We start from the raw sequence: 72089 nt of genomic DNA, 5'->3' as shown, positions 1-72089 counted from the left end.
GGGGGAGACTGCAATATAACCTAATCTGAGAGAGAATAAAGGCTCCACTGTAGTGCTCATCGTCTCAAGCCACGGGTTTTGTGTCCATTCTATTTCCATAAACTGCACAACCAATGATATGCTCTCTCTCTCTCTCTCTCTCTCTCTCTCTCTCTCTCTCTCTCTCTCTTTTAAGGTTTCATAAAAAGATAGACGGTATATAATTTGTGATAAAGTGCTATGATACAAAGCGTTTTGATGCAGAAATATATTTGTACACTGCCTAGCAATTATCTTTAGATTGCTGTCTGAGCGCCTTTAAGGCACCATTTTAAGTTGTTTTACTACTTCACATTTCAAAACCTCACAAAATTAGATGCATTTCTTTACATAAAAAATTAAAGAATGATTTAGTTTAAAGGGAAAAGTGGAGAAAAATTATGACATTCTTTAATGGGAGCTAGTGATAAATGAAAAAAAAATAATTTTATCAGTCAAATAATCTTTACATCATTCGAGCTTGACGTTAAATGAGACTTTCACATGAATAGCATTCGGAGACATTTACACTTTCCAGATCACTAAATACACAACACTGTGGGATTGATACGAGGGTTGCTCCAAAAGTAGTGTCACAGTTGCAATAAAATCATGAAAACTCGCTGTAATGACAAAATCTCGAACTTTATTATATTTACATATATTTATTTAGATCTGAAAATTTTAGTGCAAAACAATGTTTGTTTCCGAAGACAACATATATAGAGCGTTAGGTAAGGACAGTCGCCGCACACCTGCGACGTTGGTTATGTATTTTTGACGTTTTGTTTTAAACTCATACTTCTGTGCTTTACAAAGAAATGGTTGGGAAGCTAAATCCACACTTTATTGTAATTTTTTCTATTACATGTAAATATCAATACATTGTATTTTATCTGTAACATCCGGTCGCGACGGTACCAAACAAGATTCTATAATCTATTATTGATATTTTCAATAGAATTTTCCAGATTGTTTTTGAAATATTACACAGTATTGAAATGGCAAATACTTGAAAAGTGCATTTCTTCTGTTGAGATATTTCAGATCTTATTGAGATGTTAATTTTCTGAGATTGTCCGCGCGATATCTCAATAAAGTCTAGTGACTGAACAACCAATCATTGCCATCAAATAGACCTTAACATGTTAATGTACAGAATAGATACAGCGTTTTAGTTATTAGTCCATCACTTCAGCAATCACCGAAGGTGACACCAAAAATCGGCTTTTAAAAGTTTTTGCTTTTCTAATGAAAAATTCTATCTATTTTAGATCCTTTCGAATGAAATATACGTTATCCTCATTTGAGATATTTCAGATATCTATTTGATATGTTTCTTTTCTGATTTTGTACGTGCGATATCTCAAAAACAGTATGTGATTGAACAACCAATCTTTGCTTTATGAATATGTGCAGAATACGTATCAATAACTTGTCTGTCGGTTCTGGTCGTAACCAGAAGCAAGCAAAATTGTACTTTTTACTTTTATAATTTTCGATAGAATTTTCCAGACATTTTTTTAAATTTCAGCGCATTATTGTAATGGTAAATACATGAGTATTGCTTTTTTCTACTGAGGTATCTCAGATATTTTCAGAATCTTTTCTGATTTTGTCTGTGCAAGACTCAATAACGGAAAGTGATTGAGTAACCAAGATTTGCTATATGATAAACCTAAACAAGTAGATGTGCAGCAAAAGTATCAATGATTTATCCGGCATGTCCAGTCGTCACCGGAACCAAACAAAATTATATTTTTTAAAACTTTCTAATCAATGATAATATATTCTAGATTTTTTCAAAAATTCAACCCAGGATTATAATCTCACGGTAAATCATCATGATGATTATTGCGTTTCTTATGTTTAGATATCTCGGCTATGTCATTTAGATGTCTCTTTTTTTTTGTTATTTTCATGTTTTATTTGAAATGTTAGAGTATCAACAGAGGAACACGTTTTCTTTTTTTACTATGATTTTCCGCTTTGCAATTGCAAATGCAACGAAGTGTTTAAAGACAACTTTTGTAGTTTTAAAATTCGTCTATGGAAGACCTATTCGTTGCTCGCAAGGAGATCGCATCTAGTTATATTTACTTTTCAGTTATAGAAGTGGGGCCCATTGCATGTACATGCATTGTATCCCCAAAAATACAGTAAAATTAGTGTTATTTTATTTTTTTTAAAAATAGTAAAACAATTTTGTAACTAAGTTTCATCCGACGGTTTTTTATATTGAGACAAACCCCTGGAATCAATTTTCAAACGATTGTCCGTCTCCTTGAAATACTCTTAAAATAAGGTAAATTTGTGTGACGGTTTTAATTTTCATCTAATGACCTTCTTATCTTTTTTATAATGGAGGGGCCGGCAAGAAATGCATGCTATGATATTTGTGGGAAAAAAAATTAATGATACACGTATATGTGAGTGTAGAAGATTAGACAATTAGATAATTAAGGGGTCCTCTAAGGGGCACAGGTATAGAGTATACCTATGTTCACCTGAAAAGTACAAGAGTTGATTATTCATTATCACTTTCGTCATATTTTGAATTCATTTTATTTCATTGTAAAAAGTTAAAAGGAATGAACACGATTTCTTAAACTAAGATGTTACTCTCCTTGTTAAGAGCATTATGTATGTTAAATTAACTTATTGACTTATTAATCAAATAGTATATGCTACATAAAAAAAAAATAGATACCTACTCCAAAATTTCCTAAATGTTTGTATTAGAAGCAAACAAATTTTCATAAGAAAGATTAGATAAAAATATGAAATTACTTAATTGAAAAACTTAAAATATTTTCAAAATTAAGGATATCGTTTTTATTTTGCTCATATTAATGAAAAGTAATCTATAAAACAAACGACATACAAAACAAATGTTTTGCCTTTTTATCAAATCCTAATGTAAGAGATAGAAATGCATTGAATTCCCTTGAGAAGATATTTCTTTAAACAACAATAATTTATAAGATCTATTTATGGGTTTTTTTTTTATCTACACTTGTATATCTTAACTTCTCTCTCAATTATTTTGACAATATTAAAATGAAAACTAATGTTTAGGGGATATCTGAGTGATTCGAGAAAGTTAATGCAATTTACATGTACAAATATTTTAAACCAAAATTTAACTAGTTAGTATTTTTTTTCTGTACATATGTCAAATTCCGTATGTTATTCTTTTTAAAGTTTAAAGGGGCATGGTCACGATTTTGGTCAATAATTTTTCCGATTCTAATGTATGCAATTCTTCATTAAGACAATTTTGATAGGCAGCAAAAATTCGAGTGCCATCCGTTAAGTTATCAGCGATTTACTGAGCTTACAATTCTTTGCTATGTAAACAAATATTTTGTTTACAATCTTAATGTCGAAGACCTTAAATGAATGTGTTAAATATTAGAAACTTTTTTTTGTTAAAATGAATATAAAGAAGATAGAATAAGCTATACTTATCCCGTAAAGTTGCTTTTTAGTGCTCAAATTAATCAAATATTACACATGAATATTTAGTTATGGAGAGAGACACATCATTATGATGGAAACACCAGGAGAGAGAGAGAGAGAGAGAGAGAGAGAGAGAGAGAGAGAGAGAGAGAGAGAAAGAGCAAGCATATCATGTAATGATTCGGGCTGGGTGGTTGGGTTGATTATGGGTGCTGATTCTAATATGTTAATATGATAATCAAAGTAAAAGAAATTATTAAAATACATGTATACATGGATAATTAAAAAGATAAATTGATTGGTATCCTTCACTTTGGGACTCAGAATTGAATTGAAATTAAAACCTTCGAAATTAAAAAGATAGGAATGAAATGTATACCCCGGACCTTTTATGTTAGGCAGACCTCTTCTTATACGGGCCGGACCCTTTTATAGCAAAGGCGGACCTTAAATGTTCAAATTAAAGGTCCGGCCGGACCCTTTAACGGGGCGGACCTTTAATTATACGACACCGCCTGCATAGCATAATGTAGTCGTATTTCATAACATCTAATCCCAAGAACAAATTACCTTTGACTTAAAACTTTTTATTATAATATATATAATTCTGTTCATAACTATACATAATAGAAGTTTAGCGTGTTCAACAGGTCAATTTATTATAGCCACGTTCTCAGATTATGTTACTCGCACCTTTAATGTGAAAATGAAAGTCTTATTGTTTGATAATTGACCACTTTGAAGAAAGCACCCTTCGAACTGTTGATTAATTACATAACTATTGATGATTTGCAGCCATAAATAACCTGGGGCTATATATGTTCTGAGCTCTGTGCGCTGAAGCGACACAAGATTTTCGGTAGCACGTGGCAATTGAATTAACGCAATAAAGTTGAAATTTACAAAGACTGACCGAATAAAAAAACGGATGGAAAAGAGAAACACGTTCAAGAGAAACTGTTAAACATAAGAAGTCACTATCAAATGATTTTCGACAGATCTGGAATTAAAGAAAAAAGAGCACTTGGTAGCGGGGCGGTGGGAGGGCAACACAGATATAAGTTTGTTTTCACAATGAAATGATCGCAGGCACGTAGCATCAGGGGGGGCCGGGGGGGGGGGGGGGCCTGGCCCCCCACTTTTTCTCGCAGCAACAAATTTTTTAAAATTTACATATAGAAAATAGAATTATCATGGAGTTGCCCCCCCCCCCCCACTTTTTTGGGAGTATGTAAAAAATGATATGAAAGAAGGAAATGAGGATTGAAACTGAAGTTATTAGTAAGCCAGCCCCCCCCCCCCCCCCCCCCCCGATGCTACGTGCCTGCGATCATTTCATTGTGAAAACAAACTTATATCTGTGTTGCCCTCCCACCGCCCCGCTACCCCCCCCCCCCCCCATGGATTAGGATTTTAAAGATTTTGGGAAACTTTAAATTTGGTGTTGTTTTTTTTTTTTTTTTTTTTTTTTTGCTTGTCAAGATTTTTTGGATGAGTCTGCCCCCCCCCCCCCCCCCCACCTTCAAAAAACGATGCTACGTGCCTGGATCGAACGACCATAGAGAAACATTACAGAAGTTCGTTATATGTGATAGTTATATGTGACCGATAGAATCTAAACAAAACTTGTTTCAAAACTCAAGTGAATATTCTTTAAAATAATCACCGAATGCCTCAATTTAGGGCATTCCTTTATCGTGCCAGCACCTACTGCTAACATGTAACATGGAACTTTGATCATAAATTGATTTGATTTTTAAATTACCTTATATGCTGTCGTATAAATCTGTACAAGTAACATAAATTAATCTGTTCACCTTAAATTAATATAATAGTTGAAAACATAATAAAAATAGTTGCGTTCATACAAAATACCAAACATGCACGCGTGATAAGGTACATGTAAATGTGGAAGATGTCACTTGCGCGGGATCCCCTCGGCCATGTGCGAGGGATGATCATTATTTAAAGGTTTTAATATTTGTGTTGTTTTTTTTTTTTTGGTTGATTGAAAACATTATTTGTACAGTTTTTAAAACATTTAAGACTTTCAAATCAAACATTCAAATATGTCTGACGAGTTGGAGTAATATCGCTTTTATTAATTTTCAGAACGACTTTTTAATTTACTCTCCGATGTTTGATTTAAACAGATACAAAATGAACAAACTTTTATAACATATAGTTAAAACATTGTACAGTGTATTTACGGCTATATAAACTCAAACAAGTTCATATTCATGCAAGTGTGCGGGTGCGAATCTTGTGTATTTAATTAGATAACCGTTTACCGCTAGGTAGTGCAGCCGCGGATGATTTCCTCGGCCGCAGGCGAACGATAGATTACGTAAAGATCGAATTAACGCATACACACGCACAGCTCAGAACCTAGGAAGATTTGAAAAGTTTGCAATTTAATTACTAAAATCTATCAAATAGAAACTTTTTTTTACTTAAAACCCCTAATTGATCTATATGTCTGATATTGCATTAGATTGAGAATGGCATTGCTTTCATTAATAAACTGAACGATTTTTTAATTGACACCCTATCGTTTAATCCAATTGCAGATAAACCTTTATGTGTACGTAATCAAAACTGAAACAATTCTTCAGTTCGAAGCTAAATTTACTCATATATGAGAGACGCAACGCTCGTGTATTGGATAACCGCTGACCTCTAGGTAGTCCAGCCGCGACCACGGTGACCGATTTTCTCGGCCGCGGGCGAGGGATAGCTTACGTAGTGATACGCACACAGCTCTGATTCAAGGTGGATTTTAAATGCATGCAGTATGATAACTAAAATGTAATGCATAGAATTTTTTTCAATACGTAGTTTGTGTTTTACTAGAGAAGAAAAAGAATGTTTTGATTTCCGATTCCCGTCTTTAAGGACTGTGCACTATAAGAACTAAGCAACAATGACTTAAACTTCGGAATTCTTTAAATAAAAAAAAACAGCATGTGTTCTAATTTTTTTTCCTCATGAATTAAAGCTTCCTGTATAAACCAGCATACTTTCTGTGGTCACTTTATGCAAGTTTTAAGCACAAAGACTTTCGTTAAGTTGCCAAATGAAAACAGGTACATGTTAACATGTAAAGCTTTTTACACTCATACTACACAAATCACTTACAAATAACATTGTAACGACCTTTATAAGATCCCAACATACAACTTTTCCAGCGACAGCCATATCGAAATCCTAACCGTTTTTGAGTTATTCAGCAAAATCTTTTAAGGGCTACTGGCCCTTAATTGAAGGGGCCAGCCCTTTTTTATTGGTGTCAAATGAAAGCCCTTAACATTCTGCACAACTTTTGTTCAATATGTATTTAGGAAATATTTCAAACTAAAAAGTTACGAAGCTAAACCATGAGAAAATTTTTGCTATTTTTAGAACATAGATTTCGATTGATTAATTCGAGTGGAATAATTGGAAAAAACTTAAATACAAAAATCAGAGGACAATATTCAAAGTGTCAATAATAAAGATTTTTAATTATAAATTATTTACTACGGACCATTTCGGAGCCTTTGTCTGGAAACTAATGCCCCTAAAATTTTAGAAAAAGGGAAATAACTCAAAACTTGAAGTTGCGATATCAATTTTTTTTGTGCTCTAGCAACCTTATTTAATTTACAATATACCGTGAAAATTTGAACGAAATCGAATGACAAACAAATAAGTTATTGAGGATTTAAAAACGTCTAGAAGAAGAAAAATTATAATGAAGAAGAACCATCAGAATCAGTACAAGGTCTTCCGTTGGAAACGGAAGACCTTAATAAGACTTCAAGGAATTTTTTTAAAAATTACTACTAAACGGGAAAATCAAACAACTATATCAAAGTAGATAATTTTAATCATAAGATTTATTCAATTTTGTGATCCAAGGGAAAATCCACAAGTCGGACGGTATCAGTAATAAAAGTTTTATGAAAACCCTGAAAACTCTAAAACTGCTGAATTAACAAAGTTAACATTTGTATATCGATAACAAACACAGGCACCTGACGTTAGAAATATTTTTTTACAATAAGATTCCAAGAACTTTGACAATAAAAAGATTTGTCACGGTCGCCATTTTGATTTTTTAAGACCGACTTATCTGACACAATTCTCTTCATTTGTGATTCATGCAAAATTAATAGGTAAAAATAATCCGTTCGCCACTTACTACTTTTTGTGTAAACTCGTGCATCACCTACACGCATTACGATAAACCGTTCCTTTCATTAAAAATCATACTCCGAAAATCAGAGACATAAATAACAGAGATTGTCAACTCCGCCATTAGCGTGTAAATGTTACGGGACCAACCTTACTTTCAAGTATGGTGGCATATCTCTGCCCCTTGTGTGCAAGTTATTTTTCTATCAAATATGTCGACATGCAAGATAAATATGTTGACATGCAACATAATTAAGTCAACATGCAACATAATAATGTTGACATGAAAGAAAATTGCAATCAAATAGAATTAAACAAAATCTCAAAAATTCTCAAATATCGCCCACTTGTGACATCCAAGATTCTAGATGCTACCTTTTTATGTCGACATGCAACTTATTTATGTTAACATGCAAGATAAATATGCTGACATGCAACTTATTTATGTCAACATGCAATTTATTTATTTCGACATGCAACTTATTTATGTCAACATGTAACTTACTAATGTTGACATGCGAGATGAATATGTTGACATGCAACTTAGTTATGTTTATATGCGAGATAAATATGTTGACATGCAACTTATAAGTTGTATGTCAACATAACTAAGTTGCATGTCGACATAAATATGTTGCATGTCAACATATTTATCTTGCATGTTAACATAACTAAGTTGCATGTCGACATAAATAAGTTGCATGTCGACATAAATAAGTTGTCTGTTAACATAAATAAGTTGCATGTTGACATTAATAGGTAGCGTATCTAGCATCTTGAATGTCACATGTTGGCGATATTTGAGATTTTTTAGAACTCTTATTTGATTGCAGTTTTCTTGCATGTCAACATAGTTATCTTGCATGTTGACATATAACTATCTTGTATGTCAACATATTTATCTTGCATGTCTACATAATTAATCGAAAAATAACTTGCACACAAGGGGCAGAGATATGCCACGATATTTGAGAACTACAAGTCCAACAGCAATCTTGTATAATTGATAATTGATAACTTAAGGCAGACTCTTCAAGTATACATGGATTAAATTTCTAAATGTCAAGGAACATTATTTTCAACAATAAAAACAAAACCTTTTCCTTAACATGATGATTTTTTTCAAAATAAAAAAAAATATCTGGTCAGGACGTCGAAAAGTCTGCGAAGTTTTAATTAACAGAAATATTAGCGGATCAAGATTTATTTATTTATGTACGTGCATTATCTTAAAAAAAAATTTTAGGATGATTTTGGGATGATCATAAGGCTGCGCAGACTATAGCATGCAAAAAAACAACTTTAAAGCGATTTTTTACTTCGGATTTACTTGCGTGGACCCAGAGTAAACCCCAAGTACATGTAAACCCAGAGAGTAAACCCCGATCAGCAATAATCCCCTGTGGCAGATGCTGCACGTGTATTTGGAATATACAAGGGATGGGAATTAATTACAGACAGTAAGTTATTATATAATAGACGGGTCTGCTTCACATTTAAATGTTTAAAGAGGATCATAAAAGCAAAGAGTAAACCCAAAGTCAGCCCTGGGTGGACCCATAGTAAAACAAAACTGGAAACAAATCGATCGTCAAGTAATGTTATTTTCATATAATGCAACAGAGGGGGTATGCGGCGTTTCCTCACAAATGACACGTGCAAAACCATGGTTTACGCGGTAAATAATAACAGCCAGATTGCACTATGGGAAATGCCTCCTATATAGAGTGGCAAAATATACACTCGAGAGAATACAACGTGTCCGAAACACTGCAGCATGTTTTGTTACGAGAACATCAAAACAGGAGCATGTCACCCCTATCCGTGCAGATCCACATTGGATACCTGTGTACATGTACTTTCGCCTGCAGTTCAAAATACTGACGTATGTGTACAAATCGCTTATATAAAGGACCTTATACTTGAATATAACCCCACCAGATCACTGTGATCTGAGGCTTCATCACGCTTAGTGTCTCCAAAATTCCTGAAAAACATACGGAGAACGCCATCTTAGCTGGGTAGCAGCGTACTTGTGGAATGCTCTTTTCGTTGGCATAAAACAGGTACGGTCTTTTAACATCTTTAAAAGACACTTAAAAACACATTTTTAGATAACAATTGTTTAATTGTATTTCATTCTTGTTTTACAAAAACATTTTCCCTTGGACTTCCTCACTCAATAGCACTTATTCGAATCATTTGATCTTTTAAAATATAAATGATTTTAACAATTATAACACTAGTATAGTTACTATGTTATTATTTATGCTTTTGTGTCCATTTTTATTGCTTATCTATCGTTCTTAAGTTGGTTTTGTATAATGCCAACTCCTAGTACTCTACAGCGTAGAGTAATCTTAGAATTAGATTTAGCGCTTTATAAATGTTTGATATTATAATATCAAATTATGAATTCTTATTTCCAAAAGTAAACCCCCAGTAAATCCCGAAAGTACGCCCTCCCCCTCCTTTTTTTTCTTTTATTTTTTTCTCTTATTTTTATGTATAAGTTGATAAAAAACATATAGATGTGTAAATGTAAAGTACAACTGAGTTGCAACCGGTAGAATAACTTTAACATTTAACAAAAACACAAACTTAGCAACACTAGCTTACACAGTGATGGAGTTGAAAACCGGATGTCGTAATTTAGTTACAGACAATTCGAGACATAAATATTTCGATTTGAACAGTCGTTCTGTAGTGTACTTATAAGTATCAGTGAGCATCCTCTGCTGATTGGTGTCGTTGAAAACGGAAGACCCCAAAACATTACAATCACTAGAAGACTGTAATGAAGAATAAATAAGTAAGCATATACAAGAATAAAAGCAAGATACAAAGACCTTTGGGCCGGGGTAATTCCCATTCATTGCAGCAGCCGTTGTACAATATATTCACCACTACATTGTAGTAGTTTTCAAATAAACACCTGTACATTAATATAACAATCTTTTTTTTTTTTGGAGACAATGATCGATAATCGCCGCTCTTCCGATGCTCTTATGACAATGTATTGATTTATTTTAGAATATTATAACAATGAAATAAATGCAAAGCAAACATAATCGCGTATAGACTCCCCAATTACATGTTCAGATTTTAGTCAACATCGGTCATAGTCTTGTGGTCAATGTTTGGACTGAATCATGCATTCGTAAATTGCATCTCGTGTTCCGATCCTCTCAAATTTTCGTTTTACTGTATTCCGCCAGTATCTCAAATGACCGTGTAATGCAGGTGAACGTTAATTGCTATGTTTGTGCTTATGATACATATATTCATAATACATCGATCCTGATATATAGGTGAAAATAAAGCTCGGATGGTTTTTAAAGACTTTCTTCTACCACAAAATCATTAAAGTTTGCTGTTTTACCAAAGAAATCGTGTGTCATTTGTTAGGACATGGAACCTGCGTACGTATGGAGCATAAAAATCATCCAACAATCGTTTTTTTTCCGAAAACATCCTTCCGATTTCTTTTTTTTTTTAGTCTCGTGAACCCTTTTTTTCTTTGAGATTGTTTCCAACACTGTCCATGAAAGGTCATCTGTAAAAGTATAAAATCATTATTTAACTCAAGAAAAAATGAGGGGAAATGCAAAAAAGAGTTTTGCACAAATTCTCTTACCCACTTCAAGGAAGGCGAAGAGCGTTCTTAATGTGTTTTTTTTTTTTATATTTTTGGAATAGTCTTCTGTTCTGAGCAATAAAAAGTTGTTCACATTAAAAACCTTCCACCACTCTTCCAAAAACACAGGATATACACCCACATGAAGACGGGCCTATAACAAAATGAAAGATATAGTACGAAATAATTCTTTCTGTTGCTTTTTTATTATGAGAATTGTAACAAAGGCAGACAGTTGAATTAATACAGGGTTACGTTTTTTTTTTTTCTAAAAACTATTGTCAATTGTTCTGGCATGACTATTTTAAAGACATTATCAAAAGGATACGTTAATTGAGGTTTCATGGTTAGCGTAAAGCAACTGATACTATAAGAGATTTTTTTCAAATTGAATTTTCCATTTTTAGCTCACCGAGACATAGTTGGTGAGAGCTTATGCTATACCGTCGGCGTCCAGACCAAGTTAAAGTTTTTGGGGCATATCGTGTATCTAAGTTATAACTTCTCCAGTCTACACCAAAATTGCATGGATGATGCATCTGGACCTACTTATGGACTTGAAAGACTTGGATGCTGAAAGCTGGCCATAAAGGACTATATGCAGTATGGCCAAATATCTGCCCCTTATTTTAACATATTTTTAGATAGCATCGTATAAAACTCAAATTTTCATAAATCAATAAACAGTGTACGCCTGTCACTTTAATCTTGATTTTAGTCACCATTGCTCATTCGTGTAATTCAAACAAATTTGAAAACAAATGAAAATATTTTCATTTTTGCTTTACATTTTGCATTCGGAAGTATAGAGCGCAGGTCTGCCTACGTACCATTTTAACATATGTTTTTTTTCCGATGATTATACAATTATTAAAAAAAAAATGGCACTTGAGCAAGCGAGCGCTCGATGTTTTCAAGGCAAAAAACCATCGGAAAACACCCATATTTTGCTACAAAACACTAATTTATCAAAACAAGGTAATCTCATGACGTATTTCTACATTATGACGTCACTGTGGTGAAACCCTTTTACATCCTTATTTTGAAAATTATTTCAACTATCTTCACCGTATTTTTAGAGCTCTTTATAAAACTTTAATTTTGGGGGCAAAAAAATGCACAATACCGCGTTTAGTCCTTTCAGATGCTTGAGAAGGTGATATTTTTGGAGCTGGTTGAAGGTTTTGAAGCAGGTGCCCTTTGATAGATAGCGATTTCTGTTTTATACTACTAGTCCTAACTTTACCAAACTTGCATGGCTAGTGCGTCGTATGATACTTCTGCACTTCACAGGCTTGAATATTGAATCTGAAACATGGGTTATAGATGCTAGATGATATTAATGTTTTTGAAGCTGGTTAAAGATTTTGGTGCGATGTCCTTTGATTACTATATCTTTTTTATTACTGATCCTACTTTCACCAAACTTGCATGTATGGGGCGTCATATGATAGCGATACACTAGAAAAACAGACTTGAATGCCAAATTTGATTCAAATGTTTCGGATGGAGAAGGTTAAGGTTTTTGGAGCTGTTTAGTTTTTGGAGCAGGTGCTTTGTAATGATATCTTAGTTATCACTGGTCCTAACTGAACTATACTTGCCTGGATGGTGCGTTTTATGATACTGATGGATTTGACAGGCTTGAATGCTGAAATTGAGCCATAAGTTTCGGATGCTAGACAATAATAAGGTTTTCGAGCTGGTCAAAGTTTTGGGGCAGGCGCCATTTGATAGACAAATCTTACTGGTACTGGTTTCACTTTATCAAATTTGAAAAGATGATGCAATTTGTGATATTGATGCACTCACAGGCGTGGATGCTGAATTAGAGCCATAGGCTTCATGTTCTGGAGGATGTTTTCCGAGCATGTCAAATGTTTATATATGTATAATCTTGTATGGTTATATTAAACTACATATTAAGGAATTGTAGAGGTTGCTTCAGAGTGAGAGAGAGAGAGAGAGTAATTTTGATTATCTACATGCTAAGGCGGGTTTAAGATTTTGGAACAACTCAAACTGTGTTAGGCTCTTAGAACTGGTTATAAAATGAGAAAATTCTGCTTATACCTAATCGGACCTAAACATTTAATAGTACTATGGATGTGTAAATAGAGGTGGCTTTAGCTAGAGCTTGATCTTAATTTCTTGATGCTGGAGCGTGTGTAAGTTTTTAAACTAATTTGACTGTTTTAAAAAACGCTGTCTTTTCTTATTTTCATGGATAATGTATAGTTAATATAGATAGATAGATAGATAGATAGATAGATAGATAGATAGATAGATAGATAGATAGATAGATATATATATATATATATATATATATATATATATATATATATATATATATATATATATATATATATATATATATATATATATATTAAGACAACACTTTCTATTTATCTAGAAAAATCTTAATATTACTGTTTGATAATAAAGAACAATGGTTGAGCAAAGTGTAAAAAAATCAAATTTATTGAAAAGCTCAAATCTTCATATGTTTCCATTTAAAAAAAATGACGGAAATAAAAGTATACAATTGGGCAAAAATGTTTGAAAAAGGTTATATCTGGAAGAAAAAACCGTTTAGCCGTGAGGTATACCGATCGAACCCAGTTTATTAAACTAGTTCAAGTTCTTTATTCCTAGAGACAAATGTCTCATAGGTTAAACATATGAACATATACATATTAAATAAACAGTAGGAAAAACAGAGTGTACATAATCAATTTGGATAATTCACATGGAGAGTTCGTTGCTTGTTTGCATAATATGAATATTTACCTAAATTGCACAGTTCTTTAGTATTAGATGTAGATAATAACTGACAGTGTATAACTTTATAGACACTTGGTTTTCGGGAGTAGTATTTTTTAATATACTTATCTCTTAAACTACGAAGTGATGGACAAATAAGTAAAAAATGGAACTCATCTTCAGTTACATTTAAGTTGCAAGATTCACATTTTCGACAATCACGTGTTAAATTAACATACCTCCCTGTTTCAATCTTTAAGTCATGTGAGGACAACCGTAAGCGTGTAATTAATTTACGATATTTTACATGAATTGGTTTCTTTGGGTAAACTTGTAAACAAAAATGATCAACAACATGTTTATATAATATACATTTTGATGCATTGCTTATATCGTTAACAACTTTTTGTTTAAAGACATCACACATTCTATTAAATATAATATCTAAAATAACAGATTCTTTCATAGTACTTTGATATAAATCGGCTAAGCCTAAGGTGGACAATTCTTTCTTAATATTTGAAATCCATGTGTCATTATTTTTCACCATGTCTTCGTAGCATGCTTTTAAAATACAGTTTTTACTGTTTCTTCATTTAAACCAGTATTTAACATTTTTTTCTTTCCTGAAAATCTCTAATGGAAATCTACCTACTTCGTAATAAACTGCACTGTTGCAAGTATTTTTTCTGACACCCAAAACCTTCTTACAAAAATTTATATGGACTTTTTCTACATCTTGACCTTTATGGTTTCCCCAAATTTCAGCACCATATATAAGTACACTTTTTACATAAGTATCAAAAACATTCAATTGAGTTTCAACATTAAAATTCAAATCTTTCATTTTACTAGATATGCTGAACATTGCTCTATTTCCCTGTGATGCACAGTGCTTTTGTGTAGATAAAAATTTACCATTGTAGTTAAACAACATACCAAGATAGTTAAATTGATTCACTATTTCTACGTATTTGCTTTTGTATTCCCATTTTTCATTATCTTTAACACATTTTCCGTTTCTAAAAATTACAATTTTGGTTTTTTGTACATTAACAGATACGTTCCATTCATCAGTATATCTGTGCAATGTGTTCAGCATATCCTGTAAACCCTCGGGCGACTCTCCCAAAAGGACAGTATCATCAGCATACATAATTAAAAACATATTAATCATTTGTAATTCAATTGATGTACAATTACTATTTATAATATATCTTTCAAAATCATTAAGGTACATTGAAATAATAATGGAGACAAAATTTCACCTTGTAGAACTCCAGCTGAGATTCTAAATGTTTCTGTAAATATACCTTTATGTTTAACACATGCTCTTACATTCTTATAAAGAGACTTAATAATACGTAACAATTTTCCTCCAAAACCCTCCATTTGTAATTTATACCATAGTTTTGATCTATCAATTAAGTCAAAGGCCTTTGTATAATCCATAAAACAACAGTACAATCTTTTTTTGTTTTTTAAAGTTCTACTTATGAGATTCTGTAGTACAAATATGGCATCAATTGTACCTACCCCTGGTTTAAAAATAAACTGAGCATCAGTAATGATATTATATCTCTGGTCCCATTCTAACAATCTAATATTTATAATACCTATAAATAGTTTTGCCAAGCAACTAACTAATGTGATACCTCTATAATTGTTTAAATCTTGCATTTCACCTTTTTTAAAAATTGGTACAATACAACCTTTTGACCAATTGTCTTGGTAATTTAAACCAGAGTCGAATATATTATTAAAAAGTCTACACAAAATAGGTATCATAACCTCTTTACATTTCGTAAAAAATTCATTAATTACACCATCTTCAGCATGACTCTTGTTACTTTTCAGTTTCAAAATAGCTTTCTCAACCTCTAATTCTGAAATACACACATCTAACTCTTCATAACATGATAATATTTCATAATCATCACTAGTGTTGTCATAAGTAGTAGTATTTACATTTTCAAAAAGGTTCTTCAAATGCTCAAAAAACTCTTTGGCACTTACATCACAACTGATTTTTTTATTATTCTTAAATAAACGAAAAAACGGCTTTGGGTTACATTTTCTTAGGTATTCCATCCTATCTCCCTGATATCGTTCGTAGTTATGCTTAAACTTCTGGACTGTTTTTTATAAACCTTTTTCTTTTCACAAAGTACAATTCTATTTTCATCCGACTTGCATACATTAAAATTATGCAGTGCACCTCTATAATCACGGTACTTTGATTTACAAATATCATTAAACCAGGGTTTATTAATACAACGTTCTGTATCTATAACTGTGTTTACCAGTCCACTAGTGATAATACAATAGGGCTTCATTATTTTACAGAGTGTCTTACTAAAATTCGCTACACAAGTATTAACATCTTCTTGTGTATATAACTGGTTTTCTACATATGACAAAAATAAATCATAGCCTTCACTTATTGACCACGTAGCTTCTAAATCAGCACCTTCTATCCATATAACTGAAGTACATTAATTTATACTCCCGTTCCCTTGTGAAGTGTTTGCACAGCACAAGGATTTTGATCCCCCATCTATATAGTTGGTTTTAATACAAAAAGAAACAGGTGCATGCTCGGAGAAGCATTTAAAAATACCTGTTAAAAAATAAGCAATATTGTCAAAATTGTACACATCTGTAAGTAAATAATCTATCGTACTAGTTCCATTGGCGTTATAAAAAGTGATATTACCATTATAGTCATTTTCATTTCTTCCATTAACAATTTTCAATCCTGTAGTTCTACACAAATTAATCAACTTTTTACCAAAGTTGTTAACTCCTCTGTCTGCATTATGTCTACAGTATACATTGGCATTATTGTCATAGTCTACAAATGACTGTAAATTCTTTTCTACTGACTTTTCAAGCTTGTCATCAGAAATAAAATCATCCAAAGTTCCACACCGGGCATTAAAGTCCCCTACCACATATATATATGACCTTTACGGTGAAAACTACAATAAGATTCTTCAGAAATATCAGCTTTCTCTTTTTTATAAAACACACTACTTTCTTGGGGTATATAACATGCGGCTACAAAAATGGGTGTACCTTGTTTACTTCTATGTTCAAAACGTATCCAGACAACAGTACTACAAAATTGGTCTACAATTGATATGTTCATGTCTAACATGTTTTTAATAAAGATAACAATGCCATCTCCTTTTCCATTTGTTCTATGAAAACTATAATTATTATATCCATGTAGATCGAAACAATCATCTTGATTTATACAACATTCTAATAAAATAATTATATCATATTTTATTATAAGTTCTACAAAGTCTAGATTATCTAGTTTAGTTTTTAGGCCTTTATTTACATTCCATGCGATGATAGATAAATCCGCACTCCTACTCCCGAGCCTGTCCTTGTGACCGATAGAGTGTCCAGTGTACGCGTTGGAGGCGACTGTACTGTATGCGGTCGTTGGATGTGTAGTCTGTCTTTCATGCCGCCCTGCTGTTTCGTTGGGTCGTCCTTGGGCTCCTGTCGATCGAGTTATGTGTTGCGCGTGTGTGGCTGCATGGCGTTGTTGTCTATTATCTGGTGTTCCTGTGTGGTGTTCGTCTCTGCTTTCTGGGCCTTTATATAACTTTCCGTTGACATACAGACGATCTTTCACTAGTTTGGTTCTATTTTCTTGACTTCTGAGTTCCCTCATGATAGGATAGAGTTGTTTTCGTCTTTCCTCAAAAGCGTGCGGGAATTGTTCATTTATGCCGAATCCACTTCCATTTAATTTATAGGCTCTTTCTAGAACACTTACTGTGTCATTTTCATAAAGGAATTTCGCAACGATAGGTCTGTTCCTGTTCTGTTGAAATCGACCGAACCGATGCACGTTGCAGAACTCCACTTTCCAGTCAACTCCTAATTCAAAATATATGAAGTCCCGCAATTTGCCCTCCGTGTCCTCTTCCTTTGTTTCCCCACCTAGCCCCGTAAACACAAGATTGTATTTCATGGAGCGGCATTGCAGATCGACGATTGAATCCTTTAGTTGCCCAATGTCTTCTTTTTTTGTTTGCAGAGATTTGATGTCTCTCTTCATTTCGTCTAATAGCTCTTTCTGTGATTGTTCCTTTCTATTCATGCTGATTTTCATTTCTTGGATATTTTTTTCAAAATCATGCACTTTATTTGATACAAATCCAGCACTTTTTTCTAGTTTTATCGTTTTCTCTTTGACAGCTGTTAATCTAGTATCCGTCTCTTTAAGTTTAGTCTCTGTTTCTTTAAATTTACTTTCGTGAGTATTTACCAACTTTTCGACACTGGAAAGTCTTGAGTCAATGCAACGTAGCTTTTGTTCTTTGGTGTCAAGCTTCCCTAATTTTCTAATCACTATGTCTTGTTTTTTATTTGTGTACTTAATTTGTTTTTCAACATTTGATTCTCTGAAGACTTGATCAGTTGTTGGGGTACTTACTGGGGTAGATGTGTTGACGAGGTCGCTGTCCCCATATAGTACTCTTTCGGCTTGCCCTATAACCTCACTTATTGGTAACGAATCACTCGCTGACTTGTCTAATAATTGTTCATTGTCTGTAGTGTCTTCACTATTGTTCTTTTTCCGCTTTTTTGACTGTTTATCACTACCACCCATTATGAACTAGGTAAACACCAATGTAAACAACCCTTATGTTACCCCTGACTACACACACTACCAGTCTATTAATAGTTTTTGCGTCACGGTGTTGTGTCCTGTTCACTCCGGTAGAACTCAGGTAGAACAAAAAATGCACAAAATGACATATAAATGCATCAATGTTAGGAACATTTGTTCAACACGCAGGTCGTGTGCCCAGGTGTGCAATGCACGTGTACTAACCTATCTGCAAAGTTGTAAACCGATCAGCGCTCTATATATTGCTGAATTTTAGAAAAATTGCGACGTACACCTCTGCTACGTGCTACCTGTTTAAACTCCCGGAAGCGCTTCCCCTAAAAAACTATAAAAAAAAAAAAAAAAAAAAAAGCCCACGAGTTTCAGGTGTGCAATCGGTTGTAACGGATAGATGGGTTAATAAACCAGGTACCTGGGTGACGCAACCTATTTACAAGCGGTGTTCAGCTTAAAGGAATATTCTTATTCATACCTTTGCTAAGTATAGAGTTAGTTATTTGGATTATCATGACAGGAAATTGTATGAGGTAAAATATTTTTAAATTAAACATTTACACATATACCTTATACGAATATTAACGAGTTTATAAATATTACAGAATTTTCATTTCTATTATTGATTACTAATATATATATATATATATATATATATATATATATATATATATATATATATATATATATATATATGGGTTATTTTCAAAATTTGTCCAAATTTTACAAGCAATATTCCGAAAAAATAAGTGCAGAGTTCCAATTTTTTAAAAGTTTTATTTTAACAAGCAAATATCAGAGCTCCATGAACAATAATTTAACACAAAGAATTCTATCAACATTTACTAAAAAATAACATTTTATGTACATGGAGCCAACAAGTTATGTCCATGGTGTTAGTTGCTTAGAAGTTGCATTAAAATTGATATTGACGAAGATTAGAGGTTTGTAAAATTATAATCGTAACATCTTGATTGAAATTACTCTACTGAAAAAATAAAACAAATTAGGTCCATAACCAAGAATTAGGGATGTCACCGATCATCGGCTAAAATTTCTTAGTCGATTACTCGTTATAAAATGGGGGAAAGTGTTATTAATGCGGCATTTTTGCCTACACATTAAAATAACAGTTTTCTTTTCTCGGCATTTTTGATCATGTTACTCTCTTGATCATCAAAAGGGTGTCCCTGGTATATATATATATATCAATCGGATAATAATTGATCTCATTTGATTTTGTAATTCAACTTATTGTTTTGAATATTTGTACTTTGGCAAACATGTATTTAAAGAGATCAATTTGTGGTTCTTCTAATCAGTTATTTATTGGATTAGATGTTTGTAAAATAAAAAAAAATACTAAGCGTTTGTTTGTATAATCATTAAACTAATTGTTCATTTCGCACGGGACAATGCCTTAACATGATACATGTCACATTTGCTTTGCCTAAAATGACATGAACCTCAATAATGTGCAAACGTCATAAGAAGAAGGAAAAGCTAAGACATTTGCTGATGGATATACATTTAGATAAATTACTATCTTCGTCCAGTAGGGAGTTGACCTCATTAACTGAGTGATTATAACTCAGGCATTTGGTTTATTTGAAATAAAATAATCGATCATATTAAAATATTTTAATATACGTATTATCATAACTTTTAATTGTTCTTGAGTTTAACATGTATGGTGTATGTAACAGTAGGATTTTTTAATTAATCAACGAGTACTCGACTATCGCTCGACTAAAGCCTCCAATTAATCGACTAAGCTAACCGAGTAAAATTGACATCCCTACCAAGAATATTCAAAAACATGCAGATGTAAGTGTTGAGTATGGGAACATATGATAATTCTTTAAAATGTAACAACAAAATAATTATCAAAAGCGAGAAAACATGGTTTTGCCAATAAATTTTCGTTTGAATAGAAAGTATATTGTTGCATTATTAAAATAAAATTGTGGAAAGATGTAAAACAAATGTTTTGGGTAAATGTGCCAGTAACACCAAGGAACTCAACAAGGATATCGACATAACACAAAGGACAATAAAAGTTACACAAAGGAAACATTGCACAAAACTCCAAAAGAAATAATGAAGTTCTTCATTTTTCCTTCTCTCAACATAGCAGTTATATTGGCAAATGGATGGAAATGAAAGCATTTGGTTTTCAGAAAGAAATTAACATAGGATTTGACTTTGTACATGTTGAATCTGACTAGTAACACCAAGGATAAAACAGTAATAACATAGCCTACATCTCAATTTATGATAAGTGACAATAAAACCAATTAAAATCAAAGTATCATGCCCATTATCATTTTAATATATGATTATAATCAACCTCAGAATATTGACAAGTTTACATGTATTTCTGTATCAAATCAGTCGTTGTAGCACTGATAGATAACACAAAGGACATCTAAAAAAATTGGTCGGTTATATGGGACAGATTTTAAAAGAAAAAGAATTTATGATACTAGTATCTATATTGTATCCTTTCAAGTGTCTCATTCTGGAAGCGAAAATTACAAATGTTAGTCCTTTGTGTATTAGGGCTTCCCTTTTTTTGTGTTCTTCTTTTGCTTTCATTCTTTACAGTAAAACCATACATTTCTTCTTTAGCAGTTCATCTTAAAGCTTTGTATTGCCATGATAGCTCTTTTGAATCGCTGATCAGTTACTTCTGTTTATACAATATCTTTCTCTTTGTGAAACGTCAGCAACTGAAATAATTGGGGAGTCAGTGATTTAATTTCGTGTTCCTCCTTCCCCTTTCTTTTTGTTCCTTTTAAGGTCTTCCGTTTTCAACGGAAGACCTTGTACCGATTCTGTGATAATTCTTTTTAGGGCTTTTCGACTTTCGGTCAAAAAGACCTATTGTTTTCGTTCTGTATTATTATTATTATTCTTCTCGACAAAGTTTCGTCATGGATTTTTTTCGAACAGAAAAATAAAAATTTAATGTTAGATTCTTTTAGCAACTGTTTAGTTCTCCCGTATGTCCCTTTTGGACTTCCGGTCTGTATACTTCCGGTTTACACATGCAAAAAACAAAATATTAAAAGGACCTTTGTATCTATTTTATTTTTTGATTATAAACTAAGAAATTTTGGATTTAGATACTTCATAATATGATATACAAAATCGTAAGTGACAACTTTTTTGTATCTCTTGCTGTTTTTGAGATATGCAAACTATGAAAAAAGGGGGGATGAAAAAACTGAAAATTGAAATAACCACCAAATTTTTAAAAATGAGGAACGGAAAATGTTAAAACTGTCTTAATCGTCATATATTTAAAGTTTCGTTTGAAACCATTGAGAACTTCCGGTTTTATAAGTTGATAAAAAAGCGTCTATGGGTGTTTTAAGGTTAAACTGAATTCACGCGTGCCACTTTTTTCTCAAACAGTTTTCAAGTAAATATATCCATATTTAATATTTATATTGAGGGACCTAATTTTTAGACCGGAAAATGTTTTGAGATAAAAGTTTTGAAAGATAAGGGAACAAGAGGGGTCAAAGCTAAAACAACCCTTTAGCTGTATCTTTTTTTTTTTAATCCGATTTTTAAAATCTTTTCGGTTTTAAGTTTTGAGTAGAGAGTACAATTTAAAAATTATGGTCCGTAGGGCCATTTTTTGACTTCTTATAGGAGTATTAAGGGTGTGAATATTGCAACTTTTTAAAAGTTGAAATAGTGATTTACAAAGATTTATGATCTCACTTTGCTCAAAGAACGTAGAACATTAATACTCTAGGCATACTACGTTTTCTATTTGAGAAAGGAATGCTTAGTTTTTTTATGATTTTTTTGGAAATATTCTTTTAGAAATTAAAAGTATATTTACTTTGAAAGTGCTGAAATTATCTTTTTTGACATTGCATTATTTATAAGGTTATATTTCTAACAGGCAACTGATTATACCAAGGCAGTGAAGAATTTTTAAATAAAAAAAAGATACGATTTTATCTGACATTTACAATCAAAAAAGGGAAAGGGGATGTCGAAAAGCCCTTACTTTTTGTTGAAGACAAAAACAGTTCTTGTTATTCTTTTTTTTTCTTCTAGACGTTTTTTAAAACTCGAATATCTTGTGTGTTTGTTGTTCTATAAAGTTCAAATTTTCAGAGCTTATTGGTAGTTACTATTTCTCAACATCTAGGGAAAATCGTTGCAATCGACACTTCCGGTATCGAGTTATTCCCCTTTTTTAAAAAAAAAATATAGGCATTCTTGTACACGCAAAGGCTCTGAAACCGCTAAAAGCATATGTTATAAAGTCACAAATCTTTAAAATAGATGCTTTGAACGTTGTCCTCCGAGTTTTGTTTTTACAATTTTCCCTCTTTAAAGTTTCAAATAGTTAATTTGAATTTGTGTTTCAAAAAATGCTGATTTCTGGTTGTGTTTTTGTCATGTAGCTCTTTAGTTTAAAATTTTCTCTAAACAAATATAGAACAAAATATGTGCAAAATATTAAGGGCTTTCACTTGATACCATCAAAAAAGGACTGGCCCCTTAAATTAGGGGTCTAGAGCCCTTAAAAGTCTTCGCTTTATAACTCAAGAATGGTTAATATTTCGCTTTAGCTGTCGATAGAAAAGTTGTTTATTATGGTATTAAGCAATAGAGTGTCAATTAAGAAATCGTTCTGTTTAATCATAAAAGCAATGCCATTCTTAAACTAAAGCAGGATCAGACAAATAGATCAACTGTGGGATTTAAGAGAAAAAAAACATATTAATTAGAGTTTATTCTTCATACTGCAATTTTTTTAAATCTTAAGCTTCCTGGGTTCTGAGCTCTCTATGTGTGTTTTACTTTTACGTAAGTAATCCGATCCCTCATCCGCGGCCGAGGAGATCGGTCGCAGCTGCACTACCTAGAGGTCAACGGTTATCTAATAACAAGATATACTTGTTTGAGTTTATATGCAAGAACTGTTTTAATTTTATGTTCTAATAGTTTGTTCACCTTCAATTTAATTAATTAAACATTAGAATGTGAATTGAGAAGTCCTTCTAAAAATTGATAAAAGCGATATTATTCCAAATCAGAAACATCGTCAAACATAAATTAATAGTGAATTTGTAAGTCTAAAATGTTCTAAAAACTATACTAATAATGTTATAGATAAACAACGAAAAACCACAAAGAATAAACCTTAAAATGATGATCACCCCTAGCACATAGCCAAGGAGATCCGCGGTAGCTTCGTGTTCTTCTACATGTACTTTATCACACGTGCATGTTTATTGATAATTTGATCCCAGCTATTTGTTTATTCGAGATGTTGACCGGTACATGTAAGGTTGACTTGTGTTTCAACTTAAGATTTTCTTATTTACCCACGAATATTTCCGCTAAATACTGCTGAGAGGTTTTATAGATATCGTAGAAAGTAGTTGACGTTTTCATAAGGTTGCACAAAAATGAGAGAGAGAGAGAGAGAGAGAGAGAGAGAGAGAGAGAGAGAGAGAGAGCGCTCAAAATTGGAAGCATTATTTAGCAGAATTTAGAAAATGAAACACTCTCCAAGAGTTCGAGGCAGGATAAAAAAAAAATCAAATATCAAATTAACACATGCGGTAGAAGCTGAAACGATAAAAGATTTGTCCTTGAGAGATTCAGTGATTATTTTTAGAATTTTCACATGAGTTTTTAAACAAGATTTGTTTAGATTTTATTGGTTTCATGATCACAGTGCAAGGGCTTTATTTTTTTTTCAAAATGTGGCGAAAAGCAAATTTTGGCGACTACTTAACATGTGTAAATTTTTCTCCTCAATGTTTGTCACTTTCCCACCCGTGTGTTTATTCGGTCAGTCTATGCTTATTCAATCCGCTTCACGTGCGACCGAAAATCTCGTGTCGCGTCAGCGCACATAGCTCAGAATATTGCCCCCGGGCTGCAGATCAGCAATTGTTATATAATTGAGTAACATTTGGAAGGATGCTTTCACTGCAGCGGTCAATTGTTAAACAATAAGTGTCTAAATATTCCATGTCAATCAACCTAAAAAATTAACCTGTTGAACACGATAAACTTCTATAGTTATGAACAGAATAAAATATATATTATCAGAGACATAAATAACTTAATAAGTTATTTATGTCTCTGGTTTTATAAGTTAACAGTTTTAAGTCAAAGATTAAATAAAATTCGTTCTCGGGATTAGAAGTAATGATACGACTACATTAAGCCATGAAGTCGGTCGTCATAAAATCATCAGCGTACTGCAAGTGTCGACATTTTCTTATTTCTTTAAAAGACCATCGTTCAATTGATTTGCAGACTATAATATAACGGCTTTTCTGACTCCCAAAAATGTATGCACTTAATTGCGATAGATATTTGTTCTTGGGTTTTTACTTATTTTTATATGCACATTGATAAAAAAATCATTGAATTTGTGTAGTATGAGGTTGTAATGCAAATTAAGTGACTTAAAACTCAGCCAAATATTTTATTTTTAATCTGGATTGTCAAAGTGGATAGAAAACAGGCATGAATTAATTTTTTTGTCTCCATTTGAAGAGTTCTAATCAATTTTCTGATGCTCTAATTGGTAAGACGAAATGGTCGTGTAAAGATGACCTTTTATCAATACAGGGTCAGCCAGGCTCCGACAAGTGTGAGGAGAAGGAGGTGTTTTAATCAGACTGATGGACAATCCTTTCGCGACACGAAGTTGCGACGGAAAACCTACTCGTTGCTTTGCAACGAGCTTGGCTCTAGTTTTAGTCATACTTTCCTTTGCTCTCTTGGAGTCATGCATATATGTCATAAGTTCTCTTTGAGTTTTACAACTTGCAAATCATTTAATATAAATGAAGTTTCCTCTCCGCTTCTGGACATGTTCTGCCCAATTCTTGATTATTCCTTTCTTTCCTCACATTATATTGAAAAACATTAAATATCATTTGCTTTACCATTTTGAAACATTTTGTTAATAAATATATTGAGCATTTCTTTTATTGTTTTATTTTTATTTAAATTGTCCTTTTCCATCGCATTGTTCTGTGGTATTTATAGAACACTCCTTATACTACATTTGTGATGTTTTCTTTTAGTTGGTCCCTTGAGTAACTTAATTTGTCCATGGTGTTACCATAGGTAAAATCAACGAGCTAAACAATGAGTGAAGTTTTTTTCTAAGGAAATTTAATATTTCAAATAGTCAGAATAGATAAATTGTATAAAATACTGTAATATTGTATAAAATGCATGTTTTGTTTTAAAACAGACATGTATCATTCTTCAAATGTCATTAGGGTTACCAAACTTGTCCTTTGAGTTACTTATATTGTTTATTTAGTGAATTTGGTATGTATTTGAAACATAGACATTACATGAAAACACTCACTTGATCTGCATTATGCCGCTAATTTATTTTGCATACAATTAATATAATTATTTTATTTTGAAATTGCAAATTTTAAAGTTTGTTTTAATATATGTCTATGGAGTTACTAATTCTGCCCCTTGCATAACCAAAAATTCTTGTTTACAACATTTTTAAACTTTGAAGAACATTTTGTTATCAATTTTGCATTTAAGATTTACTAGTCAGTTTGAGAATAAGGAATATAAAACATATCACTAAAAATTGTATAATTTTCAATAATTTTTTCTATAGATTGTCCATGGGGTAATCAAATGTGTCCGTTGGGTTACTTTTCCTACAGTTACACAGTGGACAGTAACTCCAGGGAATTATTCAATAAATAGGAGAAATAATGAATAAAATTACTGTGTTGTGGATATATATATACAGCTTCCAGATGATTGGTATTTTGCTAAACATTTGCTCAATGCAACAAAAATAAGAACATTTTAATTAATAGTTACAATAGCATAGTAACTCTGAGGGTTTCAAAATTTATTACTATTGCGATCAAACTTTCTTTGAACCTCATATTGTGTCAGCGGTGTGAAACACATGTGTACTGTGTTTGTTTATGTTTTGGCGGGGATAAGAAATAGAGAAGAAAACTTTTGCTGAAGAGTTCCACGATGAAAGATAACTGTTACAGATTACTTTTATGTCTTGGTTACCCAAACGACACGGCGAAAATAACACACATTTACCATTTAAAAAATTATAATTTTACTCTTTATCATAAACGAAGGTTAATCCAAAAGTAATGGCACGGATGCGTTAAAATCGTTAAAAATCCGCGTAAAGTCATTAGAACTTGTGCTTTGAGATATCTACCCAATTCAATTCAGACCTGAAAATTTGAATGCATTATGATAAATATTTCCGAAGATAATATATTTTGTAAAGTGCGAAGCAAGGATAGTCGCCGCACACTAGCGGCGTTATTTTTAGAACTTTGGCGTTCTGGTAGAATTTCGTAATCTAGTACAATATGGCCACGATACTCTATTTTACACCCCCCCCCCCATAAAGTAACTAATTACACTTTTTGTAATCGATAGGGTAGTACATGTATATTGTATATTATTTAATGTACGATCATTTTGTCGAGGTCTCTTAAACGAGTCATTAACGTAGCATTATGATATAGTTCATGATGTAAGAACCTAGTTTTAACTTTTCTTCGGAGCGTATATCCTCATCTACTAGTATCTTATTTATTTATTAACATGACATATGCTTTTATGAGGTATTGTAACCACGTTAAAGGTACCCTGTTCACTCGAGCTCGCTCTCAATTTTAGGTTGATAGTCAATTCCAGTATATTTTCTAGTGATTTCTATCCATCAAAGCAAAAAATGCCTCGTAATACTATTTGCATGTTCATTCTTTTTATTCCTGGATCTAGAGACAAAAGGCATTGCGAAGATATACGATGTGGGTGGTAACGTTCCCTAATTAAATGTTTTAAAACAGTTAAAAAAAGTCTATGATGTATTCTGTTTCCAAATATTGTGTTGTTTGTGTCTTTTTCAAATTTTGAGGCATGTATTTTATACAGAAATACAAACCTAACAAAAAGACGTAAATTCATGACGCGGCGATGTCACGTATATATCATGCTTTTAACATTAATATGTATTAAATGTTCAACGAAATTTAATCAAAATTTTACTTCAAATTACAATTTTCATTAGGAAAATTTTGATGTATCATTTAATAAAATACAGCGCCGGTGTGAAACGCGATGCATAGTGTGACATTACTTTTGGGTCAACTTTGTACATTTTTGCATGTTTTTAGACAGTATTTTAAAAATACAAAAAAAAAACATCAAATTTTTTTTTGCACTGCCAATTATATCTACTGCATCAATAATTACAGTTGAATACATACGTTTGGCAAAATCACAAGCAATTATCCTTCATTTAGTCATGTGGAAGGTCTTATTTTCAGTATTTAAATCAATTTTTAATCACACTTTCATGTCTTTTCTCATTTCCTTATTGTTGTTAAATACCCCAGCTAAGAAAAAAGTACTATTTTTATTGCAATATTTACCAAAATTCTGTGTAACTAAAATTTGGACAAATTTTGAAAATGAAAATTGGGTCTTTTTATAAAACGAGCCCCGGGATGGTTTGGTTGAATTGCGATATCCAGGGTCGATGTAGAGTAGGGCGTCTTCTTCGTTTCGCCTAATGATGTTTCAAACTTGTGGCATGGTTAATATTAAGTGTAAAACACTTGTTCAATAAAATCAAAGGTAGGTGTGATATCGATTTTTTCCTCGTGCCAATTTTTTTTGTGCTTCAGAAAACATTACCTCCCAAAAATTTGATTGCATGTAGTTTTTGAAACTTTAATATTTTTTTTGTTATAAATAGTAATATTAACAACAATAGAATGAATAGACAGACATATGTGTCAGACGTTGGCTAAATTTCTCTGTGCTTTTATAATCTTCCATCTCAACGTCAAATTATAAAATTAAATTTAAATTCTTAAGGTTATTCTCTAAAATTCAGTCAGGGTGAACGCTACGATGGGGTAAGTGATGCAAAAATACCACTTTGAAGCCACATACACTGTGTACACAAAACAGTAAATAAAGAAACTATGTGATTTAGGGAATGGATAGATGTTGGCGACAACGGCATGATTCACATATTTGTCTAATTTCGATATAAATAATCCAAAATAGTTTTATTTTCATGAAACGTTTGCTTACGTTTATGCCAATTATCTCAATATTTCATGAACGGATTTGTTTGAATGTTATTCTCCACTGGTAAGGTCGTTAATAATTGATTAATAATTGATGTCTGATATGTTGAGGAGTAGTATAGTATTCAAGCGTTTTAAATGAGGCCGTGAAATTAAGAGCTAACCTCACAATAGTTATATTATTGGTTGTAAATCCGTTCCAAGCAGCATGCATAGCAGCGTGCAATGTTGCCAGGATTGTCATCAATTTAAACCCCTGCATAGAATTTCGCATTTCTGGGTCGTTGGTGTTTGACAAATTTCAAAAACAGAATACAGCATTCAAGATCTTTATTATTGTTGAACACCAAATTGAATGCCATTTATCTTTTGTTGTAAAAGGGTCTTGTAACTGTTCTACAGTTTTGTTTGATTTGTGGACAATACTACGGGGACAACCTTAACTTATCCAGATGTTCTGCAGATAACTTTCCTGGCACGAATAGCGTGGTGCCATTTTTTTTTAATTTTTTTTTTTAATTTTGCATTTACAATTGCATATAAATAAGATATAAACATTATACACGAATATATAATATAAATATATATCTACAGAATTTAATTTTTTTTCTCATAAACTAGTATGTATTTATATTAGTGTAGCCTCAGTTATTAGTCCAATCGTCCGGATAGGTGAAGCGTCCGGATATCTAAAATGTGTTTTTTAGTGTCGTTAATGATAATGTATCTTAAACTAATGGCTCCCAGTGTAAATCTAAACTGTTCACTTTATTTTGCCTTTCATACTAGATAGGAAAAAATTAGAGTTGCCTGTTGGTATTTAAAAAAATAAACTTATACCGTCACTGATATAGAAAAATCCGCTTTATAGTGTTTTTTTGTAAGACAAAAAAATATTCGGACTATATAATGATAACTGAATCTAAATCAAATGTGCCCAAGTGTGAAACGTGCTCATTTACGTTGTGCTATAATTATCTACTAGTATTTCTAGACACGCAATTTCCAAAATAAAATTGCAAGATCCACAAAACAAGGCATTTGTGAGACAATTCGTTTCATAATAACTTTTGGACACGGGTAATACACAACAAAGCTTTGCAAAACTTTCCAATTCTCTTGATTTAGTAAGCACTTTTTTTTCTTTGATATAAACGGATGTTGAAAAAAAGCGATTGCACTTGACAGGTGCACAGGTTTAGATACGAAAACCAAGTGCTGTTAAGCATGACTAATCCTCTCCAGCAACCGTCGATAATTTGAAAGTGATTTGGGAAGTCGGAGTTTATACAAAATACAATACTGATCAGACCCAAACTAACAACAGAGTAAACTTCAACTAAACCTCTTTACTCTTAGGGTTCTTTTGGAGTTTACCCCGAGTTTACTTTTTGAAAAGAAAAGTGCACCTATGAGTACCGGTAAAATTTTATCTCAAATCATCTTACCATATCATTAGAATTATCAAGTTTTAGCGATGAATTTAATATATATAAAAAGCACGAATTTAAAAACACAGCAGGGGTCAGCCGACACACGTGATTTTATATAGTTAATCGAGGACGGGCATTCAATTCACAACCTTTACTGTCAGGCTAACCGTATACAAACTTGTGGAAAATATGAAAGATGCATTTTACATTGAAAAAAAAATTAAAGCTACATGTATGACCTACGTGACCCATGCTTGAACTTACGTAAGAAATACATTTTTTAAATACAGTAGTCTCATGGGTTCCATTCAAGTAGTCTTGTCAAATGTGCTCACCGTAAAACACCCACGCGCTTTGAATCGCTTTCCGTCGATCGACTTTGTTTGGTCAGAAATGTTTGTTTGATCATTATAGTACATGTAATATACTACTTCAAAGTTTTATTTGATTTTTTTTCTGACCTAAAATAATGCATAATTTACAATTCATCAAACGCACAAATCAGTCAATCAATAAAATAATGTCGATGTATATGTCTCCTCCTTCTTATTAAAAACTGACATGAATTCATAAATACGCATGTTTTCCCTTTTATCACCGACTACCTCCATATTAGTTGTCGATTTCTATTGTTCTGCTCATCGCTATACACTCGCTATATAAGGCCGAGAGCACTATTCATGCTTCACCACATTCAGGTATTTCATTCACCCGAACACGTTACCTTGGACGAAAAGACGTGAAGAAACACGTTTGGAACAAAATTAATATGACAACCACTTCACTGGCAATGCATATCCAAAAAAATGACGAAACAAGACAGACTGAAATCCAGCTACAGATACTTCAAAAATCCTTGATAAGTGTAGACCGTTTTCCTGTGTATATTATAACATTGCACATGCGCAAACCACACACTGTAGCAGATCGAGCAATGTGAAAGATCGCATGTGTTGGATGTACTGCCGCCGGGGTTTTAAAAATGATGCAGACGTTATGCATTCTGTATGACCGACACACGTGTTCGATGTGCATGCAAAGTAAGGCAGCACTATCTGTGCAAAATATTACGGATACCTTGGAAATTCTTTCAAAGGATAAATATACTTTGTATTTTATTGATTGGTGTTTCCTTTATTGTTTATTATAAACATTTTACTACATTGTATAGTTCATGCATTTAGAAGTGCGTGCAACCTGAATGCCTGAGTGCCAGTAAAGGAGCGATCAAAATTGATATGGCGACCTAATGCTTTTATGAATTCTTCTCAGCTTTAAATAAACACAATTCATATAAGTTCGGTACGGATTTACATTATCTATAGACAATTAAAAGTTTTCAATTGTTTAAAATGTATGTTAATATTTGTCGATAATACTCAGTTTCTGAATCCAAAATTGGTAATTTTTAGTTACGATAACTTGGAGCGCAACGAACCACAATGAACGAGTTTGATTTAAGGTCACTCCCTAGTATGCATGACTGCAATGATCGTAATTCATATTTAAAAATCCCATAGATTTAAGAAATCGTCTTATGATATAACAACAAAAATATTTAAGTGGTATTTTATCAAACCTTAGAAAAAATCTTTTTTTATAAAAAGATAGCTGAGTTTTCCCTAACAATATTGTCATAATATCATTGAAGCAAAAACTTGGAACAAACTATAGCATCCATTATTTTCACCTTTTCATTACCTATCTCTTCAATATGATTTCCTCTACTATTATTCCAAAATTCACATTTTCCTGTTTATATATATATATATATATATATATATATATATATATATATATATATATATATATATATATTCATTTGAAAATATATATACTTTGACCTTTTTTTTAATTGCATTTTGCATGCCATTTAAAGAAAAAAAAATCAAAATATTCTCACTCTAAAAATAGCCTGGTAATGGACTTTAAGTTTTTTTGGCATTAACAGGAGAAAAGTAGGAAACAATATATTGAGGAAAATTATCTTTAAATTAGGACCGTCGGGTATGCTTTCATATACTTAAAAACTTTCGGATTGCATGTTGCATGTAATTTACAGCTTTAATTATCAATTGTATACATGTATATTCATTTTAAGGTGCAAGTGTCATATTTCATTCATTCAGAGTTCAATTACTGTAGAACATGTAATGCTTATATGGCGGTATATTATAGATGTGTAAAGCATCAACGAAAAAAAAACCAACTATCTATATACTATATCTATATATGAGAAATTGTTATTGTCATTTTTCATGTTAAACGATAATAATGAAGAAATTATTATTCAAATCTTAATATATTTTGCTTAGTCATCGTATTGTTTAATTTTCAAAGAAATCAGTCACTTCACAAGACATTTGAAAATGTTTGATTAACTCGTCTTCTTGGGTTTAGGTATATGTCCTTTATAAATGTACAGTACAACAGTTATAAACAAAAATAGAAACTACCTTGGTTGATCCATTCGAACAAAACAGGATGACAATACAACATAACTCCACCAAATCATCTGCAATTATAAACTTCATTAAGCAGATTTTGAATTGAAATATTCTCTCGAAGAAAGATACAGTGACCCTTTGTTAATAAGAACGTGCAAACACTAATAACCTTTTAAAACTGGTCGCTGGAATTACTGTTTTAATACAGCCAGAGATAATAGAACTAGCACTAAATAAATTATTGACGAAAAAGGCAAAATAAGACTAGTTGTCTTGAAAAAAATTACACGTTTTTATTTATAATTACAATATAAATTGTGTTTGGGTATGGGTATCAAAGTTTGACTTAATGTAAGGTTAGAATTCCTCTCAGACATTGTGACATCCCCTGTATATTGTTGTTAGTATATGGAAGAAATTGCCCACCCCCCCCCCCCATACCACACACACACACACACGCACTTTTTAAAGCAATGCGACTTGCTTGAATATCCTTCCCTATCTCCTATGATTGGCAAATTAAAAAAATGTCTCTCACTTGATTTTGAATTTTAAGATAACAAATACAATTTAAAAAGATGCAATAATTTGTCTTGTGTACATTCCTAAAATAATTTGCATTATTGAAATAATTTAATTTCAAGTGATATGCATTTAAATGCACTAGAGCGAGGAAAAGACTACTTTCTTCTTTATTCTGCACATGCCATTTATAAAATTATGATCAGCAGCGTAAATTAAACTTCATTTCTGATAAGATCTGCCTAATTGATACACATGCATGCTGCAATTGAATAATTTTGTTAAGTTGGTCAAGCTTTTTGGAAAGCTATTTCATTGAAGATAACCGAAACTATTTTTAAAAAGTATATAATTTATATTGGATATTTCATTATATTTGTGATAGAATATAGTTTCTAACCAACGACTACCCATCACACTTTTAATCTTATTTTAATATACTTTTCCACGGTCAAAAAAGAAGAAATGAGTGCAGGTATGTCAGTACTAATTTCAATATAGAGTATAAAATGACTTAAATTTGCTCAAATTAGTCAAATAAAACATGGCCTCGTGACATTTTAAAGAATCTTCATAAAATCATGTTAGGAAGCAAAATACGAAAACACAGCTTATATTAACTATTAGAATGGCAACTTTGAATCTGTCAGCAATGTGAAAGCAAATTCATACATTGTCAATAACCTGTAAATTGTAAATATGATACTTTTACATAGTAAACAATATTTTATGTGTTCACTTAATATCAGTATATTGTGGTTTGTTGTGGTATTATTGTGGTTCATTGTGGTTCATTATGGTTAAGGACGCGCCCGTTATCTGGGATATGTATTATATCTCGCACCGCGATTCGCGTTTTAATTAGTACTTAGTAAATCATCTACAAAGGAATATATTACATGTAACAGCCTTCATTATCAATTTATAAATTATTAAGTACATACAAAGATATAGAAAGGTAATTAAATTAATCGTCTGTGGAAGAGATATGCATATTAAAACGCTGTCAGTGTTTATCAATAATGTTGTAGTCTTAGCAATCGAAGGAAATGAAGAAACTGTTTATTGATAGATTGCCGTTGACAAATGCACAAACTTTCAGACCTGCAATGTGGGGTTTTTTGTGTTTTTTGTTTTGTTTCTTTTTTACAAATTCGGTAAAATGTAGACTCAATGACTGCATTCTTTATTCTCTTTAGTTTTTAAACTGAATGGGTATTTTAAACCACGCATGTACACTATGCATATCATGTGTACATATAATTAGCTATTTAAATAAACAAGGACGTTGTTTACTCAAGGTTTGAGTTCTCAGATTCGGATTGTTATAAAGTTCAATATCGTGAGTACAATTTGTTCTAAACGCAACAAGTAATAATGAAATGAAATAATTTTGACATAACATTCGATATTTTTCATATATATTATAGAATTAGGTTGACACAAAATTGAACTTTTAGAAAAACAGAGATTAAATTTTCAGATTTTGTTATTTTACTAATTTTTTTAGTAGTACTGTAATCTTTTATTATAAGTTAAGGTTTTATTTGTTATTCAACATAACCTTACATATTTTCTGTTGGTTTTATCACACTTTTTCATTTAGATAAGCATATAATGGCAAACACAACAAAACTATAGAAAAATGCTTAAAAATGACAAATGAACCGCATCCAAATTTTGATCATTGACCTTTTTATATGGATTTTTGCCAGTAGACTAAGGTTAATTTACAAAGTTTCAGGCTATAAATATTACATATCGTCTTTATTCATTTTTTTTTTTTTTTTTTGTAAATTGAATCAAAAATGGGTGGGTACTTAAAGACTAATAAAGAAAATTCGGACTGGAATATCAATAAAAATTGTGAATGAAAACTTAATGCTTTGTATTTATTCAGTACCACTGCCACATATGAACTGTATTTCATTTTTCAAAAATTAGCAATAAGTATTATTTTCAAAATTAAGGAAATTTCAATCATAGTGCAAAATCTTCACATTTTTTTTCTTAAATTAAAAAAAAATATATTCAATGGCCATTAACTCAAAAATAGGTCATTGACCTATTTTGTTAAAAAGTGAATAGTAACACTACCATAACATATCTGTTACACACAATAGATGGTTTTTCATTATTATCAGTGGAATTTTTTTTATTTTTATGAGTAAAAGTAATCTTTACGTGTTGAGTTTTTTGGTTGGTTTGAACATATTTTGTTGCATAATCATATACAAATAGTTCGACCACAAGTTCTAACAACTTTAGGCGTTCTTACCAAAATTAGTTTTTTGAAGTATTGATACTCGTTCTGCTTGTTCTACAAAAAGCGAATCTAAGACGAAGTATAGGGATGTTTTTTTTTTTTTTAGATTTTAAGTTTTAACTTAACAGCGTGAAAAGGTAATATCGGCATTCCGACCATTGAAAAAATTATTTAAATGGAAATGATTAAAGATGCAATGAGCTTGTTTCTAGTTTAACATAATTTTCAATCTAACAACTGTAATAAGACATCAGCATTTAGATTATGCATCAGAAAGCGTATCCTTCAACCACTATAGGTTATGCAGTAATATTATCATGATAATTTTCAACTTTTAGTGCCTATGGTGTCGGATAGTTATTAGTTAATCAATAATACTTTATACAATATACTACATAAATGTTATTTAGTATCATAGCAATTAACCATATCTATACATGTCTCATAATGTATAATTACATGAAACAACAGACGACAAGAATATTTTTTGGTCCATTATATCATCATTCTATACTTGAAGATACCTAAATTTCTTTTACAACTTTCCATAATTTAGTGACAGCAAATGAAAAGGTTCTGCAACCAAAGTACCTTTTCCGGGTTTTAGTCTAAATTTCTGCTGTATAATTCATCACATACTTTATTATCGAGAGAAAGTAACAGAATAATGCTGATATTCTCAAAGATTTATTCACAATTAAACGAAGTACATGCTGGTAGGATATTAAAACAGTGAAGTAAAAAGATTGTTTCCAGATTCCTTGAAGGACGCATGCTAAAGTTCGCAGTAATATTACTCCAAACAACATTTAAAGTTCTTCTGTAGATAAAACCTGATAAGGGTTAATACAAAGACACACTATACTGTCCATGAACAGTGCTCGTAAAAATGAAACATAAGCTGGGAGTATCATTCCTTCGAAAAAGTTTGGATCACTTCCATACAAAATTTAAGATATTATTTCTACACAAAAGCAAAACAATCATGTAGAAAGATTTCTTTCAGATGCCTTGAAGGACGGATGCTAAATTCCTCCGAACCACGGAAAAAGCTAAGCGACAGGGTAACGGGTGTGTTAAGTTCTCCTTGGTACAAATCTAAGCAACGTAGTAACATTCCTTCAGACGGCTTTGTTAAGTTCTCTTGTTACAAAACAAAGTGACGTAGTATTTTTTCCTTAAAGACTTCGAACAGTTCTTTTGTAAAGAAACTAGTCGACAGACTATTATTCCACTGGAAGTCTTTGAACACTTCGCTGTTGGCAAAAACCAGAACACTGGAATACTCTGCTTTAAAATATTATGATATATATTTTCCTGGACGTACAAACATTAAAAAATATGTTGTCCATATTTGCAATAGAAAAAAATACACATATGTATTGACAAAGCAGCTTTCTTCCGTGTATATTAACAAAAGGGATGTATTTAATTTACCTTTATGAATACAAATTGCAAATTAAACTGGTTTTACATTATTTATATCTCATTAATACAACGATTTAACACTGGGTAAAAAAAATCCTATCTGTACTTTCATGTCTGTATAAGATAAAATTAATGGGTGATCTTGAGATTTGGTAAGTCTGAAATGAAATGAAAAAAATTTCCACATAGTTGGATCAAGAGATACGTTTATGGATACTTATTTTAAGATGTTATTACCATTAACACCGTTGTCAACAGAGCATATTGGGCGTGAAAGAAAGTATCTTTCTTAAGACATGCTTATTGGAAATCTGTACATAAACACAGGCCACTGATTAACGAAGAAAATGAAGTAATAAAAACATCCTTACAAGTTAAATTATTATACTTACAAGAGCTAATCAGGTGAAAGTCCCAACACACAAAGCAAAGAAATTTTACATTGTTAAATGTATACGATTAGATTTATAACCTAAAATGTATTGATATTTGCATCGTAAACTTTATTTATCCTTGGTCAGCTATCAGATGTATAAAAATTGTGAAAAAACCTCGAAATATGAAAACAAAATCTTGCTCTTTAGCGAAGTATGAATGAAAAGCTCGTAGTACTCACACTGATGCTGTTGATGAAATGCACCGACGACAATTTTTCCCAACCCGATTAAGTACAGTATGTCCAACAAGCCGAAAGAAGGGATTTAAAAAATATGTTCCAAATAATCTATATCTTGTTTGTAGCGTTTGTTATTTGCTAGCTGAACGAGAGAAATTTTACGACAAAATACAATAACATATCAATAAAAGTAATATCTGAGCCAACGCCGAGGCGCGCTTGAAGCTGTAAGACGGAAAGATTCTTAACAACACATCCATTTCTTTAATTTTGTCAAGCAAAGACAATCTGTTAAAAAATGGACATCTCTTTTACTTAACACTATTATTTATCATTTTCTATCCAAATGAGATCAATGGGTTTTTTTCTAAAGAAATTCAAACAATAGATTCTAGTAAGCATATTATATCTTACAATACTCTGCATGTTTCAAAGACAAAAACACGCATGAAGAACAAATTTACATATATTTTTCAAGTTATTGCCGGGACTTAATTATTTTAATCTTCTTTTTTCAAGATTGAACAGAATCATTGCAAATCATTTTGGATAAAGATTTTTTTTTTAATTAATAACACTAGATAATATCCCGTGCAAGCGTGGAAAATAACCGTTTACATATATATTGAATTTTTATGTTGAAACAGATATTTTTCTTAATTTTTTATATACGGTGTCCGAATTTTTCCTATATTTTATTTTCTCAACATATTTTTTAAAATTGGAATTTAAAATCAAATGGATGGATATTAAAATAAGCGGATGGGAATAAAATCTAAACTGAAATTCACCCCCATATCTCGATATAACGTCTCCGTTTTATGCTTACATAATTTATTCATATAGATGTAGAGGTATCAACACAATTTTTTATATAATATAAAAAAATGACTATCTATATATAGCTATCTTTCAGTGGTATAGAAATGCAACGTGATATTAAAACGCGAATGCATGCACATACTTAGCCAAATTCATTATCCAAGGAGTCTGCCCGATGCATTTTAAACTCGTCCTACTTTTTCTGCCATTGCGTCAATTAGTCAACCCACGTTCTTATTTACCCAGTTCTGGAAAGTTCTTTCTATCGAAACTAAGATCGCACATTCCAAAAACGACTTGGCGCATTTTATTTCAACATTTGTCAAATCTTAATTTCTATGTCATACTATAAATGAGTTCCCGGTATATATATTCACACTTACGTATTCATTCAAAATCGTTTCAATGCAAGAATATATTTTGATATACAAACTACCACTGAGTTGGATCCGCCAAAGCGTGTCCACCACATTGCTCTTATTTTTGCTAATTCGGGCTGGTTTATCGAAAATGAACGTAGGTTTTTAATTAATTTATAAATAACTACTTATCAGATAAAATTCAATTATAGCTTACGGATATTATATGCCCCGTGATGAAATACCAAAGGTGTAAAACTTACTCTGGTGCAGGCATGTATGAGTTTATTTGCAAAAAGCCTTAAGTTATAAGTATAACTAGAGCAGAGCTCGTGGCAAAGCCACGAGTAGGTCTTCCGTTGTTGCTGCGAGTTGAAAATTTATATGATTTGGTGTCAAAGGATTATAATGACTAATGACTAAAATTTCACTTCTCCTTTTGTTATAAAAACGTGTTGTGATTGAAAGCCTGTATAAAGACAGATGGAAAATGTTTTAGGAAAACTATTTGTTGAACACAGTTTGCGTAATTGTTTTGAAAACTCTTTAAGGTCCTGTACCACCAAATTGCGTTCCCCGGGGCGTGTTCACGGCGTTGTAAAATTCATGGAATCACCGTTTGATCGCAAGAAAAATTCAGACAAAATAGACAATCTTTTTAAAAAAAATTTACAAGTGGAAATGTCACGCCATCCTGACGGCGACTGAGGCGTTCTTACAGAGCTCCCAACTACGTTTCCATAGAGTTCTACCTGGCGATTGACTGCGCTCTCGCTGGTTATCCACCGAGCGCTCATGACGTAGTATGAGTTTTTATCGCGCGTCCACGGCGTGCTCTGCGCGCTAATTGCTTGCACATGCGCTGTTGGAGACTTTACGGCGCTGTCATGGCGACCTTACTCCACTTCTACGGCGTGTTTATTAGAACGCAGAGCCACGGCGCGTACATTTTGCATGTTCAAATTGCGCGCCTTCGCATGGCGTTCTAAAATGTTCTAGGATATCCCACCGCGGCGAACAAAGATGCCGTTGCGTTGTAACAGCGCTGTAGGAGACTCTAGTTCGTTTACCATGGCGTTTAACAATGTTCAACGACGCAGCGGGATCGCCATGAGGACGCAGCTCCAGTGTGACAGGGGTTTAAACAATGAGAAGTTTAATGGCGAGTTAGATTTTGAAGGGTAGCAAGGATTGTTATATACATGTACTCATGATTCATGTAAGGAAATGTATTTCTAATAAAACGAACCCGCCTTAAAAAACACGTAACTTCTGTTATTAAATCTTTCTAATTTTTTGAAGACTATTTCCAAGTTTGAATTGTTGCCTACTGTCAACATTTGGTAAATAGTCAAAATTGACGGTATCTCTGAAAATTTCTTCAGGGCTGATATCATTTGATAATACGAGTAGACTTGAACATTCAAAATAATAATCAGCTATCAAAGATCATCGGGAGAATTCATGCATAAGTGAACGTCTAAATTTTATACCTGATATACAGACACCGCTATGTAACGTAAAATTAAGTAACATTATTTACAGAAATGAATATTACTTCAGTCAACGATGCAATAATATGCAAAATCCCTATTTTTTATATAAGTTTTTTCTCCTTTATCGGATCAAAAGTAATTCTCTCGGAGAAAGTTTACGTATGTATTTTGAAAAAAAAACCGGGAGAAACTTCAATAAAAATAAGCGAAAAATTATGGTGTTACGGTTTTTATTTTCAGTTAATTTAATTAAATGTGACAAAGGGGCATATTCGATCGGATATTTGAGGTAACATGTACATGAAGTAAATTAGATGCAAGTTCCATGTTTGTTTTTTGTGTTTTTATTTTTTGTTTTTGCTTTTCTCTGATATATCATAAAGATATATCAAAAAATTACGTACATGTCACAAGCAATATTTGCCTTCTCTATTTATCTTATATTTTAATAGATTGTGTATTAATTGTTGACCTAAAACTAGTATTCCATTGGCTGTAGCTAACCTTGGAAGTAAATTAAGTTGCATGAACCTCATACCACACAACTTCAATAAAACGTGTTTTTTTCAAAATCAGTTTTCATATATTTAGCAATAAAGAAAATACCCAAAAACACACGTCCATTTCACTTAAGTGTAACTTTGAGAAGCGCATATATTTTTTGGAGGCAGATGTGTCGCTATATTATAGTCTGCAATTCAAGTGTACTTATCTGTCAATACTTGCAATACTTTGATGATTTCTATGGCGACCCCGCCTGCATAGCTATCTCATAACATCTAATCCCAAGAACAAATTACCTTTGACTTAAAACTTTTATTTATAATACATATTATTCTGTTTATAACTATATATAATAGAAGTTTAGCGTGTTCAACAGGTTAATTTATTATAGCCACGTTCTCAGATTACGATCTCGCACCTATTAAGGGGCATGGTCACAATTTTGGTCAAAAATGATTTTTTCGATTTTAATGTTTACAATGCTACAGTAAGGCATTTTTAATAGGCAACCAAAATTTGATCGTCATTTCTTGAGTTATAAGCGAGTTACAGAGCTTACAATTCTTCGCTATGTAAACAAAGCTTTTGTTTACATTTTGAATGTTGAAGTGAAATTTTCAATTTTAGACGAATAATGATCATTTAATTAAAATGATAGACAAATCAGCTTGAAAAAGACTTTTTACTTGTATATTTAACCTATGAAAACAAAAACAGGGCACGAGCCTTGTTTACATGACGAAGAATTGTGAGCCCTGTATCTTCCTTAAAGTTCATCGACTGGCACCGACATTTCATTTGATCATAAGAAATACATTCCTTAATCATTGTAAATAATAAAAACAGAAAAATAAAATTTTACCAAAAGTGTGACCATGTCCCTCTAATGTGAAAATAAAAGTCTTATTGTTTGATAATTGACCACTTTGAAGAAAGCACCTTTCTAACTGTTGATCAATTACATATTAATTGATGATCTGCAGCTATCAATAACCTGGGGCTATATATGTTCTGAGCTGTGTGCGCTGAAGCGACATAAGATTTTCGGTAGCACGTTGCGATTGAATTTACGCAATAAAGAAAGTTGAAATTTACAAAGACTGACCGAATAAAAAAAACGGGTGGGAAAGAGAAACACGTTCAGGAGAAAATGTTACACATAAGAAGAAGTCACTATCAACAGATTTTCGACAGATCTGGGATTTAAAAAAAAAAGAGCACTTGGCAGCGGGGTGGAGGGAGGGCAACACAGAAATAAGTTCGTTTTCACAATGAAACGAGCGACCATGTAGAAACACTACAGAAGTTATTAATATCTGACCGATAGAATCTAAACAAAACTTGTTTCAAAACTCCTGTGAATATTCTTTAAAATGATCACCGAATATCTTCATTCAGGGCATTCTTTTATCGTGCCAGCACCTATCACAAACATGTAACATGGAACTTTGATTATAATTTGATTTGATTTTTAAATTACCTTGCACGCTGTCGTACAAATCAATGCTAAATCAACTGTACGAGTAAAATAAATTTATCTGTTCACCTTAAAACAATATAATAGTTGAAAACATAATAAAAATAGTTGCGTTCGTACAAAATACCAAACATGCACGCGTGATAAAGTACATGTAGAAGATGTCCACTTGCGCGGGATCTCCTCGGCCATGTGCGAGGGATAATCATTATTCAAAGGTTTCAATATTTGAGTTGTTTATTTTTTGTTCTTTTTTTTGGTTGATTGAAACCATCATTTGTACAGTTTTTAAAACATTTAAGACTAAAAAACCAACTATTTAAATATGTCTGACGAGTATTTCCGATTTGGAGTAATATCGCTTTTATTAATTTTCAGAATGACTTTTTAATCTACTTTCCAATGTTTAATCTAAATAAATACAAAATGAAAAAACTTTTATGAAATAAAATTAAAACAATGTACAGTGTATTTACGGCTATATTAACTCAAACACGTTCATATTCATGTAAGTGTGTGGGTGCGATTCTTGTGTATTAGATAACCGTTTACTGTTAGGTAGTGCAGCCGTGGCTTATTTCCTCGGCCGCAGGTGAAGGATAGGTTACGTAAAGGTACAACGCATACACACGCACACCTCAGAACCTAGGAAGATTTGCAATATAATGACTAAAATCTATCAAATAGAATTTCTTTTATCTTACTTAAAACCCACAATTGATCTACATGTATATGTCTGATATTGCATTAGATTGAGAATGGCATTGCTTTTATTAATTAACTGAACGATTTCTTAATTGACACCCTAGCGTTTAATCCAATGGAAGAATAAACCTTTATGTGTAATCAAAACTGAAACAATTCTTGAGTTCGTAGCTAAATTAACTCATATATGAGAGACGCAACTTTTGTGTATTAGATAACCGCTGACAGCTAGATAACCGCTGACCGCTAGTTAGCCCAGCATGCACTACTGAATTCAAAATCCACTGATATTCCCAAATATTGACTGACATTGTCTGACATCCACTGTACATTGACTGTACCTCACTGCACATTTCACTGACTTCCACTGTATCCCACTGTACCCCACTGTACATTGCTACTGAACAGCACTGTATCCCACTGTACACCACTGTACAGTCCTACTGACTTCCACTGTACGCCACTGTACAGGGCACTGACCAGCACTGTACCCCACTGTACGCCACTGTACCGGGCACTGACCAGCACTGTACCCCACTGTACGGCACTGTGCTATTAATTTGAGAAAAATATCAGATTTTTAAATCTTCAGTATATTTTTTTTCTTCGATATTTTTTTATCATGCTGTATATAGCATTATCATTATGTATACAGATAACTTGACAGAAGAATGCAACAGGTTGTTAAATGTATTTAATATGTTTTCTTTATCAATAAATGTCTATTATTATTGAATGTTACGATCATAAAATTATGATAATTTCCCTTGCTATAAGGTGAAAGTATTGAATTTTTCATGTTAAATCTGATTATTAAAATAGTACATGTCATTATGTTCATTCTGCCAGTCATTCGAAAATACCCCCCCCCCACCAACAAGGTTACATAATCATTTCTTATTGATGATATATGACAAGCCCTCGATTAAATGATCGGGTTGTTAATTTTCTGTGTCCCATAAGCTGTGTTTAAGCCACTAAAAACAGTCAATTAAACACAGAATCCACAAAATATATCCATGCTTGTTTTTTTTGTACACATGTCCAAATATCAAGACTGCCCGCTTGACTACACAGGTACATTTTGAAGATAGCGTGCGAGTTTCTAGCTCATTTGATAATTGATTTCTTTTGATTATAATATTTAAATATACATTGCAAATGTCGGGTTTTAATTTTACAAAATAACACCTACTGCAGAATACATTATAAATGTTAAACATCAGTGACATATTAAGCGGTAATTAACTGTATCATTATAATTTCAGCAAGAAATAAAAGGAAGGATTTAAATCAAGGAAGGTTGTAACATCTTGTAATATGCGTAGCTGAGTGTATAGTTTTCGTAATATATGATTTACTTTTAAATGTTTAAGAAATAAGATATATAAAATGCCCTACGCTACACACTTTTTTGTATAATGAGAGAGAGAGAGAGAGAGAGAGAGAGAGAGAGAGAGAGAGAGAGAGAGAGAGATATTTTACAGGTATATCAATTTCTGACAATATTGTATTGGTGTCATTTGCAAGCGTAGAAAAGTTCACAATAAAATCTATGTTGGAAGTGGCGTTTGTGATGCCGTAAGGGGATTTTAACGTGCTTATACCTTTCTGACTCGGGCCTCAAGTTTTAGCACTAGAAAATTCATGAGAGAGAGAGAGAGAGAGAGAGAGAGAGATCCATTTATCAGAAATTGATTAGAATAATAAGAAATTAATTGTCTATTAATCTGCTTCTTTTACATATCGATTATTTTTCTTTATGTTTTACGTTTATTGTTGCCAACCAACTCCGTGGTTTTAGAAAAATATCTGCAAACTTTAAGTCAAAAAATGAAATGTTATTATATCGATAATATCACCCCCCCCCCTTTTTCTTCCCGAATCCAAAATATTGCGCGGGGGGGGGGGGGGGGGCTTATGTATGCCTTCCTGACTTTGGAGGAGAATAGTTACAACATGAGAGAGAGAGAGAGAGAGAGAGAGAGAGAGAGAGAGAGAGAGAGAGAGAGGAGGGAGGGAGGGAAGGAGGGGGTATATTTTTTTCTTATTAAAACTGTTACTACATGTATATCATGGCAACATTCTTAGCTGTGCAAGAGAAGATACATGTATATGTATTACATGTCTTGATAATGAACAGTGTTCAAATTCAAAAGTATATAATTAAAAGTACCGTAATAGGGTGAAATATTATTTGAACACTGTTCGCTATCACCATATTTCATTTTTAATTTAACACAATACTTATTTTGATATCAGCGACTGGTGCGGGGGGGGGGGGGGTGAGGATTTATAAATGTTTAACATATTTAATATCCGACTTGATTTAAATAATAAAAAAACGCATCTAAAAGGATTAACATAAAGAGTATTTCGTTTATTCATACATGGTATGTTTTTAAAAAAAATATATTTCAAATGGATTTAATAATCTAAAGACCACAAGTACCCTTATAAGGGAATTACATAATATCTTGAACAAGGTGTCCGACTGACAATATACAAGGTTGAATATTGGGACATTCACACCTTTTGATCTACTGAAAGTATGTATACTATACACATATACTGACTCGCTGATCTTCCTGTGAAGTAAAACTTCAAAGACATTTTAAAGTCCAGACCAGTTATCTTCCCTCTTTTGAAAAAAAACTCAGTATGTTGAGCAATATGGTGGAATTTTTTTTATCGTTTAAAAAGTTGTCCCTCCTCCACATATATGTTACATTAACGTTTTATGATTCAGATAATTTAAAACTATCTATAAATTGTAATTCATAGTTTTAAATTCTCTTAATTTTAAAACTTTAATGTAACATATATACTTATATCTATTTGACAATATTGATTAAATGAAATTCATCGAAAAAAAAAGCAAATAGATATTTAGTTGCTAAAACATTGATTTTGAAATATATAAAAATATTTTCCCCTTTTTATTGAATAAGTTGCTATATTTTGTATGATAATTGGATTCCGAGTTTTTAGATAAATACATGCGTGGATCGGAGGATGGGGGGGGGGGGGTTCAGAGGATAATTTAATTTTTTTAAACTTACATAGTACAACTATCCAAAATATGTCTAAGCTCCCCCAGAAATCAAGTATCCCTGCCCTTTCCCTGGAAAGAATTCTGACCGCGCATGTAATTATATATGAACTTAAAGAAATAGAAGCCCATTTTCTCTCTTGTAAGCAATAGGAAAGAAGCAAAACAAATCCAGATATTGGTCTCAAATAAAGTAAATATTCAATTCATTGTTTAAACATAATAACTTATAAAATAAAAACTAGGTACAGTGGGTTACAGTGGTGTACAGTATTTGTCAGTACCCTGTACAGTGGTGTACAGTGGGGTACAGTGCTGGTCAGTGCCCCGTACAGTGGTGTACAGTGGGGTACAGTGCTGGTCAGTGCCCCGTACAGTGGTGTACAGTGAGGTACAGTGCTGGTCAGTGGGTAGGTACTGTGCTGTCCAGTGAAGTACAGTGGAGTACAGTGGCTCTGTACAGAGGGGTACAATGGGATACAGTGTGGTACAGTAGCTCTGTACAGTGGGTGTACAGTGGATTTACAGTAGGGTACAGTGGTTATACAGTAGATGTCAGACAATATCAGTCAATTTTTGGGAATATCAGTGGATTTTGAATTCAGTAGTGATGGTGACCGATTTTCTCGGCCGCGGGCGAGGGATAGCTTACGTAATGATACGCACACAGCTTTGATTCAAGGTGGATTTTAAATGCATGCAGTATGATAACTACAATGTAATGCATAAATTTTTTTTTCAATATGTATTTTGTGTTTTACTAGAAAAGAAAAAAAAAGTTTTGTTTTCCAATTCTCGTCTTTAAGGATTGTGCACTGTGAGAACTAAAAAACAATGACTTAAACTTCTTTTTAAAAAAAAGGATGTGTTATGATTTTATTTTTCATGAATTAAAGCCCCCTGTATAAACCATCATACTTTCTGTGGTAACTTTATGCCAGTTTTACGCACAAAGACTTTTGTAAACTTGCCAAATGAAAACAGGTACATGTTACCATGTTAAGCTTTTTACATTCATACTACACAAATCACTAACAAAATAACATTGTAACAAACTTTATGAGATCTCAACAAACAACTATTCCAGCGACAGCCATATAGAAATCCTAACCGTTTTTGAGTTATTAAGCAAAATCTGTTATGGGCTACTGGCCCTTCATTTAAGGGGCCAGCCCTTTTTTATTAGTGTCAAATGAAAGCCCTTAACGTTATGCACAACTTTTGTTCTATATGTATTTAGGAAGTTTTTCAAACTAAAAAATTACGAAGCTAAAAGATGAGAAAAATTTAGCCATTTTTAGAACATAGATTTCGATTGATTAATTCGAGTTGAATAATTGGAAAAAACTAAAATGCAAAAATCAGAGGACAATATTCAAAGTGTCAATAATAAAGATTTTAACTATAAATTATTTGCTACCGACCATTTCGGAGCCTTTGTCTGGAAACTAATGCACCTAAAATTTTAGAAAAAAGGGGAATAATTCAAAACCGGAAGTTGTGATTTCAATTTCTAGAAACCTAATCAAATTTACAATATACCGTGAAAATTTGAATGAAATCGGATGACAAACAAATAAGTTATTGAGGTTTTAAATGCGTCTAGAAGAAGAATAATAACTAGAGCAGGCTCTTTGCAAAGCAACGAGTGGGTCTTCCGTTAATGTCGGAAGTAAAGCTGGGAGTTCCTGTAAGAAGCAGAGCTCTTAAACCAATAACAAGAGTAACTAAAACAAAAAGATGAAAAAAATCGAATTATTCCTGGTACGACTTAACAACATACGCATGATTTTAAGTACGACTTAAAAAAACCTTTCCCATTTCAAGAACGACTTAACAAAAAAAAACTCGAATGTGTCTAAGTACGACTTAGCAATTATTTTTGGTACGAGTTAATTTTACTTTGAACATTACGCTATTTTTTAAACCTTTAGTAATTGCACATTTTCTTAAAGTCAATTTCTATTTCATTCATATTTTTTTTTTCAGAGCTTGGAGAGCAACGTTTCTGTTCGTTGTAATTATCTCTTGCACCTTGGTATTTTATTTCAACCCGACCAAGTATATTCAGCTTATACATTACGACTCATTATCTGGAATAACTTTGAATAAATTCCCTGGGATAAGTTTTGAAATAAAAAATGAATTGGCCACAAAAAATTCAAGTCGGACAGCAGAGCTGAAAATGAAAGTAGTGGCCGCCCTTACGACAACCCGTCCCCCTGGACCATTGAGGGAAGAGTCCTGTGACATTGAAACAGCTTTGCTCTTTTTAAGAATGAATAAAAATTCATCAATCGATAATTACACCGACCCGCTTGCTAGTAAGTATCATTTTTTTTCAATTTTAATGTCGATATTTTGATGGACATTTTAATATATGGATATTGATAAATCTTGCATGTAACATCGTTCCCTACAGGGATGCTAATGAAAAAAGTAAAAGATCTGCCTTCCATTTATAAACAGATTCTTTGTTTAGATATAAAATCACCGTTTTTAATGAACTCATCTTTCAAAGTCTACCTAAGGCTAATATTTTCTTCATTTACAACATATGTAGGTCAATCATTCTCCAAACGACACTTATTACAGTATTCTTTATAGCTAATGTATGATTAAAAAAAGGCAATAGCATATTAAAATTCGAAAGATAGTCCATACTTTATAGAATGTAGGATCACAATACATGCATACTAGTATGCATGCTATATAAATAATTTGTTCCAAGGCATGTCAATTACTAATATCTATATTTTGGTTTTCACGTTGATAAATCACAATCAATTTAGTACAATTATTAAAAAGTTTACCATCACGTGTTCCCCCAACCAAAAAAGGATTGCCTAATAAAAAGGCGTCTAAAAATTTGAGATACATGTTTTTTTAATTGAAGAGAGCCTTCATAATGACCCAGATGGGAACATGTTTAGATTTTTCACGTACTAATATGTCATTTCAAAATGTTGATCACAACCACTGATTGGGCAGTATCTTAGTCATTTGTGTACCAAGTTTAAGTATCAAATCATTCATCAACATGTTTGCCAAGGGGAGATGATTGCAATCGGAAAATCAGTGTGTTAAATATAAACGCGTATGATTTAACGTTTATATATATATATATATATATATATATATATATATATATATATATATATATATATATATATATATATATATATATATATATATATATATATCAACGTATGATTTAACGTTTATATATATATATATATATATATATATATATATATATATATATATATATATATATATATATATATATATATATATATATATATATATATATATATATATTTTTTTTTTTTTTTTTTTTTTTTTTTTTTTTTTTTTTCAGATGTTATTCCAATTGGAGGATCGAATTGGTTGTTCAACAAAAAGGTCCCATGTGTTTTAGATCAAAATATTTTTAATTCTACGAATCAGGAGCAATTTCAAACATTCATTGCTTGTTCAAATGAGGCAGTGACAGTGAAAAAAATCAAAATAGATTCAAACTCAAGCGCTCAGATTTTCAAGTTCCCAGACGCTTGTCTCGGGAAAGTGATTTCAACTTCTTGTGGAGATGGTAAACGAGTCCCTAATGTTGTTCATTATATCTGGTTTGGAAACATTGCTTTTGATTTTATCTATTTTGTGAGTTTCTACAGTGTTCATAAATACCAAAAGCCGTGCTTAATACTTCTTTATTACGAGTTTCTACCCTCGGGCAAGTGGTGGAATCTTCTTCGACATATAGTGCATAATATAGTGTTGGTTCAAGTGACGCCTCCTACCTTTATATCTGGAAAAAAGATCAAATTTGTTCAACACAAAGCTGACATCATGCGACTTATAATATTAAAAGGTATTTGATATTATATAAATAGTACCTGTTTGGGAGGGTAACTGTTGAAATTGACACCCCGAGAAAACCATTGTCAACCGACGCGAAGCTCTTTCATCTAAACAGGCACTATTTATTTTGTTATACTGAATGTCTTAATTTTAGAGAACATTTTACTGCTTTTATATAGAAATGAAGTGAATTTCACGGCAAACTGTACGCGCATAATACACGCGCATGTAACAATTCGTTGTGTTACCCGTTGCCAAGTGTGTTGCTAACGCTAAGGGTAATAGAACGGATTATCCACTGCGTCTAAACCAATCAGATTTCAGTATTTAACTTGAAAGTATAATAAAACCTAAAATGAAATTTCTTTTTTATTGATTCTATTTTTGTCTCTTCCATTGAGTATTAATAAACAGCTGTCAAAGAAAATGGAAAATGGCTAAGATAATGGAAGCCCTTGTAGTTCATCATAATTTTATCATCTCTTTTACTCCTCTTTGATCCTAGTTTAATGAATAGAATATCTAGTTGGTATTGCAAGTTAGAGAATTACACAATCGCTATTTGTTAAAAGTGTTGTGTCGTTCATGATTATACCTAAGAATGTTCAACACAACAGTATTACTATAATTATATTGCCTGTTGTTTACTAATGAATATAAGTAACTGTGAAATATGAATTTTTTTTACTGCCTTAAAAAAACGGTTTGGTTCCTTTACGTACTACGGTAGTCACTAGAGCCCCGGCTATACATTCTCTAGGCTAATGTTAAATACCTGTTAACTAAACTTTTAAGATTTTCCAAAATACATACTCTACTTCGGGATATTATGCATACACTATATTTTATATAACCCCCCCCCCCCCCCCAAGAAGAGTATTGAATATGTAGTGAAAAACTGTCAGGAAGCTTAAAAATGCAGAATGTAGAAAATGTTTATTGCTTGTTTAAACATTATTTTCAAGTGACCATACTCATCAGATATTGTTTAAAAATCTTTAATGAGATTGTTTTTTTTTCAAACACACTACAAATAAATTAGTGTTACTAGATAATTCATCGTAAGAAGGCTATGCACTATTTCTAATATCATATCCAACCTGTATAATCTTTTATTTTTTTTAAAGATAAATTATTATAACTATTCCAGAGTATGGAGGCATTTACATGGACACTGATGAGTATTTCTTGAGACCAGGGGATGAATTGAGGAACTCGAATTGCACAATGGGTAAAGCACATGATAAATCCATTGGAAGTGCGCTGATATATGCAGAAAAGGGTGCGTTATTCATTGAAAAATGGATCGATAGTTATAAAAACTATGATCCGTCAAAATGGGGAGACAACTCTGTACTTATGGCCGAAAAACTAGCCCGGAAGTTTCCTGATCTCATTCATGTGTTCGAACACCATTGTGCATTCTATCCACATGGATTACTTTTGTATAACCAGAACTACAAATGGTCGCATAGCTATGGGCTACATATCTATAAAGGAGGACACAGACCAGAGCTTCAAAAAATAAACTTTGAAACTGTGCGGAATATTAATAATACTATCGGAGCGGTCTTCCGATACATACTATTTGGAAGTAAGGAGCTGTGTTCTAGTTAGTGTAAAACAGACTTTAAACTTGTTAAGGTAAAGTGAAATTTACATGTATGTCTGGATTTTTTCTGCGAGGTGCTATATCAGGATTTTGTTATCATGGGGTTTATTTTATTTAGATTGTTGCTGTATTAAGTTTATATAATGAGAATGATTCGTATTAGATACATGTAAACTTACAAAAATGTAGTATCTTTAAAATGAATGAATATTGACATAACATTAAATATCTTTGCCGTATTATGAAATTAGTCTTATATCAAAATTAGCCATGTTTCGAAACAAAACGAAATTCAGGCTATTTCTGTCTGATTCTGCTTTCCATTGAAGAAATCGGCAGGGCTATAATAACAAATATAATTTTACTAGTTGCAAGGAAATATAGTTTTTCATAGGTTTTTTAGAGAAATCCTTCAGGTAAAATGGAAAATGTTTTTAGACATCATATTTAGAAATTAAAGGATGGTTGACCTCGTATAACTTGTTTTCTGAACAATAATTTATTTACAATACATGCTTTCATATTATCACCATTATTCAGAAATCAGATAAAAAAATTAATTAATCGAGAAAATTAGAACTTATTTAATAAGTATTATTTTCTGTGGTGCTCAAAGCCTGATTCTTTGTATCTATGAAGCACTTCTGTCCATTTCAAATCTTATTCTTCGAAGATTAACTTTATTACAACATGAAGGAAATTTCAATTATAGTTTTGAGGGACACTTTTTAAATATCAAAAGTAATAGTGAATGTCATTGAATACAATAATTATATCTTTTACCTAGTTTATTGAAAATTTCATGCAAAGTTCTATACAATATTATATAATTGTGGTTTTTCATTGTCATCTATGGATTTTTCTTTTGCATTCTGATTATAGATCGAGTCCTTAAAGGGGCATAACCACAATTTTGGTTAAAATTATTTTTTTTCGATTTTATATTCAAAATGCTTCAGTAAAGCATTTTTAACAGGCAACAAAAATTTGAGTGTCATTCGTCAAGCTATAAGCAATTTACAGAGTTTAATGTTCTTTGCAATGTAAGCAAATCTTTTGTTTATATTTTGAATGTAGCATTAGAGGTTTCAGTTTTATGCCTAAACTAAATGTGTTAAAAGTTAACAACTGTTTATTTATGCTTAAAATGAATAAGAAGGTAGACAAATCAGCTTGAAAAAGATTTTTAACAGGTAAATTGAACGTATATATATATATATAAACAAAAACAGGACATGAGCCTTGTTTTCATTACAAAGAACTGTGAGCCATGTATCTTGCTTATAACTCTACGACTGACTCTCAAATTGAAATGAATGTCTAAAGCATTGTAAATAATGAAAACAGAAAAATACAATTTGACCAAAATCGTGACCATGCCCCTTAATTAATGTCTACTATCTCAAAACGACAAAATTTCATTAAAATTAATTTATGTTCTTTCCTTTGTTATCTGATGAGATATCGATAAAAATTAACAATCAAGTATCAAACATTAACAATACTTATATTAAGAATAAACACGCAAAAAATATGCACACAAGAAGAACAGTTATACACATGTAATGGGAACTTGTTTCTGGACAAAGTAAAACATTTTGCGCAATTAGGACTGAATGTCACTTAATTTTCTTTCGATCGAATGTATGAACATATAAAAAAGAGCAATACCGCAGTTTTGAAGTACGTTAATTAATGTGAAGGTCATGATCAGTTGCGAATAATGACTCATAATTGCACGATATATTTTGCTTTGTCCAGAAACGATTCCCATTGCATGTGTGTAATGACTTTTGTGGATATCATACAATATTAATCTTTTGTTAGAGTCGTTTAACCCTCTACAGTAAAGTGATAGACATTTTATACTAGACATTGTAGACAAATAAGAAATGAACAATTATCAAGTGAAAAATGAAGATAAAAAACAAAAACAAAAAAACAAAACAGGATAAGCAAAGAATATGTTGGATAGGATAGTCAATAAATCTGATAACATTTACCCTCAGTAGCTGTCAATCTCATTCTGGCGTGTCTTGCGCTGATGCCGGGGTTGTGACCACGCGCGCGGTCTAGCTCTGCATTTTTCAGCACATTGCCTTTTTGCAAGAAACACATTTTGTATCAGATAAGGAGGCTAACTATAATGCTAGATGGTTAGGTTCTTCATATCACTGTTTTTCTCACTCTCCGTATTCCAGAGGTGTCACAATATTGTTTAGAAAAGAATTCTCCTTTAAGATCCTTAACCAACACAGATCTGATGATGGCCGTATACTTTTATTGAATATTTTAGATGACAACAAAATTATAACACTTACTAATATAAATGCACCAAACGCCGAAAAACTAAGGTCTGACTTCTTTAAAAAAGTTTCTAAATGGATATCTCAATACAGCTCGAACGACGAAAATGTCATTCTTACTGGTGATTTAAATTGTGATACAGCTAACAAGAAAGACAAGAGTTCAAAATTAATGCAAGATATAATTACTAAATTTTCTTTTATCGATCTCTGGTCAGAATTAAATCCCCAGAAAAAAAGTTTTACTTGGTGTGATGGGCAAAATATAGCTAAAAGTAGAATTGACTATGTATTTTTTATGGACAACTTCTGTTATAAACCCGTAAAAATGTTTATACGCAAACCCCCAAACGTTTCCAAGGTCAGATTAACTAATCATCTTGCTCTAATTTTTAAATGTGAAATTTCCAGTAACAAGCGCGGAAAAGGTTTCTGGAAATTAAATACTTCGATCTTAAAAGAATCATCATACTGTAACTTAATAAACAATTTTTTTGACAAATTACCTGACGATATAATGCAAACTTATAATCATAAAACGAAGTGGGAGCTTATAAAATTTAAAATAAAAACAATAAGTATAGAGTATTGTAAAAGTAGGTCCAAGAATTTTAAGAAACGTATACACGAAATAGAAAACGAAATAGAGCAAATGGAAAATAAGCATTTTACCGAGATAAATATGATACGAAAAAAGATCTTGAAAATCAACTTGATAATCTTTATGAAATTAAGGCTAAAGGAGCTCAAATTCGATCGAGAGCTAGATGGTTGGATGAAGGTGAAAAAAATACAGCATACTTTTTAAGGCTTGAAAATAAACACCAGTCACATAATGTTATAAACAGAGTACGAATTAACGACGAAATATTTAGCAATACCGGAGATATACTAAATCAACTATGTAAATTTTATGAGAACTTATATTCATCGCAGGGCATTTCAGATGAAAAGATTGGCGATTACTTACGGGATATAGAAATAAACACTAAGTTAAGTGACGAAGACAAAGAGTTCTTTGATAAAGCTCCAACAATACAAGAATGCTCTGAGGCCGTACTTGAAATGAAGAACAATAAATCTCCCGGACTTGACGGCGGCTTGCCTGTTGAGTTCTATAAAATGTTTTGGAAACACATAAAGCAATACATGTTCGATGCGCTAATAAAATCTTTTGAGGATAAGGAACTAACAAATACCCAAAAATGCTCTGTTTTGTCTTTGATTCATAAGAAAGGAAAACTAGATGAACTTCAAAACTATCGTCCCATAAGTTTAACAAATTGTGATTACTAAATTATTGCTTGTGTTTTTTCTCGAAATATATAAAAATATAGACAAATTAATAAACCCCGATCAGTCTGGATATATTAAAGGACGTTATATAGGAACAAATACTAGACTTATTTTAGATATTTTTGATTATTGGGAAAAAAGCAATGAATTAGGAATCCTCTTATTTGCTGACTTTCAGAAGGCATTCGATTCTGTTGAATGGGAGTTTCTGTTGAAGTCAACTATGAAATTTAATTTCGGCGACAATTTTGTTAAATGGATCAAAATTTTGTATACAAATCCTTATTTCTATATAAAAAACAATGGTTGGATCTCTAGAAAATGTCATATGTATAGAGGTATTAGACAAGGATGTCCTGTCTCAGCTATTTTATTTCTATTTGTAATGGAAATTTTATCAACAAGAATTAATAATTTTGATAGTGTTAATGGATTAAAAATAAGCAACACACGAAATGAAATTAAATGCATACAACATGCAGACGATAGTACTTTCCCTGTTAAGGACATAGAATCCCTTGAACATGTTGTCAAAATTATTGAAAACTTTGGATCTGTATCAGGAACAAAGTTGAATTTATCAAAGACGGAATGTATTCCTTTAGGGGCGCTTAAACATTCTATTGAAGGCGAAACAACTCTTAAAGGTATAAAAATAAATTTTGAAACAATTAAATGTCTGGGTATATATATGGGGCATAATAAAACCGAAAATAATGAAAGAAACTGGTTATGTAAACTTAAGGAATTTGAAAAAATACTTGACTCTTGGCGAAGTAGAAAATTAACTATTTTTGGAAAATGCCAGCTTATTTATTCTCTTTTAATCTCCAAGGTCTTGTACACGGCTACTATTTTAGAAAACCCTGAACAATCCTTCATAAAGAGTATTAATAAAATAATTTTCTCCTTTCTTTGGGGTAACCGAGAGCGCATCAAGCGTAACACCTTAATTAGAAACATAAATGAAGGCGGCATTGGTATTACAGACTTTGAATCAAAACTCAAAGCTATAAAAGCTTCTTGGGTTTCGAAAATTATTCAAAATAGAAGTAGTCTATCTTCACTCTTAAACGCTTGTGTAGTAAAACATAATATCGATATTCCATTTTTGATCAATTCAAGCATTACAAAATACGAAGAATTTAAATTAAACTCCCTTCCTGTGTTCTATAAAGAGGTCCTTGTGGCCTTTAACGAATGCAAAGATATTTAATTAACCAATTTTGCTAATCAAAATATCTGGTTCAATAAAAACATATGTTTTAAGGGTAAATATATATTTTTTTCAAGTTGGACAAAAGGTGATTTATTCCTAGTAAAAGACCTCTTTAATGAGAATGGCTTCAAAACAATAAACGACATAAAAGAATGCTTGGCATCAACAAGCAATTTTTTATGTGAGTACTTTATAGTTAAAAATGCAATAAAGTTGCACCTTTCAAGAATAGATTTACAAACCATAAATTTCACGAATTCGCTCACTAACTCACATTTCTATTTTGAAGGAAAGCTAGAAGATATTCAAATAAAAAGTCTAATTTTTTCTACAATATTCTTATAAACAAGAAATCCCAAAAACCTATTATGGAAAATATATGGTGTTAGGAATTCCAAATAGACAAGTACTACTTTAATGTAATCTACGAGAACAAGATTCGATCATTATTTGATAAATCTGTATCAGAGTTTAATTATAAATTACTTCACAACTTGTTGACCACGAATCTATCGGTTAGTAAATGGGATAAAAACATTAATGGGAACTGTAAAAATTGCAATACGCCAGAAAATATAAAACATTTAATCTACGAGTGTGACTTGACAATAACACTTTGGCGGAAAATTTCTCTGATACTAAATATTGATGTTACATGGAAATTGATTGTCATTGGTTTTATTTTCACGAGCAACAAATATACTCTTATCTTAGACAACACTTTGTCATTCATTGCATGCAAAATTTACAAATATAAAATGAAACGTAGAATCTTAAACGCACATGTGTCATATGAAGATATGCGTTGTTTTTTAAAAAATGCGCTAATGCAATTGTATCTTACTGTAAAAAAATCAAAATGTGTAAAGTTAAACTTCAGCATTCTTGAAAAAATATCAAATAGTATATGATAAATGAAATATTATAAACTTTATTAATGTACTATTGTAATATACAAGAGGGAGACCTGTCCCTCTTCACATATATGCGGTAGGCAATGTTGGACTGTGATGCTGTTGTTAGTCCTGCCGCATTGCATTTACTTTATGTTCCGATTGTATATCTATTGTATGAATATTATATCAATTGATACCTCCCCGAATAGTACTCTCATTTTACTTTACTATTACTTGTATCAAAGTGTGTTATTTCATATTTACGTCAAATTACGCTTTTAAAAAAAAATACAATTATACATATTGAAGAAAACAAATACCTTATACAATATATATAAATGCTCTACAAATGTATATACAATATTGATACGAATATTATATCAATTGTTATTTCATATCTAAGTCTATTTACGCTTAAAAAATACAATTATAAATACTGATTCATTTATATCGCTGATTAGCATTACTGATCCAGGGGGCCCCTGGCACCCCAGGTGATTTATATATAGAGAGCCTCTGCGGAGGTATTATCTCGAATCAAAATGTACTGTGTTTAATAAATACATACAAAAAGAAAAAAAAAAAAAAAAAAAAAAAAAAAAAAAAAAAAAAAAAACTTTTGTGGATATAATGCATTTTGTGGATGTATAAGCAAGAATAGAATAAACAAAACGAATTTTGAATTGATTCATTTATTCAAAAAAGGATAAATAAAATAAAATCTCATAAGAAAAATATAAAAACAGTCACACTTACACAACACTTCTCAAAATTAAACTACTAGTATGGAACACAACTAAGTACAAAACTAAAACTATAAACAAATACAAAACTTAAAAAAAAGTAAATTTAACTTCATTACAGTGTAATTATTTTCATCATTTTGTAGGCCTCTGTATAATGTGGTTGAAAAACGGTGCACTATGCTTTTAATTATTCATTGTATATTCGGCATAAACATATATGTACACACAGTCTTTGGGGTAAATTTTTGGTCGGAGATGAACTACATGTATGTGTTTGATTGGTCATATCTATGCACCAACTGTTATCATAATATCATATCTAGTCGTTATTGTTCATTTACAGTACCCGCAACGTTATTTTTTACAATCCTATCCTATCGTATCGTGTATCAATCCTATCGTATCGTGCGTGTATACTGTTCTATCGTGCGTTAATTCTATCCTATCGTGCGTGTATACTGTTCTATCGTGCGTTAATCCTATCCTATCGTGCGTTAATCCTATCAGGTATATCGTTTAATTTCAACAATTCTTCCGTTTATCCTATCGTGTTAATCGTTTCGTGCCTTTTCATAAGCAAGTAAATTCATTACTAAGTTGCAACTCGTTCGGTGCGCCGTATACGAATATTTATCGAACAAGAATGGTAAAATCCTATCCAACATTTCGTCAGGATACTAATTTTTTGATTTTTTAGATCAAAATTAACCAATATTATATGTAAATCATATCTGTTAAAATTGAAAATGAAAAAGAAGTTCTTAGGAATTAGGTAACATATTTACCTGTATATCAAATATATTAAATCGTATGCAGAGTGTATACTTGCGTAGACATTAACTTTTATGCAATATAATTTTGTTGCATCATATTTTACTGAAACAAAACTATTTATGATATAATTTATATTTAATTAAAACCCGAGTTGTATTTTGAACCCGTTATTTTCCGTGTGATATTTGATTTCAGGCTAAAACGTTCTCGACAATCAGCTAGGGTGTGTGGTAATGAAAACAATGTTAACAAATCGTACGAGGAATGTGTATCTGCGTAAATATTTATTCAACTTGTCTGTAATAATTCGTTTTTAATGCATCATTTTCTTATACAGAAAGAAATGTATTTATGATGGATTTTATATTACTTTATACAAGAATTAAATTTATATAATAAAACCCGCTATTTTCCGAGTGATTTAATCTCGGGATAAAATATTCGCGGCGATCGGCTAGGGTGTTCGGTAATGAAAACAATTTTAACAATACAGAAAATTTATTGATCATTAAAGCTCATAAATTTAGTTGAAAAAAAATTAACTGGTCATTTTTATACATTCTATAAATGATGCAGCGATGATTAACAACTCGGCAATTGTTACTAAAAGAAAATTCCACGTAAATCATTATTTGTATGTGTTCTCTCTCAAATTCTGCCTTTATCAGTTTGTTCGTAAATATAGTTTAAAGCGATTATACGTTTATCATGAACATCGTTTTTTCTTTTCCTATCGTGTATCAATCCTATCATATCGTGCGTGTATACTGTTCTATCGTGCGTTAATCCTATCCTTTCTTGCGTGTATACTGTTCTATCGTGCGTTAATGCTATCCTATCGTGCGCGATCCTATCCTATCGTTTATCTTGTAAAAAATAACGTTGCGGGTACTGTATCTACAAGATGTCACTTTCATAAATTATTTACTAACTATATGTTTGAAATTTCAAAGCTGTACCTTATGTTGTTCCAGATGTTGCCACACGACTTTTCCTCATTATTAATTTCTGACAAATCACTTATATAAATTAAAATATCATTTTAAAATTAAATTGACTTTCAGTGTCAGAATTCTTTATTACAAAACCACAGGTTAAATACTGGCGTTCCGTCAAGTATAAGTGACATAGCTCTGGCATTCAATCGCCTTTCCCAGACTTATAGTAGTCATGTAACTTACCGAATGGCATATGTTCATCATATGAACAATATCTAATATAAAGAATAAACATGGCTCGTAATAAACTTTATTAAAGAGCTTTTTTTCTATTTTCGAAATATTTCTTGGTCCATTTATATCTAAATTATTGTTGAAATGATTACATTTGAAACCTATGTAGCACTTTAATTTCAAATTTTACTATATGCATATCTTGAAAGCAATAGATGCGTACCATCTTGTGCGACGTCGTTATTGACAAATGCTCAAACGTTTAGCATAAAATGTGTTTTATACCTATTTATAATGAGAATGAAGCCTTTTTCTCAATTAAGCATTTGTTTAAACATATAAATATTACTAAAGAATGATAATTCCAACTTGTAATTTTAACTTTTTTTTAACGATAATTAAATTAAATAGTGTAAAGTTTATTTCAAAAGTTTGCCTAGTAGTTTGGTCATTTCGTATTCCGTATACTGTGAATCCTTAGTGTTTTCTGAGCAATTGTACTCATCTAAAACCTTTACTCATTTTACCGATATCAGCAATAAACAAGAGGCCTACAGGCTTTGGCGGTCAAGTGAATATCATAGCCTAGTGTTAAAGTATTACCGGACAAGGCGGGACCAATGGCAATTGGTTTCCCATGTGACCACCCCCGCCCCCCCCCCCCCTCGAAAAAAGCCCACCAAAAACAAAACTAACTAGTGTACATATTTATTGTTCTCTAACAATTAAAGGTCTTTCCATCTCATACTTTTTATGTTTAAAATACTTTTGATAGAACTGAGAATTTTTTTTAATAAGTCTCTATCTCTAAAGGTTTTAGAGCAGTAGCGATAACGATCATTTTGCACAAAAGGGGCAAAAACTCCTTAACTTTATTAAGGTGAGGGCTAAATGGCAACATTTAAAACTGTCTTTTAATTTCAATTATATTCAGGTAAAAGTTTATATATACCACCTTAGATATAAGAGATATTAAATTCTTTAAAACAAAGGCTGTCAAATGACCTTGACTTTTGAACCATATGTCCTTTTAATCGGCTAAGGGAGTCGCTTCCATCACATATGATCCAATGTTCAGTTTATCTATGATTTTTGTTTTAAAAGTTGTTGGTGTTCATATTAAATGTTTGAAACTTTCAGGAGCAATAACTGCTAGAAGGGAGCCGGGAGTCTCGGGCCCTCTCGGTATGAATAGATTGAAAGAGTATGTAAGTGAACTGAAGACATTAGTTAAAGTTTCAAGTCTCTATCTCTAACAGTTTTAAGGATTAGTGATAAGTGATAACAAGCATTTTGTATATTAGAAGTAGTAAATCTTGAATTATTTTAATGCTGTAGCTTAATGGTTATATTTTGAAATTTCTTAAAAAGTCCTACTACATCCATGAACGAGTTCCTTCATATCCTCTTGACCTTGACCTTCACCTTTATGTCGTTTTGATTGGCCAAGGTAGACGATTCAATTCCAAGTAATTTAAAAGAGAAAAGAAAAATTCAGAGATGGACCAGCACATAAATATTGAGTATCTTTTCTGACAATTCAAAATTTCCGCCTTGGACCTCCCTTCTTTTGGAAAATTTTCTAAATCCACGCATGCTATAGAATATCCAATATACGTAAAATATGAACATGGAAAATGTTATTTACGTGTATATCCATTTTCCGAATTTTATGGTACATGAACACATGCAGATTCAGAACGATGGGGGAAAGAAACAAAGAAAATATGTCTCACTTGTTTTTGTTTTTCATAAAATGTCAAACTAAAAATAGTTCATACAGGTTAAAATGTCTTACAACCCCCTAATGACTAATTTTGATTTTCCATATTTACGGCATTGCTGGATATATCAAAGCTACTGCAGTTAATTAATAGTAAACATAATTCTTTGGCCAGAACAAGCTTGGACGATCACGTCATTCTAAGTGGGTGCTATTGTTTTACACGCACTTGCTGGATCAAGAGTAAGTTTGTTTCGTATCACAGCTGCAATAACATTCCACATTCTTACTGTGCATGGTTCTTTATACAAGTATTTGTTACACAATATACAATATAATCGCCAAACACAATTGATGTACTGGCTTTATTTTTAAAACAATTACAATACTGCATTTAATCATGTGTGCTTTACACATGTGTGTTTAGAGAAAATTCGGATGACACAGACTTCGGTGTTAAATAGTTCTTGATAGTTTGGATTAATTTCCGTACAAAATCGCTTCATATAGACATTTAGAACAATAAGATATTCCAACAAAGATCAAATTTGACTATTTATTTACTGTGTATTCCTTTGCTTCCTGTGTATAGAGATTTGCAGCGTTCAGGGCATCTGGTAGAATACACGTCCCTGAGGCTTTCTCACCTCTAAATAATATGTTTTACGGTGCGACCGTTGGGGCGAGCGCAGCATGTGATCAAACAATCAATTATAATAAATTAATAAAATAAAATTAACAACGTGAAATTTGAATGGCAAAAAATAAATACTATTGATCAGTAAATTTTCATTATTCATAGTTTATAAGATTTGTTATAATTTATTTATAATGTAGAACAATAGTTTAATCTCAGATACAATGTTGTTAAATAATAAAGATTTTAATATATAAATATTCATTGCACTGCATCTCCTCTTTTAAAGTGATTGTGATTATGATTGATTGATTGATTTCCCCCTTTTTTTTTTCAGTAGACATTTTTTCTTAAACTTACATATAAAAGTTGACTCATCATAGAGCTCCCCCCATGCTAAAATTTTTTTCATTTTTGTCAATTTATACATAGAAAATCGACTAACCATGGATTTGCCCCTCCACTTTAAAAAAAATAATTAATGTTTAATATTTTTTTTAATTTACGCTTAAAAATATTTGCTTATCATCTTAAAAGAACATGGTGTTGCCCCCCCCCCCCCCCCCCGCATGTAATAAATGGAAGTGAAAATAAAGAAACCATTGAACTTCTAAAGAGCTGAAGGATTAGAATTTTCATGATTTATTTTTCTTTTTGCTTGCAAATATTTTTTGGATGAGGCTGCCATCCACCCACACACCCCCTTTAAAAAAAGGCGCTGCTACGTATAACGTTATGTTTCAGGAAAACTACCGTAATTTATCCAAATTAGTTCAATTTACAACTGTTTCCTGTATCTGAAGAAATGTCCTTATTCGTCAGCTGTTCTTTATCTTAGCCTTTGCAAGATTTTGAGAGGATTTTGGTCATTTCAGCAGATTTACAATAACTTCAGTTAGAGTAATTTCCCCTTATCAGTGCTTATTGTGACGTCAAAGCTGACGTTGGTTAAGTGTCGTCTTACTCTTTAAAACTCCCCTGAGAAATAAAAGTATGCGAAGTATACTGTTTTATTTACTTAAAAAGCTTGATGTTCTTAAAATTACACATCTTATAAGCTTTTCAAAAGTTTTACTTTGATTCTCGGGAGAACGTGATGTTGGAACGTGAGGTTGGAAACCATTGGTACTATGAATTGTGGGTCAAAATTTAATGACTCCGAAAAATTTATCGGATCAATGTGTAAACGTTTGTGACGTCACACGATTATTTTTGATTGAAAGTGTACTAAGGTGAACTTTAGAGGTAACATTGACTGTATGTCGCTTACATCGTTATTGTTTTTACTATCTAAATTTGTCTTGCTGATTCTCGTGAGTGTGAAGTGATAAAAATTGCCATGATTACAGGGAACTACTGGGACGATTAAAACGATGCATTACTGGTCCGATTTACTGACGCCAAAAAAATCTGTTGAATGAATGTGCAACTAGTCCGAATTTTCTATTCACACACGCCTTGCCGGTAGAGCTCGCTTCGCGCCGGCGCTGCGCGCCGGCGAGCTGCGCTCGCTATCAAGCCCAGCCCTCACCCGAGATTTACCACCCGGTAAATATGTTCAGCCTTTAAATATCCAATTTTATCCTTCCCTAAAATTTATTTGTATTACGATCAATGACATATATACCGCTTATCAATCTTACAAGAAGAAATAGCTGAGTTTTGATTTACAGGTTTTACTAAGCGTGTCAGCTGGACACCGAGACGGGGTGTGTTGATATCTAACATCTATATTATGTATTTGATATCTATAAAAATGTATCTGCGTTATTGAAACTAACTTAAATGCGTTCTGGTATCTATTATTTTTAATATACAGATTATGAAATGTTCTTCTGAAACAAATTACTTTTTTGATTTATCTGTATTAAATTTTATTTGGAATACAATCTTGTGGATGCTCCTGTAATTTGTAATTATGGAGAAAAAATATTCCAATTCTTGAAAAACGTTTGGTAATGTGGCAGTAAAACACATCGAATACTGAAATAAGGCTGAATAATTTTTAGGTATGAAGACATACATGTTTTTGGTCAATTTTTTTTAAGTTACAGAAAGACGAAAACAATGAAAAATATCACTTTTCTCATATTTTAATTTTCACATCAATTATGTACCTACATGTTTATTCTTATCAATTACACTACTTTACAATAAAATGTCCACATAGGAAACAGGTAAAGGTTAATACATTAAAAACAATTGGCTATATACTAATTATATTAAACGCTATTTATTCATTTGAAACACATCCCAAACAAAATTGTTGACAAATGTTATTTGTATTATAAAATAATGCAAAAAGTTTAATTTCAAGTCTTAAAGTAAAAAAAATATGAAGCAATTGTTGATAATGAGAGTAAATATATCAGCAAAAGAAAATACCTTAGTAAATGCATTCTTCAGTAAAAATGAAACAAACAAATCATGCATTGTACTAGATACTTTTAAAATAAACAAAACGATACGATCTTGTCTTACACAACTTTTTAAAAACAATACGTACATACATGTGCATTTTTTAAGTATTTTTTTTTCAACATCGAGTTCTAAGCATTGCATAGTATTTGTTCGCCATGTTTACTGACCTTGGTATCTTTTTTCCGGGACAGCCAATGATATTTCAGGAGCGGTTCTTTAATCCCCACCCCCCCTTTTAAACGTACAACAGAGGAAGACTCAGATGACATAGATATGTTATTAGGAACATATCAGCCGTATTGTTTGATTTTAACATTTTGCAAACATTTCCAACAATCATTAGGCATTTTCGGTTTATGTTGAACACTACATTAGACGTGCATTACATCTATAAATCACCATAACATTCGGATAAAGAATGGTGACACTAACAAATACTTAAATCTTATGCGAATTTGTCAAATTAAAGGATACAGAGTAAGAAAACAAAATTAGAGATATGCGTTTTGCAGCCTCAGAAAAGCCCAGAACTGCATAGATCTTTCAAACCAACAGTTTCTATGATGTATTACGTAAAGACATCTAACCACAAATAGAAAATATCATTGGCACAATCATAGTGGGCCTTTGTTCTTTTTTTATTAAATGTTAATCGAGAAAGTGCACAACATCCACATGTACAAACTACCGAATCTTCAAAACAAAAATTAAAGACACTCAGAAGTACTTAGATCTTATGGTCAATTGTTGCCAAAGGAGACTCAATGGGAAGAATCTCGCCATACCTTCTTCACAAGATAAAAAATATTGAAGACGGTATCAGGAGAAGTCGTACCCGGGAAAACCTGTACCCTTGAAAACTCGCACCTTCATGACAGATGAAGGGGACAGGTCTCAAAGAGAAGACTTGAAATTTATCTAATTTCTTTAAATAAAACCATTCTGTGAAACGAACAAAAAAGACAAACATCCACTATCTATTTTGTCAAATTATTGAAATGATTAATTAAACCAAAAATCATATGTAAACAGTAAAATCAGATTATGACCATAACTATGACATGTTATTTCTATCTCTTTTCTGTAAACCCCCCCCCCCCCCCCAAATTGTAATATTTAGAACTTATATGGACTTCATAAGAATATAAGTAAGCCGTATTGTTTTATAATTGTTTTTCATTTTTAGAAAAAAAAAAGAGAAACATCGAAGTAAACAATGAGATGTAGGACCTGATTACTTCGCACAATGACGAATGTACTGATTCCTTCGAATGAATGACGAATGTACATTACATGTACAAACCACCGATACATTAGAATGATAAAATTTAAATCAAAGGCTCTCGGGAGTACTTAGATCTTATTGAGAATTGTTTCCCACACACAGTTGTTCAAAGAAAACTACAGTCACAGTCATGTGTTTTGCAAGATAAAAAATGTTTAAAGATTAAAGACACTCAGGAGTACTTAGATCTTATGGTCAATTGTTGCCAAAGGAGACTCAATGGGAAGAATCTCGTCATACCTTCTACACAAGATAAAACAAAAAGATTGAAGACGGTATCAGGAGAAGTCATACCCGGGAGAACCCGTACCCTTGAAAACTCGCGCCTTAATGACAGATGTAAAGTACAGGTCCTGGAAAAAAAGACTTGGGAATACATGAAAATTGTTCAATTCCTTAAAAGAAAAACAATCTGAAGCATCCAAAAAAGTCAAAGATCCAATATCTGTTCTCTTAATGTTAAAATGATTAATGAAACTAAAGATTATATGTTAACAGTATAATTTGTTTATGATTATAGCTACCTAGTTTGATTCTTACCTCTTTTTTCGAGAGTGGAAGTGTAATGATTCAGCATTTTTACGGACTTCATATGAATATTGGTAAGCCGTACTGTATTATGATTAATTTTTTTTTACAAAAAAGAGAACCATCGTATGAAATAAACATTGAAATTTAAGACCTGATTGCTTTGGACGAATGACGAATGTACATTACATGTACAATCTACTGATACATCAGGTTGATAAGAAATTCAAAGGCTCTCGGAAGTACTCAGATCTTATTGAGAATTGTTTGCCAGACACGGTTGTTCAGAGGAAACTACAGTAATGTGTTTTGCAAGAAAAAAATGTTTGCTGACGTAGTACCACCAAAGACTTTCAAAATTTTGTTGAGGATTTACTAGACATCATAACTTAGAACCCCCCACACATATGTTATAGAATAGAGAGGTTTTTTTTAATTTGACATTTTTTGCATATTTGGTCCAGCTGAATAATCCCCGAGGTGGTATTGTCATAAACTAATATATTCTAGAGACGTTCCAAACCAACATTGGTAGCAAATGGCCTTGTAGTTTTTACAAAATCAATAAAACAAGAGGCCCGCAGGCCTTTACGGTCACCTGTACATTACTCTTCATATTGACATGTCTGAGATTCTCATGTTTACATTTTAAGCTTCGTTTCGAAGTGTAAACCCTAATCTGAGATCCTTTGATTGTAACCCCGCATGCATTACTTAATGTTTAAAAAACATTCATTAACGAAAATGAGGGATGTGAGGGCAAGGTTTAAGAGTCGGACGAATCTCGAATTATCTATAATTGTAAATTGTAAACTGTATTGTAAAGCCAATGGTAAACTTTTGGTCATAGGACACCCGCAGTCTTGCAATGGTCAATCTTCTGTAATAGTCAGTTTCGTTTATAATGTACACCAAATACAAATGCAACTGTCCTATGGCACCGCAGTGTATTTCACAATTGGATATCAGGACATTATGAATATAGTGCATTAGGTTATCTCTCATGACTGTGATAGTACAGAAGAAAATATCAATAATTTATTCTCACTGTGTGACCATATTGGCCCAACCGTAGGACCTGAACCTTTGTCTTAAAAGTCATTAAGTCATTAATTAAGGTAGAGGGATCCGTGGGCATCATTACAATATATTTAGTTTTTTCTCAAATCTATGTGGAAGTAGAGAAAATTTCACATTTTTACTATAAGGCCATTTTGGCCCCACCCTAGAGTCTGAACACTGACACGGGGGTTATGAATTTTACATTTTGGCAGATCTAGAGATTGGTGGACAACATAACAAGGCATTTACTTTTTTTCCCATAAGTAAAAAATAAGCCAGATCTTTTTTTCTGAATGGAATTATAAATCTTATCTGCACTTAAGTTTATGAAGATAAAGATGTTTTTTTAATTGCATGAGGTTCTCAAAAGAATTCTAAAAAATCTAGTTAATTTTCAGGTCAATTAAAATGTGCAGTTCTTAACCATTTGGGCGTAAAAAATTGATATGGATGTCATTTTTTTACCACATTTAACATGGAAATATAATATATACACAAACAAAAAGTCATTTTATTTGACGCAGCACATAGAAATTAAAATATATCATTCATATAAAAGTTCATATTATTCAGGTCTTTAGTATTTAGGGTCTTTAGTCTGTCTCGTATACCGATCCCGATACATTGTTTTGAAAAGAATGAAAACCTGCGAAATTTTCCGTTTAGACTACAGTCTTTATAAAAAAAAATGCCTAACACTACAGTCTTTGACCTACTTTATATTTACGAGTAAAACAAAAGAATGTTAATAATTTTCAAAAGGCATAAAGACATGTTTCTACATGAAAATTAACTTTAAATTCATAAAAATAAGCATCATATTAATTCTATACAAAAAAAACTATCCCGCAGAAACGCAGTTTCAGAATTTAAATGTATATCGAATAACGGACCGCCTTCTGGCGGCCCGTAATAGCTGTTTGACTAATGTGAGAGGACATGGTACATGTATAAAACATCTTTTATCCGTTTACATGTGCCCTTGGTGTTTAACAGCTAAAAGCACATTGCAATGACTCAGCACTTAAATAAAACATTTCTTTTAACACAAATGCACTACCATGCCTGATCTTATACTCTGTAAACTTATAAGTTTCCTTTAGCAAATTATGTTGACATTTCATGCCCCTTTACTTGAATTTATTTCCATGGGCAAATTATAATCACTTAACTCAATTCATACATCAATTCTTCTTTTATATATTTTAGCGGGATGTCAGATGTCTCTGATTGTGCTGTCAAGATATGTAACTTGACCTGCCAACCTAAAAAGGGTAAGCAACTAATAAATTAGAAAAAATGAAAAACTAAATAATTTAAAACAGTAGAATACAATTATAACTGTACGTTTAATTCACAATCAGGGTAATTTTCCATTGCACTTACATTTGTTAGAAAAAATCCTCTTTTTTTAGAGCATGGTGCTCATCAACTGTCTTTGTTTCATTTTTGGAACACCTGTGAAACATAAGAGATACATTTATCTTTTGAAAAAGATAAATTGCATGACAAATCCATCAATTAATATATTAAATTAACATTAATTTAACCTCACAAGGATATTATTAGATAAAAAATGTCCCATATTTGTTAACTTTCAACATAACTTCAATGTTTATATGTTTTCATAGATGAATTAAAGATGATGGCTTAGGACCTACATGTTTTAACATGCCCCCCCCCCCCCCCCCGCAAACATAATTAGTGGGGAATATATAGGAGTCACCTTGTCCGTCCGTCCGTCGGTCTGTGCAAAATTCGTGTCCAGTTTTTATCTCTCTTATGGAGAAACATTTGAAATTCATACTTTACACAAGATTGCTAATGACCTGGGATGTGTCTGACCTTAAACAAGATCATTTTGGCAAGATCAAGGTCATTAACATGAAAATTTGTGTCCGGTTTACATCTTTTATGTAGAAAAATTAAAAGTTCTTAACTCACACTAAATTGTTAATGATCTGAAGATGTGTCATGAACTTGACCTTGGCAATGTCAATGTCATTGTTTGAAAAATGCTTCTTTCATGTCTGGGTCGTGTCATGTCTTGTATCAATTGAATGATTATAGGGGAAAATGTGATTCAAAGCTTGCTTTGGTGAGGCCACCTAAAATAAATTGTGAGATCTCATCCCAGTCTGCTCTGTTGAAAATTGCCCGCCCCAAGGTATTTTATCTTTTCTTTTCTTTTACATTATTTGGAAAGAAATCGAGCTCTGAATACCAAAAATTAAATTGCTTGGGTGAGGCCACATAGAATAAACTGTTAGATCTCATCCCAGTCTGCTCCGTTGAAAATGGCCCGCCCCAAGGTATTTTATCTTTTTTTTTAAATTATGTGGAAAGAAATCGAGCTCTGAATACCAAAAATAAAATAATAATACTAATGCCCTTTATTTATACAGGATAACACATTTAGCTTACAAAAACTAGTTCACAGTGTGGTCCTTAAAACGTATTAGTATTTACAAAAAGCAGCTTCATACAGAAACTTTTTTTTTAAAATAGAGCAGTTGTTATTGGTAGAACATTGACGGTTTAATAGATAGCATCCATCATTTTATGTAATAGAAAAATACTTGAGTTATGATTTTTTTCATAGCGGGGGGGGGGGGGGGTATCATTTGTGAGCTTGCTCACAGTACCTATGGTGAAAACTACAACAACAACAATCAATCTATCAATCTGTCCATCGCCAGGGGCAAGAAAGACACCCCCCCCCCCCGAACATTTTTACGAAAACAAAAACCACTGATACATGTAAGTTATTTTGTTATATCAATTCTCACATTTTACCTGTTCTGATATCAACCATTCATTCAATGACGCCATCTGGTATTTATTCCGTTATTTTATATACATTTAGATAGTGAAACTGCGTTTTTGAAGGATAGTTTATTTTTTTTTCGAATTAATGTGATGCTTATTTTCATGAATTTAAAGTAAATTTGCATAGAGAAATATGTTTTAAGCCTTGAGAAAATATTACGTTTTTTTTTTACTCCTAAATGTAAAGTAGATCATAGACTGTTGTGTTAGGCGCGTTTTTAATCGAGACTAGTGCTAATTCGAAAAAATTTGGAACTGTTCACTCTTTTCAAAGTAATGTATCGAGATCTGTATATGGGACATACTTAAGACCTGAGATACTAAAGACCTGATGGACATGAATTTATTTTAAATAATATATTTGAATTTCTATGTTCTGCGTCAAATAAAATGACTTTGTCTCCAAGGGAATAATGATGAGTTGAACTTTGTATTAGATTAATATACAAATCAATGTGTTCTCCATTACTTTATACTATATATATGGCGATGATCATACAATTACCGTTAGAAATGCTTACAGTAAATAACGAACTCGGTTCCTAATAATAAAAGAAAAATGTAAAACTTCGAGACGTGTTGCTAAAAATATATTAAAATGTCCATAAAATTAGTACAACCACCTTTTTAATTTCTCCTTTGTGGTGAGTTTTTAGCTCACCTGAGCTGAAAGCTCAAGCGAGCTTTTCTGATTACATTTTGTCTGTCGTTCGTCTCCGTCTGTCCGTCTGTCTGTCTGTCCGTCTGTCCGTAAGCTTTTCACATTTTCAACAACTTCTCAAGAACCACTGGGCCAATTTCAACAAAACTTGGAACAAATCATTCTTAGGCAAAGGGAATTCAAAGTTGTAAAAATTAAGGGCCACACCCTTTCTTAAGGGGAGATAATTAGAAATAAATGAGAAATTTTGAGAAATTTTCAAAACTCTTCTTCTCAAGAACCATAAAAACAGGAATGCTGAAACTTCAGTGGAAGCCTCCTCAGGTAGTTTAGATTCCAATTTGTGAAAATCATGACCCCCGGGGTAGGGTGGGGCCACAATGAGGGGTCGAAGTTTTACCTAGGAGTATATAGAGTAAATCTTTAAAAATATTCTCAGAAACTAATCAGCCAGGAAAGCTGAACTTTGTGTGGAAGTATCCTCAGATAGTGTAGATTCAAATTTGTGAAAATCATTACCCCCAGGGGTAGGATGGGGCCACATTAGGGGGGGGGGGAGCGAAATTTTACCTTGGAATATATAGAGTAAATCTTTAAAAATCTTCTCAGAAACTGGTCAGCCAGGAAAACTGAAACTTGTGTGGAAGCATTCTCAGGTAGTGTAGATTCAAAGTTGTGAAAATAATGACCCCCCGGGGGTAGGGTGGGACCGCAATGGGGGGTCAAAATTTTACATAGGAATATAAAGAGTAAATCTTTAAAAATATTCTCAGAAACTAATCAGCCAGGAAAGCTGAACTTTGTGTGGAAGTATCCTCAGATAGTGTAGATTCAAATTTGTGAAAATCATTACCCCCAGGGGTAGGATGGGGCCACATTAGGGGGGGGGAGCGAAATTTTACCTTGGAATATATAGAGTAAATCTTTAAAAATCTTCTCAGAAACTGGTCAGCCAGGAAAACTGAAACTTGTGTGGAAGCATTCTCAGGTAGTGTAGATTCAAAGTTGTGAAAATAATGACCCCCGGGGGTAGGGTGGGACCGCAATGGGGGGTCAAAATTTTACATAGGAATATAAAGAGTAAATCTTTAAAAATCTTGATC

General features: G+C 32.1%; 1 protein-coding gene across 1 annotated transcript; it reads left to right on the top strand.

The window, feature by feature from the left end:
* Positions 1-28649: 28649 nt before the first annotated feature.
* LOC128160850 (uncharacterized) lies at positions 28650-52919 on the top strand. The gene is made up of 4 exons (XM_052824164.1): positions 28650-28654; positions 47948-48282; positions 49320-49829; positions 50970-52919. The coding sequence occupies exons 1-4, from the start codon at positions 28650-28652 to the stop codon at positions 51434-51436; spliced, it is 1317 nt and encodes a 438-aa protein (XP_052680124.1). The 3' UTR covers positions 51437-52919.
* Positions 52920-72089: the final 19170 nt, after the last annotated feature.

This window comes from Crassostrea angulata, chromosome 8 (genome assembly GCF_025612915.1).
Source record: "Crassostrea angulata isolate pt1a10 chromosome 8, ASM2561291v2, whole genome shotgun sequence".
In the NCBI taxonomy this organism is placed as follows: Eukaryota; Metazoa; Mollusca; class Bivalvia; order Ostreida; family Ostreidae; genus Magallana; species Magallana angulata.
Note: the sequence above shows the minus strand (reverse complement) of the source record. Positions and strands in the feature narration are given on the sequence as shown.

Coding starts and splice junctions, on each gene's coding strand:
- LOC128160850 (XM_052824164.1), top strand. Junction 48,283..49,319: donor TTACACCGACCCGCTTGCTA/GTAAGTATCATT, acceptor TTTTTTTTTCAG/ATGTTATTCCAATTGGAGGA. Junction 49,830..50,969: donor GCGACTTATAATATTAAAAG/GTATTTGATATT, acceptor TAACTATTCCAG/AGTATGGAGGCATTTACATG.